Source organism: Marmota flaviventris, chromosome X (assembly GCF_047511675.1).
Source record: "Marmota flaviventris isolate mMarFla1 chromosome X, mMarFla1.hap1, whole genome shotgun sequence".
In the NCBI taxonomy this organism is placed as follows: domain Eukaryota; kingdom Metazoa; phylum Chordata; class Mammalia; order Rodentia; family Sciuridae; genus Marmota; species Marmota flaviventris.
The window spans coordinates 48,977,862-49,049,950 of NC_092518.1; the positions used below are offsets into that span (position 1 = coordinate 48,977,862).

At 35.1% G+C, this 72,089-nt stretch overlaps 1 pseudogene; it reads left to right on the top strand.

Annotated features, from left to right (window-relative positions):
- Positions 1-29,763: 29,763 nt before the first annotated feature.
- Positions 29,764-31,072, top strand: LOC114084628 (tubulin beta chain pseudogene; annotated as a pseudogene).
- Positions 31,073-72,089: the final 41,017 nt, after the last annotated feature.

The following is a 72,089-nucleotide window of genomic DNA, read 5'->3' on the forward strand; positions in this document are numbered from 1 at the left end:
TAAGAACAGAGTTGGGAGGAAGAGCATGAGAAGAAGATTAACATTAAACAGGGATGAGCGGTGGGAGGGAAAAGGAAAGAGAAGGGAAATTGCATGGAAATGGAAGGAGACCCTCATGGTTATACAAAATTACATACAAGAGGAAGTGAGAGGAAAGGGGAAAAGAACCAAGGGGGAGAAATGATTTACAGTAGATGGGGTAGAGAGAGAAGATGGGAGGGGAGGGGATAGGGGATAGTAGTGGATAGGAAAGGCAGCAGAATACAACAGACACTAGTATAGCAATATGTAAAGCAGTGGATGTGTAACCAATGTGATGCTGCAATCTGTATCTGGGGTAAAAATGGGAGTTCATAACCCCTTGAATCAAAGTGTGAAATATGATATGTCAAGAACTATGTAATGTTTTGAACAACCAACAATAAAAATTAAAGGAAAAAAAAAGAAAAGATAAATGTTGGCACTGGGGTTGTGGTTCAGTGGTAGATGACTTGCCTAGCATGTGTGAGGCCCTGGGTTCGATCCTCAGCACCACATATAAATAAATAAATAGATATTGTGTCCAACTACAACTAAAAATAAAATATTAAAAATAAATGATAAATATTTGAGAACATATATCTATTTAATATTATTTAAATATTATACAATATATACATGTCACTCCACACCAAATTTTACCCCATAAGTGTGTATGTGTCTATTAATAATAAACAATTTATAATAACATGAAATATAAATGGGGTTTGAAGTACAACAGGAGAATGATTTTTTAGATATATTAAACATTATGGTGAAATACACCAGGCATAGATAATTTCTCTTTTTGTTTGTTTTTTGAGATGTATTTCAGGTGTGGTTTCCAACCAGGGTCAGTTTCCCATGGCTGGAGAAACCCAGGAGTTTTTTAGTGCAGTGTTCCAATGTGCTGCTATGTCGAAGATCTGATCCCTATGCTGAGAGTCATGGCAGGACCTGAGATTAAAAGGTATGTTCACATATTTCCTGAGTCCTATTCTGACATTCTTTCTTCCTTTGCTTATTAGTGACATGGAAGTACACTCCCAGTCCTCCAACAAAGAATTATCATATGTTAAATAAGAGAGGTTTTATATAAGTGGATAACATGTTCCACACATTGGGAAGGTACTATGTAGAATATTTTAATGAGAACATACAAGCAAAGACTTTATTCTGGGATAGAGACAGTGAATCATTTGTTCACTTGGCAATTTGAGTATAATGACTTAATTTAAATTGGTGTTTTCTGGTTCTGCCACCTATCAGCACACTCATATTTTCCAGCATCACTGGACCATCACTGCTGCCTAGAAATGTTTCTGTAGACAGCTCTTAATCACATTTCTCTATTGCAGTGACTTAAATGTATATTAATTTCCAGCCTGCATGTGATGTTCTTATCCCATTATATTCAAATAAATAATCCCATATCTTATCTCATTAAAAAATGCCTGCAGTGTGGAATTTGTTTCAATTTCTTACCATCACAATTTCCTAGGTCTCCAGCCATTCATTCCTTGTTTCTTCTCTTAAAATAGTAAAAATGTCTTTCCTTTTTGTTTTGTTATATAAGTACCTTCACTTATGTTCTGAATTTCATGTGTTCTTACTCTTAGATCTCTGCCCAATTACTATCTCACTTTACTATGACTTCAGCCTCTGTCACACACACACACATACCATATATATATATATATATATATATATATATATATATATATATATATATATATATATATATATATACACACACACACACACACACACACACATACATATGCATATATACTTAGCAACACAGTTGCTAAAGACTAATTCCCTTTCTCAGTCCTTCCTCATTATCACTGACAAGTGTCTCTCATCTTAAAAACAAATTAAACTTTCTCAGTCTCACATACTGCTTGCTACTACCCTATGTCATATTTTGCTTTTGTGGACAAATTTATTGTATTAATCATTTATATTCATTAAATCTAAAACTTCGCATTGCCAAATTATTTCTCAACACTCTACATACTGATTTCATCACTGAAATTAGTCTTCAAATCCAAAGTTTCAGTTTTTTTTCCTTTCTGCTAAATACACTATCAACATAATACTTACCATACATCATCTCATTATAACTGTTAACACTATTAATTACTGTCTACATCTTGAAATAATCTGTATCTCTGTATTTCATGATTCCCACTCTTCTGATATAGCTCGTTTATCTATGGTTTTCCCTTTCCATCTCCCTTGCTGGCTTTTTTCCTTCTGCTAATCTTATATACTCTAGAGATTCCTGGCTTATTTCTCTCTACTTACCTTCCCAGGATGACTCCATCTACACCTGTAACTTCACCTATTTCCCATATGTGGATGACTCCCAAATGTACATGTCTAGCTCAGTTTTCTCACCTATTCTTTATGACTGTATTCACTGGTATAATAGTCATCTCAGATAGCTGAAACTCAATATGCCTAAAACTTATCTAATTCTTGTAAGTTTTAAGAAACTAATCTGTTACCTATAGTATTATAAAATTTCAGTGACTGGATCACAATAAAAGTAGTTGCTGAAGACTGATTCCCTATTTCACTCCTTACATCTAAGTAGTTCCATCCTATTAAAACTACCTTCCAATTGTATTTATATGAGAGCAGAATGCATTACAATTCTTATTACTTATATAGATCCCAATTTTTCATACCTATGGTTGTATACATAGTATATCCACACCAATTTGTATCTTCATACATGAAATTTGGATATTAATGATCATCATATTCCACCATCTTTAATTACCCTATGCCCCCTCCCTTCCCCTCCAACCCCTCTGCCCCATTTATTGTTTGTCTATTCCTCCCATGCTCCTGATCCCTATCCCAGTATGAATTAGCCTCCTTATATCAAAGAAAACATTCAGCATTTGTTTTTTGGGGACTAATTGTTTATTACACCTTGACACTTCTCCCCATCACCATGTTTGCAGTTATAGTTTAGGTACAGCTGTTTCTCAACTGGACAACTACAGCAAGCTTTTGATCTGTCACTCCAACTCTAGTCTTGACACATTATAAACTGAAATAATAGTCTTAAATGTAAATCTGATTTCTGAAGGCATGCACTGCTTCTGTCACACAATTAAAATTTTTTTACGGATACAATATCTTTATTTTATTTATTTTTATGTGGTTCTGAGGATCAAATTCAGTGCCTCACATGTGTGAGAAAAGCAGTCTATCAGTGAGCTACAGCCCTAGCCCTCTGTCACGCAAATTTAAGGGGAACTTTTTCATTATAACTGAAGTTCAGTTGTTAAGATTAAACTAATAAGTATAACTATAATAAGCACATATAAATAATTTATTGACATTAATTTCTTTTTAATTATACACAAGTTAAACTGGATGCAAAAGTACATGTATAGCACTTGAAATTTTACTGGATGGAACATGATGGAGGCTCACTTTTAATGTCCAAGGTAGACCAAGATCTCATTCTTGCTCAGAGAAAGGTAAGTTTTAAAAAATATTTTATTATTTGTCAATGGATTTTATTTTATTTATTTTTATGTGGTACTGAGAATTGATCTCAGTGTCTCACACATGCTAGCAAGTGCTCTACCATTGAACCACAATCTCAGCCTGAGGAAGGTAATTTTTAATAGATTCATTTAATAGAATTTATATTTAATAAAACGACAACATTATAACATCATGAGTTAATTGTGTTGAATATTTCTCTGTCAACATATAGAATTAACATGATCAGAGTAGTACTAAGTAATTTGCAGTGTGATTTTTATATTTATTTTATATATTTGTTTTTAATACCAAAGAAAGTTATTTTGAAAGTAAAGTAAGATAAAGCAATGAAAGAAATTGCTTAGAGATAATCATTATTAATTGTTTAATATGTTTCTAACCAGTGGTTCTTGTATATCTATGTATAGGTGCAACTTTTACATGATTATAATAGCATTATGCATTTATAATTTTATTCTGATTTTAGTTTTTCAAAACATACTTTCATAATCATATGAAATAATGGAACATATTTGTCTTTCTAAAAGTATAACTTACTCCAAATAATAGTAAGAAGGGAAGAGTTCTCTCAAAATTTAAAAACACTTAAACAAACAACAGTAAAGTAACACATGTCATCATTTTAAAATAATACCTATCATTATTTCAAAACAATGCAATTTTGTATTTCAATCCTCAAGAGAATTAATGCAATAATACAGTAAGAGTTAGCAAAAAATCCAAATATCTACAAATTAGAATCATCTCAATCTACTTGGAAATAACTAGTAGAATCTGATTTTGCCATACTTATGAGTTAGCTGAAATATAAATGAAGGCTAAATTAAGAAAATTGTAAGCTTGAGTACTACAAAAATAGCCTTATATTTCTGCTTAGTTCACTTTTTGTTCTATAAGAATACATGAGACTGAGTAATTTATAAAGAACAGAAATTTCTCACAATATTGGAATTGAGGAAATTCAAGAGCAAGGCATAGGTCAGTTTTATGTCTATTAAGGACCCTGTTGCTGTGCCCTTCAGAGGGGTTAAATGCTGTACTTTCCCATAAGAAAAAAGCAGAAGAGCAAGATAACTAACTTTTAGAAAGCCTCTTTTTATTTTTTGATTTTATTAGTGCATTATAGTCATACAACATAATAGTTGGGTTCATTTTGACAAAATCATATATGCATGGAATTAAATTTAGAATATTTCAGTCAGTGAAATGGTGGTATTTCAATGACCCACCATTACTTCCCCTTCTCTCTTATTCCATTTGCCTTCCTCTACTCTAATTATCTACCTTATACTCATTTACTTATTTTAATTGTTGTTTTTTATAGATATACCTAAAGGTGGAATTCACTGCAGTTTATTTATACATGCACTTGGTATATTTTTGAAAAATTCATTCTACATTTTCTATTCTTCCTCCCTCCCCCATCAATCTCCTTCTTGAACTCCAGTGATATTCCCTCTGTTTTTATATATGATCCCTCCTTTGTCCACCTTACTTGCTCAAGCTTTTGCATATAAGAAAAAAATATTTGACCCTTGATTTTCTGAGTCTTGCTTATTTTACTTAGAAAGATGTTCTCCAGTTCCATGTATTTACCAGAAATCCCCATTTTAAAGGCCTAACTACCAGTAATTAGGGTGCAGTCCTAATGGCCTACTCACCTCTTACAAGTCCCATGTCTTATGTCTGGCACACTGTCAACACCTGAGTTTTTCAGGTGACATATTCAAATCATGGCATATGTGTATTCATTACCATGTTGCTAGATTTGAAGACCATGTTATGAAGGGAAATATTACCTTAAATTTATCATTATAACCTATCCAACTGTAATGTAACTCAAATAAAAATTGAGAGGATTTTTGTAATGTTTAATGGGAAAAAAGAAAATTAAAATCTGTATAATATATACCCATTTTTCTTGCATTAACTTTTCATGTATATTAAGACAGCTTCACAAATCTGCATTAATACAATTTAAAATGAATGAATTACATAAAATTGGCAGTAATAATGATACAAGGTTCAGTTTGTGGGTGTAACTCAGTGGTAGAGTTCTTGTCTGGTGTGAGCAAAGCCTTAATTTCAATCTCCAGTGCTGAGAGCCATAGCCAAGTAGGAAGGATGCATGGCATTTTTGGTTGAAAGTTGATGCCAGCAAGCCATTGAGATGATAATGGTTATGTAAAAATGTGTATTCAATTGGATATTAGACCCCTGCTGTCTGCCTCAGCCTGCTACTTTGGAGCTCTCACAGGGTTTCCTGGAGAGTTTCCATTGGTTGGGGAAGTGTGGTAGGAGGGATTTCCTGAGGAGGGATTTCTGGTTGGTGCGGTGTGTCCCAGGAGAAGGCCACGTGCATGGCATTCACGGGAGTTTTGGAAACAAAATTTGTTCCTGCTTGAGTGACTCGTGATTTTGTGCCCAGCCAGACTGCGGCACTCCAACACTATGAAAAAGAAAAATATAATAGTTAATAATCTTATATAGTGCATAACCCACAAGAAGAAATATAACACCAAAGCCCTAAGAAAAAGAGAAAGGCAAATTAAAGAAGATATATGTGAAATTTTAAAAGGTTAGACCTTACAAATAATTAAATAAGTGTGGTGTGGTGTTACACTCCTATAATCTCATTATCTTGGGAGACTGAGGCAGGAGGATCACAAGTTGAAAGCCAGGCTCAACAACTTAGTAAGGCCCTAAGCAACTTAGCAAGATCCAGTCTTAAAATGAAAATTAAAATTAAAACTGGGGTGGTAATGTAGCTGATTGGTTAAGTGACCCTGGGTTCAATACCTTGAACCAAAAATACAAAAATTTTTTAAAAAGTAGTTAAATAAAAGCTATAGAAAAATTAAGATATGATTCTTTTATTACTTATATTATTAAGATTGAAATCATCAGTGAATGCAGTGGCAAAGAAAATTGGCCCAAAATTTGTATACAATTTTTCAAACAATATGTTTTCCAAAGTGTTCATTTTCCACTCTTTTTTTAAATTTAAATTTGTTATATATGACAGCAGAATGAATTATAATTCATATTATACATATAGAACACAATGTTTTATATCTCTGGTTGTACACAAAGTAGAGTCACACCATTCGTGCCTTCATTTATGTACTTAGGGTAATGATGTCCATCTCATTCCATGGTCTTTCCTACCCCAATGCCCCCTCTCTTCCCCTCCCTCCCCTTTGCCCTATCTAGAGTTCATCTGATCCTCCCATGTATGCCCCCAACCACGTTATGAATCAGCATCTTTAAATCAGAGGAAGCTTTTGGGGATTGGCAAACTTCACTTAGCTTTATATACTCCAATGCCATCCATTTACCTGCAAATGTCATGATTTTATTCTCTTTTAATGCTGAGTAATATTTCATTGTGTATATATACCACATTTTCTTTATCCATTTAGCTACAGAAGGGCATCCAGGTTGGTTCCACAGTTTAGCTATTATAAATTGTGTTGCTAAAATCATTGATGTGGCTGTGTCTCTATAGTGTGCTGGTTTTAAATCCTTTGGGTATAGACCAATGAGTGGGATATCTGGGTCAAATGGTGGATCCATTCCGAGTTTTCCAAGTATTCTCCTTGCTTTCTATATTGGCTGCATGGATTTGCAGTCTCACTAGCAATGTATGAGTGTGCCTTTTCCCCCACATCCTCACCAGCACCTATTGTTGTTGTATTCCTAATAGCTGCCATTCTGAATGGATTGAGATGAAATCTTAGTTTTGATTTGCATTTCTCTAATTTCGAGAGATGTTGAACATTTTTTCACATATTTGTTTATTGATTGTATATCTTCTTTGGAGAAGTGTCTGTTCAGTTTCTTGGCCCATTTATTTGTTGGGTTATTTGGGTTTTTCGGTGTTATGATTTTTGAGTTCTTTCATATATCTAGAGATTAGTGTTCTACCTGATGTTCATGTGGTAAAAATTTGTTTCCAAAATTTAGGCATTCTGTTCATATCACTGATTATTTCTTTTGCTGAGAAGAAGCTTTTTAGCTTGAATCCATCCCATTTATTTATTCTTGGTTTTAATTTTTGCCGTATAGGAGTCTTACTAAGGAAGTTGGGACCTAATCCATCATGATGGAGATTTTGGCCTACTTTTTCTTCTAATAGGCACAGAGTCTCTGGTTTAATTCCTAGGTCGTTGTTCCACCTTGAGTTGAGTTCTGTGCATGGTGAGAGACAGGGTTTAATTTCATTTTGATGCATATGGATTTCCAGTTTCCCCAGCACCATTTGTTCAAGATGCTATCTTTTCTCCAATGTATGTTTTTGGCACCTTTGTCTAATATAAGATAACTGTAATTATGTGGGTTAGTCTCTGTGTCCTCTATCTTGTAATATTGGTCTACCAGTCTGTTTTGGTACCAATACCATGATGGTTTTGTTACTATTGCTCTGTAGTATAGTTTAAGGTCTGGTATAGTGATGCCACCTGCTTTGCTCTTCCTGTTAAGGATTGCTTCACCTATTCTGGGTCTCTTATTTTTCCAGATGAATTTCATGGCTGCTTTTTCTATTTCTATGAGGAATGTCATTGGGATTTCGATTGGAATTGCATTAAACTTGTATAGTGCTCTTGGTAGTATGATCATTTTGACAATATTCATTCTGCCTATCCAAGCACAAGGGAGATCTTTACATCTTCTAAGATTTTCTTTAATTTCTTTCTTTAGAATTCTATAGCTTTTGTTGTAGAGGTCTTTCTCCCTTTTTGTTTAGTTGATTCCCACATATATTTTTGAGGCTATTGTAAATGGGATAGTATTCCTTGTTTCTATTTCTGATGATTTGTCATGGATGTACAGAAATACCTTTGATTTATGGGTGTTGATTTTATATTCTGCTATTTTGATGAATTCATTTATTAGTTCTAGAAGTTTTCTGGTGGAATTTTTTGGTCTTCTAGGTATAGAATCATATCGTTGGCAAATAGTGTTGAGTTCTTGTTTTCCTGTCTGTATACCTTTAATTTTTTTAGTCTGTCTAATTTCTCTGTCTAATATTTCAAGAACTATGTTAAATAGAGGTGATGAAAGAGGGCATCCTTGTCTTGTTTCTGTTTTTAGAGAGAATGCTTTCAAGTTTTCACCATTTAGAATGATATTGGCCTGGGGCTTAGCATAGGTAGCTTTCATGATGTTGAGGTATGTTCCTGTTACCCTAGTTTTTGTAGTGTTTTGAACATAACTGGGTGCTGTAATTTTTGAATGCTTGTTCTGAATCTACTGATATGATCATATGGTTCTTATCTTTAAGTTCATTGATATGATGAACTCTATTTATTGATTTTATTGATTTCCATATGTTGAACCAACCTTGCATCCCTGGGATGAATCCATTTGATTGTGGTGCACTACCTTTTGTATTTGATTTGCCAGAATTTTATTGAGAATTTTTGCACCCATGTTCATTAGACATATTGGTCTGATATTTTCTTTCTTTGATGTGTCTTTGTCTGGTTTTGGAATCCAGATGATATTGGCCTCATAAAGTGAGTTTGGAAGTGTTCCCTCATTTTCTATTTCATGAAATAATTTCAGGAGTATTGCTATTTTTCATTGAATTTCTTGTAGGTCCTGAGCTTTTCTTGGTTGGCAGGCATCTTCTATTTCAGTGCTTGAAATTGATATGTTTACCTTGTGTATATCATTCTGATTAAATTTGGGCAAATCATATGACTCAAGAAATTTGTTGATTACCTTCAATATTTTCTATTGTATTGGAGTACAAATTTTCAAAATAATTTATAATTATCTCTGCATTTTTTGTGTCTGTCGTGATATTTGTTTTTTATCACAGCTGTTAGTCATTTGAATCCTCTGCCTGCTTCTCTTCATTAGCATGGCTAACAGTTTATCCATTTTATTTATTTTCTTCAAGACTTAATTTTTGTTTTGCCAATTTTTTCAATTGCTTCTTTTGTTTCAATTCTATTCATTTTATCTCTGATTTTAATTATTTCCTGTCTCCTACTGCTTTGGGGGTTAATTTGTTCTTCTTTTTCTAAGGCTTTGAGATATAATGTTAGGTCATTTATTTGTTGACTTTTTCTTCTTTTAAGGAATGAATTCCATGCCATGAACTTTCCTCTTAGAACTGCCTGCATAGTATCCCAGAGATTTTGATATGTTGCATCAGTGTTCTCATTTACCTCTAAGAATTCTTTAGTCTCCTCTTTGATGTCTTTTGCAACCCATTGTTCATTCTGTCACATGTTATTTAGTTTCTAGGTGTTGGAGTAGCTTTTATTTTTTATTTTATCATTGATTTCTGAGTTCATTCCATTATAATCTGATAGAATACAGGATATTATCTCTAGTTCTCTGTATTTTGTAAGAGTTGCTTTGAAGCATGATATACAGCCTATTTTAATGAATGATCCATGTGCTGCTGAGAATAAAGTGTATCCACTTGGTGTGGATTGAAATATTCTATATATGTCAGTTTAGTCTAAGTTATTGATTGTATAATTGAGTTCTGTAGTTTTTTGTTGAGCTTTTGTTTGAAAGATCTATCCAGTAGTGAAACAGGTGTAATAATTATTGTGTTGTTGTCTATTTGACTCTTGAACTTGTGCAGAGTATGTTTGATGAATGTAGATGCTCCATTGTTTGGGGCATGTATATGTATAATTGTTATATCTTATTGATATATGGTTCCTTCAAGCAGTATGACATGTCCTTCTTTATCCATTTTGATTAACGTAGACTTATAATATACTTTAATTCATATGAGGATGGAGACCCCTGCTTGTTTCCAAAGTCCATGTGAGTTGTATGATTTTTCCCAACATGTCACCTTCAGTCTATGAATGTCATTTCCTATGAGTCTCTTGGAGACAACATATTGCTGGGTCTTTAAAAAAAATCCAATCTGCCAGTCTATGTCTTTTGATTAGAGAGTTTAGGCCATTAACATTCAGGGTTATTATTGAGACATGATTTGTATTTCCTGCCATTTTTGTTTATTTTTTGATATTTAATATGACTTGGTTTCTGCTTTGATTAGTTTTCCATTTTGTGTAATACATCCTTCTGCTGATTTTCATTGTTGTTTTTTATTTCCTCTTCATGGAATATGTTTGTGAGTGTTCGGTTATTTCATTGTAGAAGTATCTCTCCTCTTGTTAAATGTATTCCCAGGTGTTTGCTTTTTTTAAGGTTTTTGTAGGTGGTATTGTTTCTCTGATTTCTTTATCACAATATTAATTTTAGGTGGAATTGTTTTTCTGATTTCTTTTTCATCACATTCATTATTGCTGTAAAGAAAAGTTGTTGATTTTTTTTTAATTTTTTTTTATTTTTTAATTTTTTATTGTGGGTTGTTCAAAACATTACAAATTTCTTGACATATCATATTCCACACTTTGATTCAAGTGGGTTATGAACTCCCACCTTCACCCCATACACAGATTGCAGAATCACATCAGTTACACATCCATTGATTTACAAATTGCCATACTAGTGTCTGTTGTGCTCTGCTGCCTTTCCCATCCTCCACCCTCCCCCCTCCCCACCTCTCCCCTCCCCTCCCCTCCTCTCTCTCTACCCCCTCCACTGTATAACCCTGAGGGTCTCCTTCCATTACCATGCAATTTCCCTTCTCTCTCCCTTTCCCTCCCACCTCTCATCCCTGTTAAATGTTAATCTTCTTCTCCTGCTCTTCGTCCCTACTCTGTTCTTAGTTACTCTCCTTATATCAAAGAAGACATTTGGCATTTGTTTTTTAGGGATTGGCTAGCTTCACTTAGCATAATCTGCTCTAATGCCATCCATTTCCCTGTAAATTCTATGATTTTGTCATTTTTTAATGCAGAGTAATACTCCATTGTGTATAAATGCCACATTTTTTATCCATTCGTCTATTGAAGGGCATCTAGGTTGGTTCCACAGTCTTGCTATTGTGAACTGTGCTGCTATGAACATCGATGTAGCAGTGTCCCTGTAGCATGCTCTTTTTAGGTCTTTAGGGAATAGACCAAGAAGGGGAATAGCTGGGTCAAATGGTGGCTCCATTCCCAGCTTTCCAAGAAATCTCCATACTGCTTTCCAAATTGGCTGCACCAATCTGAGTTGTTGATTTTTGTATGTTAATTTTATATTCTATTATTCTGCTGAATTTACTAATTGGCTTCCAAAGTTTTCTGGTGGAGATTTTCAAATTTTCGAAGTATAGAATCATATCAAGTGTTAACAGTGACAATTTGAATTCTTACTTTTCTATTTTTATCTATTTTATTTTATTCTCTTGATTAACTGCTCTCAGTAAAATTTCAAGTACAATATGAAATAGGAAGCTTTTAATTTTTCAGTTTGATATTGGCTTTGAGTTTGTTACATATAGCCTTTATGAAGCTGAATAAGTTCCTTCTATCCCAAATTTCTTCAGTATTTTTCAATATGAATAGGAGTGTTAATTTTGTCAGTCTTTCTCTGGAACTATTGAAATAATCATGTGATTTTGTCCTAAATTCTTTTAAGTGATGCATTATGTTTATTTATGTATATTGAAATATACTTGCCTCCTTGTAATTAAGTCAACTTGACTATAATGTACTGTCTTCTTAAAGTGTTTTCCAGTACAGATTTCTAGCTAATAATTTATTTAGGATATATATATATATATATATATATATATATATATATATATATATATATATATATATATTTAAATTGTTGTCTTTATCATGATGAATTATTTTATTCATTTGTTTATATGAAGTGGTGAGACTTGAACCCAGTGCCTCACACATGCAAGGCAAATGCTCTACCACTGAGCCACAACCACAGCCCCTGTATTAGTTTTTATCAGATATATCTATTCATAGTTTTATTTCTGTGATGTGTTCTTGTCTGGTTTCGTTATCAGGGTGATACTGGCTTAATAGATTGAATTTGAGACTTGCTTCCATTTGTACTTCAAGGAATAATTTGAGGGACATTGGAATTTAATCCTTAAGGTATGATGGAACTTGGTTGAGTCCATCTCGTCCCATGTTTTGTTTGTTGGAGGGCTTTTTACTATTTCTTTAATCTTGTTGCCTGTTATTGATCGATTATATGTTCTGTATTTTCTTTATCCAATTCTGTTAGGTTGTATGTGTCTGGAAAAGTGTGTATTTCTTCTATATATTGTAATATAGTAGAATATATATTTTCAAAATCATCTCTAATGACCCCCTGTATTTCAATAATATCTGTGGTGATATCTTCTTTTTCATCTCAAATTTGATTTAGGCATTGTTTATACAAACTTTCCTCTTAGATAAATCTTTATTACATCTAAAATATTTATATATGCTGTATCTGTATTCTCATTTGATTCTAAGATTTTTAAACACTCTGCCCATTTCTTCTATCATCCATTAATAATTCAAAATTGTGTTGCTATATTTTACTTTGTTTATGAAGTATCTATATTTTTTCTAGTAACTTATTTCTAATTTTATTCTACAATTGTCAGAGAAGTTGCAGGGCATTTTATTCATTTTGTTTTTGATAAGACTTGGTTTGTGACCTAATATACTGTCAACTTTGGAGAAAGTTCTATGATCAGCTTAGAAGAGGTTAATATCAGTCCTTGGATAAAATATAATACAGATCATCTGTTTGTTCATTTGGTTTATAACATTTTTTAAGTCTACCAATTCTTTGCTTAATTTATATCTGGATGATGGATATATTGATTAAAGATGCATGTTGAAATCACCCAATATTTTTGTATTGCGATTGGTCTTAGTCTTAATGAATGGTGTTTGTTTTATATGTAGTTAGTGCACAAAATTTGGGGAACAAATATTTACAACAATTGTAGATTTTCATATTATTTCATTTGCCAGTAAGAAATGATCATTTTTGTCTTTTCTGCTTAATTTTGAGTTGATATCTGATTGGTTGTATATGACAGTCATTACGCCTGATTACCTTTAGGTTCCATTAGCATGGAACATTTTTGTCCTGTGTATATCTTTGCCTTTGAAATGAATCTCTTGAAAATAAAATGGCTTTTTCATGTATTTTTAATTCATTGTGGCAATCTATCTTTTAATTGTAGATGAAAACATTTATTCAGTGTTCCTATCAAAAAATATTTTTCATCTCCTGCCATCTTTCAATTCTTTGGTCATTTTGGTAATCAACCTTTTTCCTTGTTTAACTGGAATTTTATCCATGTCAATATCTATTGATTTAATTTTTGGGTTGTAAATTTTTTGAGGCATCTTGGCCTGTTTATATATTCTGAGGTCTTAATTTGTACATCTGCTGAGATGCATTTTGTTCCTGTATTTTGTGAGTTTCCTTTATCTCTTTATGATATATCTTAGGCTAGTGTTTTATTGTAGCCTCAATACATCTGATCTGTGCATGCAAAATGTTAATTTAAACCCCCAGTATTTCTTTAAAAGAAAAGAGTAATCTCCAGAAATAGTTGTAATTTAAGAATAAACCATCTATTAACATATGCTATGAATGTTATTATTAATTATCTCTACAACTCTATTAGCCAAGGACAAATGTTGTGAGAAATAATGTAGAAAAGGTTGAAAATAGTACACATTGAATACAGTATACTGAATTAATTTGAATATGGGCTCTAAAATAACAAGAAGAATAAAATGAGAACAGGGTGGTGTAGGAACGGGAAATGTGAACGGAGATGGAAGGGAAGAAAAGACGTGCTAAGAGATAAATAATTAATGAAAAAATATATAAAATCATATAGAACTCTGACAAAACTCATTGTGGAGAGAATCTATGAATTGTTAATACCAAGGAATTAATATCTATCAGAGTTTCAGCTTTCTTTCTGCTGAGGTTTTTGAAATTCAGGACTTATTTTCTTAATTTTGATTTTACAATCCCCCAACTGTGAGGGTATTTGTGCAACACAAATGTTTTGCTGTTTTCTGTCTGTGACTCTTTTCCAACTTCATTAGGGAAGTCTGTATGTTTACCTCTACTTCCTCATTCCCTGGCCACCTCCATTGTTGGAACTTTGTCTGTTTCAGAACATACTTCACCTGAAAATAAGTTTGTTATTTTGTTCATTGGAGGGTTTGAAAGTCTTGTAAGGGTGAACACCTATTTCACCTGCTACATGTGTAGACTGATCTGGTTTGCATCACATCCCTTGTTTGAAGAGCTCAAGTCACTTTGCGAAAGATGGTTAAATGGGATATATCATTCTATCCTTTATCTCCTTCTGTAATTGGGGAAATATTGCAGGGGTTCTCTGATTCCTATTCCCATGATATATCTCAGTTATCTCCCATCATCCATTCTCCTTATTGCAGGTACCAGACCTTGAATTTCAAATGAAAAATGCCCTTCTCTCGTCTGCAGACCTATCAACTTGTCCTGTGCATTTCTCCCCAATCTATGTTGCAGTCTTAGTCCATACACTCTTATGCTGTGAGTTTGCATTGATCCTGTGAAAAGTACAGCCTATGTGGATATTTGGTCTCAGATATTCAAAATAATTATTCCAAGAAAGGAGTAAACAAAATAGAAAAGAAAACAAACATAGAGAGTTAAATATGAAAGAAAAAGGCAAATCACAGATAGTCATTTTCTGTCATTCTAGAAGTCAGAAAAAAAGAAACATTTTAAGCTTTTATTGCTTATCTATTACAAACACCTAATGAGTTCTGATGTTATGGGGCAGACCACTCAGAAAATGTACTAGTCCATTTTGTCTGAATTGGATAGTCTTTATTTATCCAGCCAACTGGCTGGCAACTGCTCCCCACAGGACCCATAACTGTCTCTGCAAGGAACAGCCTCAAGCCTGAGCATTTCAGGGTCTTTAAAGGCAAAACCTACAAAAACCACATCCAGGTTGATGTTTCTTCAAGCAACCAGGTGTACAAGAGATGAACTGAGAAGTTAGTGAAACAATGCCATGGATAAATTTGTATTTCCCATAGGACTTTCAAGGTTGGCATAGCAGCAAGCAAGCAGAAAGGAAGTGGGTCAAAATGACCCTAGTTGAATAGAAGTTAGAAAATGGCTACTAACATCTAGACAATCAATCTCTGACAGGGTACATTGCCCAAGAAAAATGGGAACCAAAGAAAGAACAATTTTACATTTTATAAGAATTGCCATTTTATGTTGCCAAATATGCTATATTAAGCAACTATTGATAGGTACAGAGGTGGAGTGTTCCCATGTGAGAAGCACTTCTTATGTGACATGGAGTCTCAGGGTAAAATGGAGTCTGTTTAGTCATTGCCCATATAGCCTGGCCCATAACACTGGGAATTCTTCCATTCAAGAGTGCCAGAACTTTTAGTTTTATTAATCGCACTTCACTGTTCTGAACTTCTTTTCTGTTCATTTTATGAATATGTTGCTCAATACTTTCAGCTTGTTTGAGAGTCAGTTCCCTTCCCACACTGCAGAATGCCCAGTGCTGCAACCATCTTTCTATTCTAAAAGTCATTTTGTTTTGTTTTCAACTGGTTGCTAGCTCACTGAATTTCTTACTGGCATTTTCCCACTGTCTTCCTACATTTGTTTGTTGCTAGAAAAATACTGTTTTAACTTACTCTCAGGGAACTGCTACTTGTGGATTTATAAGATATACCATTTTTTTTCTCTTCTGCTTGTAGGATTTTTTTAAGTATCAAAAACAATGCTGACTTAATAGGTATGAATTCTTTTAGTTTATGCGTATCCTGAAAAGTTTTTATTTCTTTTTCAATTCTAAAGGATAACTTTGCTAGGTTCAGCAGTTTTGGTTAGTAGACATTTTCTTCAGGGATTGAAACATGTTGTTTTATTTCTATTTGGATTTAGAGTTTCTACTAAGAAATAGGATATTATTATATTTGACTTGACTATACAATGGACATGATGTTTCTTTCTGGAGAATTTTAAAATTTCATATTAATTCTGTTTATTTTGCACTTTAATTATAATATGATGTGGAGTAATATTTTTGGTCTTATTTATTTGGGGATTTTCAAAGCTTCCTGTACCTTGATGGACATCTCATTGCCAAGATTTGGAAATTTTTCAATTATTTTACTGAATAACTTAAGAATGCCGTTATCCTGTATCTCTACTCTTTTCTCAATGCCAATGGTTTTTAAGTTTGGTCCCTTAATGTCTCATATTTATTTTATGTTCTGATCGTGGTCTTTTTTTTCTTTCCTTTTCTGAGTATTCAAGTTCATAAATTTTCTTCAAGGCCTTAAATAACTGTCTTCTACATAATCTACTCTATTAATGTGCTTTTCATCTGAGGTTTTTATTTGATAAATTGCATTTTTCATTTTCAGATTTTCTGTGTGTTTCTTTTTCATTATCTGTATCTCCTTATTATAATTCTTTTTATATCCTTAGTTTATTTCTTAGATCTTTTTTTAGTTCATTGATTATTATAACAATCAACATTTTTATTTCTTTATCTGTTTTTTTTTTCCTATGCTTTGATAACTATGGAATCTGTTATTGAAATGTTATGTACTTTGGGGGGCAGGTTTTTACCTTGTTTTCTCATATTTCCTGTATTTCTATATTGATTTTTTACACACTGGATGAAATGATTATATCATATTCTCCAATGAAGTTTTTAATGTGCTGCTTTAGTTTTGCCATGTTGGATATATGTCTAAATGTCAAAAATCCCACTCAACATGATCATAATACTATATTCAGTCACCATCAATGTTTTAGTGGAGATAATAATTCCTGAAATCTTATCAGAACAAACACACAAACTAATATACCTCTCATAATTTTGATCTGGACTGTCACCACAATAGTCATGTATCAAATGTATGATCCTCAACACAGCAAGTTTGATAAGTGAGGCTTTTAGGCAATTATTAGGGCTCTGAACTCATTGACAGATTAATCCATAAACCATTGATATCTGAATGGACTATTGAATGGTAACTGTAGGCAGGTGGCTCATGACTTGAAGAGGGAGGCCAGTGGAGGTATATATTTGGAGACTATATATATATATATATATATATATATATATATATATATATATATATATATATATATATCCCCTCCCCTTCCTGTTCCTGTCTTTTACTTTGACTTCTTGCTGTCATATTCCACCATCCCCTATCACCATGATGATTCTACCTTGAAGCCAGCTGACAATTTACTGACTCCTCTGAAAACATGAGCCCAAATAAATCTTTTTTCCTCTAGTTTTTCTTTGAAAGGATTTTGGCCATAATGACCAAAAGCTGACTAATTCCATCTACTTAAAAAGGCATTTAAAAGGTTCTGCACAACTCCACTAATCCAACAGTGGAACAAGAAAGTAATGCTCCAGAAATAGCTGATAAATTAGGTACTAATGAATGTACAATTACTATTAAACTATGCAGTGCACGATAAGGGAAAACATAAAGAACAGGGGGAAAAGAAAAAAATAGGGGGATGGATAAACAGAAAAAGATAATGCAAGAAAAAAATCATATCAAAGATGAAAGAGTATAAATATGAACACAGATAATAAACATAGAAAGACTAAATATGATTAATGTTTTAAAACATTAAAAGAAACAGAATTTGATTAAGGCATTTGATATTAAATGATAGAGGGATACATATTAAATTAATACAGAAAATATTGCTATGATATCAAATCCTGACATTAGAGAATTTTAAGTCATATCATGCTGAACATTTGAGATGGAGACATTTTGGAAGAACTTCCAGATTTGTATTTCATCAGCTTTGGGGAAGATTATTAAATGCCCACATCTTCTATCTTTATCTCTATGTTTCTTAGTTCATGGAGGTAGAAACCTAACCAGCCCACTTCAGATGCAAGTATAGGAGGCTCCCTTAATTTTTTGTTTTTTACAGACACCATAGCTTTTTTGGAGGGTCAGAGGAAACTATGACAAGTTGTTTGTGGGTTAGCATTCATGTCCCTTCTTCATTGATGTTGCAGATTTGGTGAACCTCTAAAAATGTTTTGTATGCCTGGAGTTGTCAAAACAGATGTGAGCTCATCTGTGTAGATTTTGGGATGCTTGGGGAATGGCAGATAACATCACATCAGTTCAGTAGCCCAGTGGTAATGTTGTTGGGTGTCCATTTGGAGGTATGTGGCAGCTGTTCTCAACACTTGTGTTGATGGGTCTGCATCTGGGCATGCAGTCACCAGCATCTGTGCAGCACATATCTACAGGTTACCTACATGGTGCATGTGGCAGTGTTCGACCACATGCAGCTTCTGCTGGCTTCTGGGGCCTTTGTGTCTGTGGATATATCTGAGCAGACTCCGTGGTTCCCAACATCTGTGAGGCACATGTCTTTGGACTGTTTCTGTGGTATGCATTGTGGTGCTTGTTTGCATTTGTCTTCTACTGGCTATTGGGGCCCACTTCTGGTCAGAACTTTATGGTGACTGATATCTGCACTGCAAGTGGCACTGTGGAGACCTGGTGTCTTCTGCAGTCTGCTCTGGCTCATACACCTATGGCAATAGCTGGGGCCCTTACTGCCACCCCATGCCATACTCCCTGATCGTAACTTGCTCTCTCTTGCACTCCATGCCACTCCCCTTGTCCACGAACATATTACTCAGACAGCACATTTCAAAGGTATTCCCTTTGATAGTATTTGTTGCTATCTGTATTTGGGGTGAAGATATATAAATTTAATGCCTTATAGAAAAGTAGGCTTAGGTGTGGTCTCTACAAGTATGGCTGCCTGCTGGTTTTTCACCAGCAAGTTAAGATAAGCTGTGCACTTCTAGCTAAGTACTTTGCAGTTTCTTCCACAGCTTAACTTGGTCTGGCTTTCTTTTTTTTTTTTCTATTAGTTCTGAAAATTGTCAGCTTTGTATTTTTCTTTTCCTTCCTTTGCTAAACTTCCCCCAAACCTCCCCTGTTCAGTGTCTACATTTTTTTCTTGTTTTCTGTTCCAACAACCAGAATTTCTGAGTCTCTCCAAAACTCTGACCAGTGTTGTGTCTCAGTGCATTTCTCTCTGATCAGCTGTTGTCTCACAGCAGATTGTAGAGGAGTTAGGATTTTTGGTCAACTTCCACTCCACCATTCCGCCTTTCCCCAACTTAGACTTTTGTTCAATTGATGCAGACTCTTCCGTATAATGGAATTCTCATCTATTTCACTGCTAAAAACATGATCAACTAGCCAGTGCTACATGTCCATGTAAGCCAGAGTATTCTAATTTCTGCTTTGATTTCTTCTAAGAATCATTTTGGTGGGCATTGTGCCCACAAAACCTTTGTCAATTTAGTACTGCCACTTTAACTCTGACACTTGGGGATACAGTTATCCATACGGAATTTAGTTTTCTAAGTTTAATAGTGGCTCTTACCCTTGTAATTTCTGATTTTCAGAGAAAAGTGATCACAGAGCATTTAAAGATATTTCTCACAATTACTATAGTGTAAAAGATCCAAACATTTAGAAATATTAATCAATAGTCCATCTTTACTAAGTTTTTGGATCTTTTACTCTGTAGTATACCAATCCAGGACTGGATTTTTTTTTCATAATCAATAAATGTTATTCACCACATCAATAGACTTAAAAATAAGAACCATATGATCATCTCGATAGATGCGGAAAAAGCATTCGACAAAGTACAGCATCCCTTTATGTTCAAAACTCTAGAAAAACTAGGGATAACAGGAACATACCTCAATATTGTAAAAGCAATCTATGCTAAGCCTCAGGCTAGCATCATTCTGAATGGAGAAAAACTGAAGGCATTCCCTCTAAAATCTGGAACAAGACAGGGATGCCCTCTCTCTCCACTTCTGTTCAACATAGTTCTCGAAACACTGGCCAGAGCAATTAGACAGACGAAAGAAATTAAAGGCATAAAAATAGGAAAAGAAGAACTTAAATTATCACTATTTGCAGATGATATGATTCTATACCTAGCAGACCCAAAAGGCTCTACAAAGAAACTATTAGAGCTAATAAATGAATTCAGCAAAGTGGCAGGATATAAAATCAACACGCATAAATCAAAGGCATTCCTGTATATCAGCGACAAATCCTCTGAAATGGAAATGAGGACAACCACTCCATTCAAAATATCTTCATACCAGTGATTGAACTCAGGGACAGTTAACCACTGAGGCACATCCCCAGCACTTTTTGTATTTTATTTAAAGACAGGGTCTGACTGAGTTCCTTAGGGCCTGCTAAGTTGCTGAGAGTGTCTTTGAACTCATGATCCTCCTGCTTCAGCCTTCTGAGCTGCTGGGACTATAGGCATGTGCCACTGCACACAGCAGAATGGAATTTTAACTTCATTTACCATAGGCTACATTTTGTAGTACATTTTTCTCAACTTTTTAGAGTCATTTGTAACCCCATGAGCTGTAGTACCATAACAATACATTTGGCCCATTCCAACTTGATGTTCCTTTCACCATTGTTCTATATATTTAATATCCATTTATATGTTTATACCTTATATTTTTTCTGTGTAAATTGAAAAACCACAAAGTTTTTTTTAGGAGTTTATTGCATCTAAAGGGTCAAAATTTGTGTCTAACCATTATGGGCCTGCTAGGACTTGGATGTAGTTACAGATCTAAAAGCAATAATGTGATCCTGAGGATAATCATCAGTGTCTTACCCCTGCTTATTCTCAAGGCTTTAGTTGTATTTGATTTCTCTTCCTGTAATATTATGTCTATAAGTGTCCACAGTTCTGCAGTAACTTTGCAGATCAGTCACAATACACCTCCCATCACTCCATTAAATTAAGCAATTTCTAACTCAATTTGCAAAATATTCTACTATTCCTGTCAGTGCTACAAGTCAGGGAAGACCGTAACCAGTCCCTTGGGCTGCCCCAAGACAAACAAGAAGTTTCCAAGCAAATTCTACTCTTTTACTTTCAAACTGAGAGAGGGTGGAATCAATAATCAAATACCTTCCTCCCAACTGCTCTTTTTCCCATGCAATGGGGTGGCTAGGGTGAGCAAAAATGCCATGATAATTCCTAGAAATTTGATTGTGTTCTTTTATAGGTATTTTCCTTGTTGCCATGGTTTCTCAACTAGTTCTGGTTGTCTCAAAATGCTATATTAGTCTACATGTCATTTTTGATACTTTTGTAGGGGAACAAGAATTTAAACCTCCATAGTCTTCCATTTTGCTAACATCACTATCCAATGGTATAAGTTCTTATCATATTTGGCTATTTTTATATTTATTTTATAAGGTTGTGGGCCACCTTGAAAATATTCTAGGTGCCTCAGTTCTACATGTTAAACTGAAGGAAATGAAGTATTCTTTTCAGTGGTGGGTTACAATGAGATCAACAAAGGGACATTATGGAAAGGTATGTTCACTTTTTTCTTTCTTCTTTCTTTCTATAAATAATTTTTGATATTTTTTGCAAGTCATATACTTGAAGACATAGAGAAAATAATAGGAAAAATAAGAAAAAATGAAATATTTAAAGAAAAGCTTTGATTAGTGAGTGCTATTCTGGTATAAGAATATATGATTGTATGATCAAAGAGTAGGCCCATCCCTAATATGGAAGTCAGTTAAGGTTTATGTTTTAACTTTACTGTATATAGGCTAATAGGAGTGTTTTTATAGATTGTGACAGGACCAAATTTGAATCACAGGCCACTTCCTAGTTTTGATATCTGAGGAAAGTTATTTACCTATTCCTCAATAGAGATATAAAATTAGGTAGATACTTATGTTACAGAATTATTATATGGATTAAGAATACTCCTTTTGAATTCTGTGACATGTAGCAGCCTCTCAATAAGAAGAACTCATACATCCCTTACTACTTTAAAAATATAAATAAAAAGTAACTTGTTTTAAAGAAATAGACATTTTTCTTCATATAAACATCTTGGAAATGTCCTAAAAGTTTATGTAAATCTATAAGTGGAGGATGTTTGCCTGAGATATAGGTTAATAATCAGAGTGTTGCATCATAAATAAAGGAAAAGATTAGTAACAAAAACCCCATTCAGGGTCCACTTCCAATCTTTACATTTGGAGTGACCCTTAACATGCATGATGATTATTAAAATTTGTTCCGAAATTTAAAAGACTCAAAAGACATAAAGGGAATAAAAATCTGTTCTTTTCCTAACTATAATATGATGCCTGACACAGAGCCAGTGGTCATAATCACTCACTAATAAGTTATTTCCTCAGAACAGGAAGATTGTATAGTTTGTACCTGAAGCTTTTAATAAGTAAAAGGGATGTGGACATTTTATGATCCATAGTTTTTATTGCAAGGTATTATCTGCCTGTATCTATGTGGGATTGTCTCTGTCTTCTATTCAATTGGTCTTCATGTTTGTTTAGGGGTTAGTACCATTCTATTTTTGTTATTATAACTCTATTTTTTTACTTTTAAATGTATTGTAATGCATTCTACATAACAGTAGAATGCATTTTGACACATGTAGACAAATGGAGCACAACTTCTCATTCTTCTGGCTGTACATGGTACAGAGTCACACTGGTAATGTAATCATACATGTATATAGGTTAATAATGTCCATCTCATTTCACTGTTCTTCCCATCCTCACAACCCTTCCCCTCCCCTCACTCCCCTCTGCACAATCCAAAGTTCCTTCATTCATACCAACCCATGCCCCCAACCATAGATTAGCATCTGCTTATCACATAAAATATTTGGCCTTTGTTTTGGGGAGGGGAATTTGGCTTATTTTGCTTAACATGATATTCTCCAGCTTCATTCATTTACCTGCAAATGTCATAATTTCATTCTTCTTGGAGGCTGAGTAATATTCCACTGTGTATATGTACCACATTTGCTTTATCCATTCATCTGTTGAAGGGCATCTATTTTGGTTCCATAGTTTAGCTATTGTAAATTGAGCTGCTATAAACATTGATGAGGCTGTGTCACTGTAGTATGATGATTTTAAGTTCCTTGGGTATAAAGGAGGAGAAAATATTAACCACATGCACCTCAGATAGGACATATAAAGAACTCAAAAAAGTTAACACCAAAAAAATCAAATAACCCAATCAATAAATGGGCTAAGGAACTGGACAATTCACAGAGGAAGAACAACAAACATGAAAAAAATGTTCATCATCTCTAGCAATTAGAGAAATGCAAATCAAAACCCAGTTAATTTTATTTTAATTGGAGGTATTTTAAACACCATAGTTTTTAAAAATATGTTTTTCAGCAGATTCATTCTCAGATTATAGAAAAGTGATTGATTATGCATGTTGATCTTGTATCCTGCTACTTTACTAAATGTACTTCTAATTCTAGAATTCCTCTGGTGAAGTGTCCTGTGTCACTGAATTATAAGATAATGTCATGGGCAAAGAGAGAAATAGATTTCTTTTTTCCTATTTCTATTCCTTTATTTGCATCTTCTGTTTCTTTTTGGTAGTTTAGATAGGATTTTATCAATTTTGCTTATTCTTTCAAGGAAACAATTTTTTTGTTTATTTATACTTTGTATTATTTTTTAGTCTCAATTTCTTTAATTCAAGCTCTGATTTTAATTATTCCCTGTCTTCTGCTGATTCTGGTGTTTGTTTATTCCTCTTTTTCTATGGCCTTGAAGTCTAAATTTAGATTATTTATTTGGTATCTTTTATTTTTTGATGTAGAAAGTCAGTTCTACAAATTGTCCTCTTATAATTGCTTTCATACTATCCCAGAGATTTTAAAATGTTTTATCACTATTCCCACATGTTTCTAAGAATTTTTTCACTTCTCCCCTAATTTCTTCTACTGTTTATTCATCATTCAATAAGAGTATTATTTAGTTGCCAGATGTTAGAATGTTTTCTAATTTTTATCTTGTTTTTTATTTTTAATTTTGTTCCATTAAATGAATAAATTCTACTTTGTTTTTTCATATGATTTGCATTTGTGATCTAAAATAAGATCCATTTTAGAAATTACATGAGATGGTGAGAAGAAGGTGAATTTAGTCATAGATGGATGAAATATTCTGTAAATGTCTGTTAAGTCCATTTGATTAACAATATTTTCAGTTATGAAGAATCTTTACTTAGTTTATGCCTGGATGACCTATTGCGTGGTGAGAGGGGTGTATTGAAATTACCCAGTATTATAGTATATGGTCCATTTAGTTCTTTATATTGGGAAGGGTTTATGTACATAGATGCATCTTTGGGGGGTGCATGAATATTTATAATCATTTTGTCTTTTTTGGATGATTCCTTTTACCTTTATGATGTGACCATTTTTGTCTCTTTTGATTAATTTTCATTTGAAGTTCACTTTATCTGACATGAGAGTTGCTACCCTGCTTACTTTCACCAAATGTTATCTTTTGCATTTAATCTGCCAATGTCTTTCTGAGGTGAGTCTCTTGCAAACAACCTATTTTTGGATTTTGTTTTTCAATCCAATATGCCAATCTATGCCCTTTGATTGAAGAGTTTAGACCATTTACAGTCAGTGTTATCATACCGAGATAGGTTTTATTTCCTGCCTTTTTGATTTATTTCTAATGGTCAATTCATAATTGATTTTTCTTTAATTAACTATTCTAGTGCAATTCATCCCTATGCTTGTTTTCATTTTTATTTTTTATTCTGCATGAAATATTTTATTGTATATGTTTTGTAGTGCAGACTTAGTGTTTATAATTTTTTTTTATTTGTGTTTCTCACAGGTTTTTCTTTCATCTTTAATTCTGAAGGACAAGTTTTCTGGATGAAGTATTCTTGCTTGACCCCTATTTTCTTTCATTACTGATTTCATTATTATTGCAACCCTCCTAGCTTTAAGATCTCGGCTTTGAAATCTGAATTGATCTGCCTCTAAATTTGACTTGCTGTTTTTCTCTTGTGGCTTTTAAAATTCTAGCCTGATTCTGTATATTAGGCATTTTCTTTAAAATGTGTCTTAGAGACCATGTTTTTTGAACTTGCCTATTTTCAGTTCCACACGGATATTATATTTGGATTCAAATCTCATTCCTACAATTTGAAAAAATTCTGGTATTTCATTGAAAAGGTTGTGCATTTCTTTAGTTTTTATTTTAGAGCCATATCTACACCAATGATTCTTAAATTTTGTCTCTTGATATTATCACGGATTTCTTGCATATTTTGTTCATGGTCTCTTAGCATCTTTTCTATATTGTCAGCTTTATTTTCAGGATTATATTCTTTTTCTTCAAGTCCTGAAAATCTAGCTTCAAAGTGGTCTCATATATTGGTGATGCTATCTATTGATTTTTTAAATTTGATTGAGTTTTCCTCTTTTGTTCTTTTTCATCATATCTCTTTATTTAAATAAATGTTTCACTTCCTGTCTTTTCTCTCTAATTTTTATCCTTACATCTTTTTTTTAGCTCATTGCACAAGTTATCTATGAACTTTCTAAATTTTTTATCTGACATTTCCTCTACTATGTTGTCATTGGAGTCAATTGTCTCTGTGTTCTTCTCAATTTGGGTCATTTTGTTGCTTTTTCATGCTGCTTGTATGTCTTCCCATCTGTTGGGATGCTTATTGCTTCTTCTTTTTTTCAATGGACTATTTTATGTACTTATTTATCTTCAGTTGCCTCATCTTTGGTGAATATCTAAGTATAGGTACTTTAACTCAATGTGTGTCCTCTGCTATCCCCATTATCACCACCATTTTGAAAGAAGCTACTGACCCCTGTTTAGCACAAACACTTCAGAACAAAGTCACATACTATATAACCATATGGAAAAAAAATGATGGTTCTGTTCTTCACAATTCCATTCTCCCAGGTATAAACTTTATGTAACAAAGTTCTTGACAAAGAAATCAGCGATGATGCTGTAACTGGGAGTACTATTTTCTTTTATGCATTTCTTTCTTTCAAAATCCTAGGATTTCAAAATATTTTACTTTGTGCACAGAATCAGAGTTGTGTTTTCTGGGCTAGTCTCCTGAATACATTTTTGTCTTAATCACATGATTTTAGAATTATGTTCTATTTTGAGTAATATGTAAATATTATACATATTAATGGGATGTAGTTTGATATCTAAATACATGCTTATAGTATGAATTGATAAAATCCAGCCTTCCTTCATTCATCCTTCCCACAATACATCCCAATCTCTAATAATCACTACTCTACATTCATTAAATCTTTTTAATTACTACCACATAGGAAAGAGAATATGTAGTATTTGTCTTCCTGTTTCTGGCTTACTTCAAATAACATAACTTCCTTTAGTTCAATTCATTTTCTTGCAAATAGCAGAATTTTTTTTCTTCTTTAATGCTGAATAATATTTCAGTCTGTTTATGTGTATATACATTTGTGAATATACATATATATTTATACACTTATTGATTCATCCATTGATGGATTACTAGGTTGATTCCATATCTTAACTATTGTGAACAGTGTAAAAATAAACATGGGCATATGATCTCCTTGATATGATGATTTTCTTTACTTTGATTATGTATCCAAAAGTGGGATAGTTGGATCAATGTGGTACATCTATTGCTAGTTTTTTTTTTTTGAGTAGCATCCATAATACTTGTATAAATTTACATTCCCATCAACAGTGTATAAGCATTCCTTTTTTTTCCTACATCCTGGCTAACATTTGTTTTTGTTGTTGTTGTTGTTTGGTAATAACAATCTAACTATGGAAATAGGATATCACATTATAATTTAGATTCACATTTCTCTGATGGCTAATGATATTGTCTATTTGTTCATTAACTCTATTTTTACAGAAAATATTCTTGTGTTTTCTTCCTTACCTAAATCTCAGGAACCTGTAAAATTTGTTTATCTCCTTGGTGACCATGGAAAACCAATTATTCCTCTTTGGGAATTTATCAAATGGTGCTTGGATCTGTCCGTATACACTATTCCTTCCATTGGTATGCAAATCATCTTCTTTGATTTACTTGTTTGATATATAAAGGGAAGAGAAGATCATTCTACCAAATATATTGTAATGAGAACCACTCCCAATATTTGAGGAAAGATGCAACATATGGATAACTTTATCCACACTCACCATATTCTAGTTTATATTTATGTACCAAAAACTGTCCTGTGTATTATATGCCATTCATTTGCTGCAAATTTATTCTGATGACCATTTTACTGGATCAGAAACCATACATAATGCATTAGCCTACATCACTACCAAGTTAAGTAGTGCTCTTCAAACACTTGTATAACAATTTCTAAATCTGGTGAGAATTTTCTGTATTTTGCATTTCAATATCTAAATGTAAAATTTGTACAATATATTTGACCCTAGAAATAATCCCACTCAATGATATTTTGATGAATCAACTTATAAAATAGTAATCACTGCTCTTGTACAATAAGTTCAGTTCAAAAGCTCACCAAATTAGCATGGTTAATGCACACTTACTGAACAATTGATGATTTCTGTTATTATAAAAAAATGTACATTGAGTACCTAATGTGTACTTCTGGCATGATATATATGCCATCCCTTTAAATATTCAAGGGAGTTGGATATTGCAGGTATGCTCATTCTTTATATTGAGAAAAATGAAGTGAATAGAAATTATTTGAATTACATCAAGATGACATTTAATCATAACTTTTTCAAAGAGTAGCTTGCTTTATTCTCATTAAGTTATTTATACTGTCAGTTTTTTATTGTTCTACTCTACAAAATAAGATTAATAAAATTATGTGCTATCTTTGTAATTGAGTTGATTAAGTGAAATGCTTTTCATTTTATGTGTTCCCAATTGAATAACATGGTGTACACAAAGCATCTGAGATATACCCAATTCTGAAGGTACTAGAAATTTCTCATTTATTATGGAAGTTGGAAACATGGATCTGAGAACCCAGTAAATATTGAATAAATAGAAACTCTTCATTATTTTTATAAACACATAGTTCTACTTCTGAAGTCCCTATTACCAGAAAGTTTTCTATTGTGCCTTTAATGGCTATGTTATTTTGATAGAAACAGAAGAAATCCTAATAAAAAGATCATTTAAAGTACATATTCAAATATTATTTGACAGAGTTAAGTTTTTTCCAAAAAATCTTGATGGCATGGTAGTCACTAATATTCTCTTCCTTATATGTAGCCATGACAATTCATTTGAGGGAAAGTAGTACACTGACATCAAATATTTAAATAAATCTTGAATTGTCTTATGCTAGCTTAATCGAAACAAAAAAAAAATCATGTTTTATCTTCCTAAATAATGTAAAGGACCGTTTGCATTGGAGACATATCCAGGCTATTATTTGTCATGAAAGAAAACAAAAGCAAAGCAAAATGGAAACAACAGTGAATTTTTCATAACTTACTCTAGTATTATAACAAGAGACAAAACCTTCAGATGTGGGGGTCTTCTCACTATTCTGGGATCTCTGAACAGATGTATTCAACAGTTTGTGGACTCCAATGATAAGATAGGGTGAGAGAGGGGGACTCTGGGTAGAAAGCTTCTGAGTATTGTATCAGAATGGGTAAAAGTGTCATCAAGGTTTCTCCCTCCTCCCCAGGGCTGGCAAGTCATGAAGTAGGACTATGTCAAAGACCTCATGTAAATAGATCAAAAAATTCATGAGCCTTTGCTTAGTAATAAAAAGATGCGTAAGACCATGACTTACCAAAGGAGTCTGAGACTGACTGCTACATCTTTTACATAGTGCAGTGCATTAATTATGCACCATGTCTGGTGAAGCTTGCCAGATAAAGCCTTTGTAATTGTTTATGGTTTGGCCTGAAAATTGTACATATCATTTTGCACTGGAGCTGGACTACAGTAAAACTATCATACACTATATATGATTTTTTTCATGAAGATGAACAATACAGCAAGATTTATAATAAGTTATTTGGAAACACCCCAGTGATGTAATAACAGAGGAATAGGAAATAAATTATCTTTAATGAATATGATGGAATTATTTTAAGTCATTTAAAGCCAAGTTTATGAAAGTGTGTAAATACCAAAGGTGTTTTTGTATGTTATAATGGTGATTATAAGAAGTAAAACTTTTCACATATAGTATGAACTGTATTATAAGATTTAATAGAGAATCTTCCTGCCGTCGCATTCGGATCTCGCTGCTCTATCCTCCCGGGCATGTTCCTTCTTTCAGTTCCCGACCAGCAAAGAAAACAAATACATATTTCCTTGTCCCGAACATACATTGAGGCGAGCAAAAATAAATTAAAATAAATTCTAGCCATGAGGGAAATTGTGCACATCCAGGCCCATCAGTGGGGCAACCAGTTCAGGGCCAAATTCTGGGAGGTGATCAGTGATGAACACGGCATCGACCCCACAGTAATCTACTATGGGCACAGTGACCTGCAGCTGGACCGCATCTCCGTGTATTACAATGAAGCCACAGGTGGCAAATATGTTCCTCGTGCAATCCTGGTGGATCTAGAACCTGGGACTATGGACTCTGTTCCCTCAGGTCCTTTTGGCTAGATCTTCAGACCAGACAACTTTGTTTTTAGTCAGTCTGGGGCAGGTAACAACTATACAGAAGGGGCTGAGCTGGTTGACTCAGTCCTGGCTGTGGTGCAGAAGGAGTCAGAGAGCTATGACTGCCTGCAGGGCTTCCAACTGACCCACTCTCTGGGAGGGGGCACAGGCTCTGGAATTGGCAGGCACCCTGCTCATTAGCAAGATCCGGGAAGAGTATCCTGACCGCATCGTGAACACCTTCAGTGTAGTACCCTCACCGAAAGTGTCCGATACTGTGTTTGAGCCCTACAATGCCACCCTCTCCGTCCATCAGTTGGTAGAGAACACTGATGAGACCTGCTGCATTGACAACGAGGCCCTTTATGAAATCTGCTTCCGTACCCTCAAGCTGACCACACCAACCTACGGAGACCTGAACCACTTCGTCTCAGCCACCATGAGTGGTGTCACTACCTGCCTCCACTTCCCTGGCCAGATCAATGCTGACCTCCGCAAGTTGGCAGTCAACATGGTGCCCTTCCTGCATCTCCATTTCTTCGTGCCTGGCTTTGCCCCTCTTACCAGCTGGGGAAGCCAGCAATATCCGGCCCTCACTGTGCATGAACTCACCCAGCTGGTCTTTGATGTGAAGAATATGATGGCTGCCTGTGACCCCCGCCATGGTCGGTATCTAACCATGGCTGCAGTCTTCCGTGGACGGATGTCCATGAAGGAGGTAGATGAGCAGATGCTGAATGTGCAGAACAAGAATTGCAGCTACTGCGTGGAATGGATCCCCAACAATGTGAAGACCCCTGTCCCACTTCTTGGCCTCAAGATGACCTTTATTGGCAATAGCACAGCCATCCAGGAGCTCTTCAAGCGCATCTCAGAGCAGTTCACTGCCATGTTCCACTGAAAGGCCTTCTTCCATTGGTACACAGGTGAGGGTATGGACGAGATGGAGTTCACCAAGGCTGAGAGCAACATGAACGACCTTGTCTCCGAGTACCAGCAGTACCAGGATACCACTGCAGAAGAGGAAGAGAATTTTGGTAAGGAGGCTAAAGAGGAAGCCTAAGGCAGCTCCCCCATCACCTCAGGCTTCTCAGTTCCCCAGCCTTCTGCTGCCCCTTTCTTCAGAATTTGTGTTAACTGCCTTTTTTCCTTTTGGGAGGCATGCAGAACAGTGCCTGGCCCATATTAGGTGCTCAATAAATATTTGTTTCTTGAATGTCTCCTCTTTCCACTCTGGCAAACTTAAATTTCTTCCATGCTGGATTACCCTGCATTTCTTTCTGGTACCTATTTTTCACATCTGTCCATTTAATATCTTCTGTTTCCAAAATGATTCTCCCAAGAAGCTGGATTGTGTCCAGATCCCATTTAGAACTAGCCAGTTGCTTTTAGTGGCCACCATCCAAAGGCAAAATAGTACCAGGTAGAAGGTAGCAGCAGGTAGAAATCACTTGTGATGAGGATGGGATTTTTCATTTTAGGACAGTTTTTTTAAAGAGAGGAATCTATGCTTTTACAATCATTTTTAGGCACTTCCATGTTCCATCTCTCAGCTTCAGGAGAGGTGTTAACAGTATTATTTCCATTTGCAGCCTCCCTCTCAGCTGTCCCATGTTGTGCTCTCTATTTGGAGGAATCTGCCCCACTCTAAGAGGTGAATCCTTCCTCTTTCTGCTTTACCTTTCTCACAGTGCACTTCAAAAAGGAGAAGGCCAACCTTGGTCCTGAAGCTTCCATTATTTCCCTCCCCAAACAACCCCTACTTTTCAACCCCCTCCAAAAAGTAACATGTCTGATATGTGCAAAGGTATGTACCACCTAAATGTGAGTCACTCCAGAGGAGGGGCAACAAAACCCTTTTATAAAGAACATCTCATTTCGTTTGCTATTGCTTTTTCCTTCCTACTGTTGATTTTGTCCTATCCTACACTTCAGATTTCTAATTTGTGTTGAACTTGCTGCTTTTTTTTCATATTGAAAAGATGACATAGCCCCAAGAGCCAAAAATAAATGGGAATTGGAAAAAAAAAGATTTAATAATTGCACTTAGTACAATTATTACATGAAGTGAAATAATATGCTTATAAATGTTTCACGTGAAAATTATATTTCTGTTTGTGTTTTCATATATGAAATTTATCTGATTTTCTGTGACTTATTTGTTCTTTTCATAATGGAGAAAAAATGTTTTTTAAAATATTAAACTTTATCTTGAAACAGAGAAATATTTAATGTTAAATGCTAAGTATTTTAACATTTATTATGCACTTACAGGGCACTTAATTTGCATGTATGTGTATGAAATTTTATGAAATAACTAAAAACTTGAACATATATTGGATTCAATTCTTTCAAATAAAATTCTCTTATGAAGTATTGCTACGAGTTTTGTGAGTGAAGATTTTTAATACAATATTGAGCTTTTTTCTTTTTTATTGAATCCTAAATATACATAACACCATGATTCACTTTTTTTTTTTTTTATTGTTTCTTTTGAGTTAAACATGACAATAAGATTAATTTTGACATAATTATAAAATAATGGAAAATAATTTGGTCTAATTCAGTCACTGGTACACCCCCTTACATTCCCTTCCTCCCTCCATCATTCACTTCCCTCTATTCTACTGGATTTTTAATTATTTTTTATAGTTCTTTATTCTTTTATTTATTTTTAAGACATTTCTAAAAGCATTTATTTTTATTTTTATTTTTTATTTTACTTTTTTTGTTTCATTGATATCATTTTTTAAAAAAATACATGACAGTGGAATGCATTACAATTCTTATTACATATATAGAGTACACTTATTCATATCTTTGTATATAGAGTATGTTCATGTCAATTCATGCCTTTATACATATACTTTCTTTTTTTGTATTACAATTCTTATTACACATATATATCATAATTTTTCATATCTCTGTTTATATAGAGAATATGTTGACACCCAACTACCCTGCCCCCGCCCTTTTGCTCCTACCCCTCTTCTATATCTAGAATTAATATAATTCTCCCATGCTCCCCCTCCCTACCTCACTATGAGTGAGCCTCCTTATATCAGAGAAAACATTCAGTATTTGTTTTTTTGGGGATTGGCTAACTTCACTTAGCATTATCTTCTCCAGTGCCATCCATTTACCTGCAAATGCCATGATTTTATTCTCTTTCAATGCTGAGTAAAATTCCATTGTGTATATATGCCACAATTTTTTTTTTCGTTTATCCACTGAAGGGCATCTAGGTTGGCTCCACAATTTAGCTATTGTGAATTGTGCTGCTGTAAACATTGATGTGGCTGTGTCCCTGTAGCAGGCTGTTTTTAAGTCCTTTGGGTATAGTTTGAGGAGAGGGATAGCTGGGTCAAATGGTGGTTGCATTTCCAGATTTCCAAAGAATCTCCATACTGCTTTCCATATTGGCTGTACCAAATTGCAGTCCAACTAGCAATGTATGAGTGTATCTCCCCCCCCCCCACCCCGCCCATCCTCTCCAACTTATTGTTGTTTGTCTTTATAGTAGCTGCAATTCTGATTGGAGTAAGATGATATCTTAGAGTAGTTTTGATTTGCATTTCTCTGATTGCTAGAGATGATGAGCATTTTTTTCATATATTTGTTGACTGATTGTATGTTCTCTTCTTAGAAGTGTCTATTCAGGTCCTTGGTCCATTTGTTGATTGGGTTATCATTATTATTTTTTTTGCTTAGCTTTTTGAGTTATTTAGTGACCCTATAGATTAGTGCTCTACCTGATTGTGAGGGGTAAAAATTTGTTCCCAGGATATGGGCTCTCTGTTCACCTCAGATTGTTTCTTTTGCTGAGAAGAATTTTTTAGTGTGATTTCATTCAATTTATTGATTCTGGGTTTTAATTCTTGTACTATAGGAGTCTTATTAGGGAAGTTGGGGTCTAATCCCACATGATGAAGATTAGGACCTACTTTTTCATCTACTAAACACAGAGTCTCTGGTTTAATTCCTAGGTCCTTGATCCATTTTTAGTTAAGTTTTGTGCATGGTGAGAGTAAGGGGTTTAATTGTATTTTGTTACATATGGATTTCCAGTTTCCCAGCACCCTTTATTGAAGATGCTATCTTTTCTCCAGTGCGTGTTTTTGGCACCTTTGTCTAATATAAAATAACTGTAGGCTTGTGGGTTTCTCTGGGTCCTCTATTCTGTACCATTGGTCTACCAGTCTGTATTGGTGTCAATACCATGATGTTTCTGTTACTATTGCAATATAGTATAGTTTAAGGTCTGGTATAGAGATGCCTTCTGCTTCACTCTTTGTGTTGAAAATTGCTTTAGCTATGCCGGGTCTCTTATTTTTCCAGATGAATTTCACGATTGCTATTCCTATTTCTATGAGGAATGCCATTGGGATTTTGATCGGAATTCCATTAAATCTGTATAGTGCTTTTGGTAGTATGGTCATTTTGATAATATTAATTCTGCCTATACAAGTGCAAGGTAGATCTTCTAACATCTTCTTTGATTTTTTTTGTTAAGGGTTCTGTAGTTTTCATTGTAGAGATCTTTCATCTCTTTTGTTAAGTTGATTCCTAAGTTTCTTTTTTTTGAGATTATTGTGAATGGGGTAGTATTCCTCATTTCTTTCTCAGAAGCTTTGTCACTGATATATAGATATGCCTTTAATTTATGGGTATTGATTTTATATCCTGCTACTTTGCTGAATTCATTTACTAGTTCTAGAAGTTTTCTGGTGGAGATTTTTGGGTCTTCTAGGTACAGAATCATATCATCAGCATATAGTTCTAGTTTAAGTTCTTCTTTTCCTATACATATCCTTTAATTTCTTTCATCTGTCTAATTGCTCTGGGCAGTGTTTCAAGAACTATGTTAAATAGAAGTGGTGAAAGAGGGCATCCCTGTCTTGTTACAGTTTTTATAGGGATTGCCTTCAAATTTTCTCCATTTAGAATGATGTTGGCCTGAAGCTTGGTGTAGATAGCCTTTATGATATTGAGATATGTTCCTGTTATCCCTAAGTTTTCTAGTGTTTTGAACATAAAGTGGTGCTGTATTTTGTTAAATGTTTTTTTTCTGCATCTATTGGGATGATCATATGATTCTTATCTTTAAGTCTATTGACATGATAAATTGCATTTATTGATTTCAATATGTTGAAACAACCTTGCATCCCTGGGATGAATTCCACTTGATCATAGGGTGCAATATTTTTGGTATGTTTTTATATTCAATTTGCCAGAATTTTATTGAGAATTTTTGCATCCATGATCATTAGATATATTGGTCTGAAGTTTTCTATCTTTTATGTGTCTTTTCCTGGTTTGGAGATCAGGACGATATTGGCCTCATAGAATGAGTTTGGATTTACTGCCTCTTTTTCTATTTCGTGAAATAAATTGAAGGGTATTGGTATTAGTTCTTCTTTAAAGGTCTTGAAGAACCCGGCTGTGTATTCATCCAGTCCTTCTTGGTTGGTAAGATTTGATGGTTTCTTCCATTTCTTCACTTAATATTGTCTGTTTAAACTGTGTATATCTTCCTGACTCAAACTGGGCAAATCGTATGATTTAAGAAATTTGTCGATGCCTTCAATGGCTTCTATTTTATTGGAGTATAAGATTTTAAAGTAATTTCTAAATATCTTCTGTATTTCTGTAGTGTCTGTTGTGATATTAGCTTTTTTTTCACATATGCTGGTGATTTGAGTTCTCTCTCCTCTTCATTAATGTGTCTAAGAGTCTGTCAATTTTATTTATTTTTTCAAAGAACCAACTTTTAGTTTTGTCAATTTTTAAAAATATTTCTTTTGTTTTGATTCCATTGATTTCAGCTCTAATTTTAATTATTTTTCCCTTTCTATTGTTTTTACTGCTGCTTTTTTCTTCTTTTTCTGGGGCTTTGAGATATAGCATGAGGTCATTTATTTGTTGACTTTTTTCTTCTCTTAAGGAATTAACTCCATGCAATGGATTTTCCTCTTAATGCTGTGTTCATGGTTTCCCAGAGATTTCGATATGTTGTGTCTATGTTCTCATTTACCTCTAAGAATTTTTTAATCTCCTCCTTGATGTCTTCTGTAACCCATTGTTCATTCGGTAGTATATTGTTTAGTCTCCAGGTGATGGAGAAATTTTTGTTTTTATTCTGTTGTAGATTTCAAATATCATTCCATTATGATCTGATAAAATGCATGGCAGTATCTCTACTTGTTGTATTTGCTAAGAGTTGCTTTGAGGCATAGTATATGGTCTATTTTAGAGAAGGATCCATGTGATACTGAGAAAAAAGTGTATCTGCTTGATGCAGGTTGAAATATTCCATATATGTCAGTTAAGTCTAAGTTATTGATTGTATTATTGAGTTTTATACTTTCTTCATTCAACTTTTGTTTGGAAGATATATCCAGTGGTGAGAGAGGTGTGTTAAAGCCACCCACGAATATTCTGTGGTGGTCAATTTGACTCTTGAACTTGAGCAGAGTTTTTTTGATGAACATAGCTGTACCATTGTTTGAGGCATATATATTTATGATTGTTATGTCTTGTTGGTGTATGGTTCCCTTGAGCTGTATGTAATGTCCATCTTTGTCCTTTTTAATTAACTTTGATTGATGTCTACTTTATTTGATGTGAGTATGGGAACCCCTGCTTGCTTCTGCAGTTCATGTGAGTGGTATTATTTTCCCCAACCTTTCACCTTCAGTCTGTGTATGTCTTTTTCTATCAGATGAGTTTCCTGGAGGCAGCATATTTTTGGGTCTTTTTAAAATTCTATCTACCAGCCTATGTTTTTTGATTGGTGACTTTTGGCCACTAACCTTTAGAGTTACTATTAAGATATGGTTTGCATTTCCAGCCATATTTGTTTATTTATTATTTGTTATTTTACTTAAATTGGCTTGTTTCTTTCATTAGGTTTTCCTTTACTGTATCCTCTGCTGAATTTAATTGCTGTTTTTCATTTTATCTTCATGAAATATTTTGCCAAGGAGGATTTGTAGTGCTGGTTTTCTAACTATAAATTCTTTTAACTTTTGTTTATCGTGGGAGGATTTTATTTCATCTTCAAATCTAATGCTTAATTTTGCTGGATACCAGATTCTTTGTTGGCACCGTTATTTTTCAGAGCTTGATATATGTTGTTCCATTATCTTCTAGCTTTCAGGGTCTGTGTTGAAAAATCTGCCATTATCCTAATTGTTTTTCTCTATATATAAAATCTCTCTTTATTCTGTATGCTGGGCATATTCCTTATAATGTGCCTTGGTATAGATCTGTTGTGTTTCTGTACATTCAGTGTCTGGTAGGCTTCTTGAATTTGGATTTCCAATTCATTCTTTATATTTGGAAAGTTTTCTGATATTATTTCATTGAATAGATTGCTCATTCCTTTGGTTTGGACTTCTATGCCTTCCTCTATCCCAATAAGTCTTAAATTTTTCCTTTTTATGCTATCCCATATTTTTCAATATTTTGCTCATGGTTTCTTATCATTATCACTGTGTTCTATGATTTTTCAAGATGATTTATTTTATCTTCATTGTCTGATGTCCTATGTTCTAAGTGGTATACTCTGTTGGTGATGCTTTCATTTGAGTTTTTAATTTGGTTTATTATATCTTTCATTTCAAGGATTTCTGTTCATTTATTTTTTTAGAACCTTTATCTCCCCTTTGAGGTGATCTTTTGCTTCTTGGATTTGTTTATGTAGTTCATTGTCAAAGTGATCTTTCACTGCCTGTATTTGTTCTCTTATTGCCGCAGTCTGGCTGGGCACAAAGTAACTGAGCCACCATGAGGTACTTGTAGGTTCAAACAGGAACTCCTTTATTGCCTGAACTCTCGCGAATGCCACCCACGAGGACCTTCCAGAAACACCACAGAGCAACCGGAACCTTCTCCACTGGAACTTAACCAACCAACATGAACTCTCCAGGAATCCCCATGAGAGCTCAACCAGAACTCAATGGGAACTCCACGAGAACTCAAAAGTAGCGGGTGCCCGTGGGAGCAGGAGCTGCCCTATTGCCGGACAGCAGAGGTCTAATATACAACTGAATACACAGCCTGTTTCAATCGAGCATCTTCCATTCACAGCAATTATACACAGCTTAACTTAATTATCATCATCTTAATGGCTCGCTGGCGTCACCTCTCAACCACTCCTTCTGGCAAAAATACCAGGCGTCATCCTGACTTGGCTGTGGCTCTCAACATCTCCCCCCTTCTGTTTAATTAAACAACAAGCATGTGGCTTACGGACCATGCCTGTCTTAGGTTGTCCAATACTACATATGGTCCTTACCTGTCATCGGATGAGCTGACCTCAAGGTGGCAGCCTCCTGTCTTAGGTTGGTACCATTGCAATTGGATCTTACCTGTCATTGACTACCAGCCCAGCATACAGCCATACTTGTGGATAGGCCTTTGTACCAGTGGGGGGGTGAGGTTCTTTGTCTCACCTCTGTTGGCCCCCAAATATTAGTTGAACGACCATCACAAGCAGAAGGGAGGAGGATACAAAAATGCCTCAACACCAATCCAATTGACAGCTCCTTTTGGAAAAATTGTACCATCGATGACAACATCAGCAAAGATACCCCAGCACTACCACAATTCGCTGCACCAACAGATAGTTCACAATGCATACAAGTGAAATATAGTCCAGGCAAGTTCTGCAAGCAGTTCAAAGGAGAGGAATCCATCAATATATCCATTTCCTCCCAAAGCAAATCGACTTCTTGATTGAGCATCACTTGTTGAGTTACATTATTCATTGATGCATCAGTTTATACAGTTTGTTGTGATAGCTATCGCAGAAGCTGTAGTTTGGTTTTATCTTTTTCTTCACTGGCACTGGGAAGAAGATAGGAATTTTGACAATGATGGCTAAAAAATTAGGTAACATTCCAGCAGGCACTAAAAGAAAGCAATTTTCTAAACAATTTAGTATCCTGAATAGAATTAGATATAATGAAAAGGAAAGGTGAAAGTACACAAACAGATCTGTTAACCTCCTTTTTTGTTCACATATTAAAATAATCCTCAACAGCTGTTTACCCAATTTAAATTAAACCATTTAAATCACGTAAATAATAAAAAAAATTGGATCCATTTTTTATGAGTACTCCTCATATATGATATATTGGCATACTCACATACAGACATACAACACAAAACACAAGTGTGCACACATAACATACAACACATAAGACAAAAGTAAAGGCCTTGTAGCTTTTCACAGGTGAAATCTCTATTGCAATGTTTAAAAACTCCACAGCCAAAAAATAGAACTAATCAGAAAAACATTAACCTAGGTGTGTATGAGCTCAAAAAATAAAATAGAAATTCATGATGTGGAAAAGGGCAATAATAAAATAGATATTGAATATTGAAAAAGCATTCTGGTTACCACCAGGGTTTGACTCTTCTTTTGATATCTCATTCTTCTTCCTGTAACTTGCATATGGGTCTGAAGGTATTCCCACAAGCAAGTCCCAAGGTTTTTTTTTTTACATTTGAAATAGGCTTTAATTGTGTTCATTATTCATTAGCCTCCAGATGTGGGAGCATCACTGTCACAGATTTAAGGATATCAGCTGTTATGGATTTGAGCAAGTCATCTTCTTTTTGGTCTGTAGAAATCGCTTTAGTTAGTCTCTCTGGAATCCAAATCGGCTGCTGTTCTCCCTGTGGAAACATACAAACAGACCCTCGACTCCAGACAATCACTGGGTTAGGACCTTTCCATTGTCCTGTTAGAATATCCTTCCAAAGTACCTTAGGCTTATGTACATTTCTTGGACATATATGCCTTTCCGCAGCATTAAGCCCTGATGAATCCAAATTTTAAAAGTTTAAAGTATTGATTTTATATCCTGCCACTTTGCTGAATTCATTTATTAACTCTAGCAGTTTCTTTGTAGACCCTTTTGGGTCTGTTAAATATATTATCATGTCAACCGCAAATAGCAGTAATTTAAGTTCTTCTTTTCCTATTTTTATGCCTTTAATTTCTTTTGTCTGTCTAATTGCTCTGGCTAGTATTTCAAGAACTAAATTGACTAGAAGTGGTGATAGAGGGCATCCCTGTCTTGTTCCAGATTTTAGAGGGAATGCCTTCAGGTTTTCTCCATTTAGGATGATGCTAGCCTGAGGTTTAGCATATATAGCTTTTACAATGTTGAGGTAAGTTCCTGTTATCCCTGGTTTTTCTAGTGTTTTGAACATAAAGGGATGCTGTACTGTGTCGAATGCTTTTTCTGCATCTATCGAGATGATCATATGGTTCTTATCTCTAAGTCTATTGATGTGGTGAATAGCATTTATTGATTTCCGTATATTGAACCATACTTGCATCATAGGGATGAATCCTACTTGATCATGGTGCACAATTTTTTTGATATGCTTTTGTATTTGATTCGCCAGGATTTTATTGAGAATTTTTGCATCCAAGTTCATTAGAGATATTGGTCTGTAGTTTTCTTTCTTTGAAGTGTCTTTGTCTGGTTTCGGGATCAGGGTGATGTTGGCCTCATAGAATGAATTTGGAAGAGCTGCTTCTTTTTCTATTTCTTGAAATAGCTTGAAAAGTATTGGTATTAATTCTTCTTTGAAGGTTTTGTAAAACTCCGCTGTATACACATTCGGTCCAGGGCTTTTCTTGGTTGGTAGTCTTTTGATGGCTTCTTCTATTTCTTCCTTTGTTATTGGTCTGTTTAAATTGTTTGTGTCTTCCTGAGTCAATCTGGGCAGATCGTATGACTTAAGAAATTTATCGATATCTTCACTATCTTCTATTTTATTGGAATATAGCGTTTCAAAATACTTTCTAATTATCTTCTGTGTTTCTGTAGTGTCTGTTGTGATATTGCCTTTTTCATCCCGTGTGTTAGTAATTTGAGTTCTCTCTCTTCTTCTCTTCATTACCATGGCTAAGGGCCTGTCGATCTTATTTATTTTTTCAAAGAACCAACTTTTAGTTTTATCAATTTTTTTCAATGTTTTTTTGTTTGTTTCAATTTCGTTGTTTTCTGCTCTGATTTTAATTATTTCTTGTCTTCTACTTGATTTGCTCTTGTTTTGCTCTTCCTTTTCTAGGTTTTTGAGGTGTAGTGTGAGTTCATTTATTTGTTGGTTTTTCCTTTTTTTGAGGAAAGAACTCCAAGAAATGAATTTCCCTCTTAAAACTACTTTCATTGTGTCCCATAGATTTCCGTATGTTGTGTCTGTATTGTCATTTGTCTCTAAGAATATTTTATCTCCTCCTTTATGTCTTCTGTAACCCATTGATCATTCAGTAACATATTGTTCATTTTCCATGTGATGGAGGATTTTTCCTTCCTTCTTTTATCATTGATTTCCAGTTTCATTCCATTATGATCAGATATGGTGCATGGTATTATCTCCACACCTTTATATTTACTAAGAGTTGCCCTATGGCATAATATATGGTCTATCTTTGAGTAGGATCCATGTGCTGCTGAGAAGAACGTGTATCCACTTGATGAAGGTTGATATATTCTATATATGTCGGTTAAGTCTAGGTTATTGATTGTGCTATTGAGTTCTATAGTTTCTTTATTCAGCTTTTGTCTAGAGGATCTGTCTAATGGCGAGAGCGGTGTGTTGAAGTCACCCATAATTATTGTGTTATAGTCTATTTGACTCTTGAACTTGAGGAGAGTTTTTTTTTTTTTTTATGAACGTTGCAGCACCATTGTTTGGTGCATACAAATTGATAATTGTTATGTCTTGTTGGTGGATGGTTCCTTTTAACAGTATATAGTGTCCTTCTTTATCCCTTTTGAGTAACTTAGGTTTGAAGTTGATTTTATTCGATATGAGTATGGCCACTCCTGCTTGCTTCTGAGGGCCATGTGAGTGGTATGATTTTTCCCAACCTTTTAACTTCAGTCTGTGTATGTCTCTCCCTATCATATGAAGGCAGCATATTGTTGGATTCGTTTTCTTGATCCAGGTTACTAGCCTATGTCTCTTGATTGGTGAATTTTGGCCATTAACTTTAAAGGTTACAATTGAAATATGGTTTGTACTTCCAGTCATGTTTATTTATTTATTTATTTTAGTTTGGCTAGTTTTTACTTTTGGGTTATATTCCTTCCCCTTTACTGAGATACCTCCCGCTGTTAGTTTTGGGCATTATTTTTCAATTCCTCTTCTTGTAGTATTTTGCTCAAAATGCTTTGCAGTGCTGGTTTTCTGGCTGCGAATTCTTTTAGCTTTTGTTTATCGTGAAATATTTTAATTTCATTGTCAAATCTGAAGCTTAATTTTGCTGGATACAGTATTCTTGGTTGGAATCCATTATTTTTCAGCTTTTGAAATACGTTGTTCCAGGATCTTCTTGCTTTCAAAGTCTGTGATGAAAAATCAGTCATTTACCTAATTGGTTTACCCCTGAATGTAATCTGCCTCCTTTCTCTCGTAGCTTTTAATATTCTCTCCTTGTTCTGTATGTTGGCTATCTTCATAATTATATGTCTTGGAGTTGGTCTATTTTGGTTTTGAATGTTTGGGGTCATGTAGGCTTCCAGGATTTGGCAGTCCATTCCATCTTTCATCTCTGGGAAGTTTTCTAGAATTATGTCATTTGATAGGTTGTCCATTCATTTGGTTTGAATCTCTATGCCTTCTTCTATCCCGATGACTCTCAAATTTGTTTTTTTATAACATTCCATATCTCTTGAATAGATTGCTCATGAGATTTAAGCATCTTTTCTGTGTTGACTATATTCTTTTCAAGTTGATAAACTTTGTCTTCATTATCTGATGTTCTGACTTCTACTTGATCTAGTCTATTTGTAATATTCTCGTAAAGACCCAGAATAGCAAAAGCAATTCTAAACAGGAAGTGTGAATCTGGAGGTATACCGATACCAGATCTCAAACTGTACTACAGAGCAATATTAACAAAAACAGCATGGTACTGGTACCAAAACAGGCGGGTGGACCAATGGTACAGAATAGAGGACCCAGAAACCAATCCACGAAACTACAACTATCTTATATTTGATAAAGGGGCTAAAAGCATGAAATGGAGGAAGGATAGCGTCTTCAACAAATGGTGCTGGGAAAACTGGAAATCCATATGCAACAAAATGAAACTGAATCCCTTTCTCTCGCCATGCACAAAAGTTAACTCAAAATGGATCAAGGAGCTAGATATCAAATCAGAGACACTGTGTTTGATAGAAGAAAAAGTTGGCTACGATCTGTATACTGTGGGGTCGGGCTCCAAATTCCTTAATAGGATGCCCATAGCCCAAGAGTTAATAACAAGAATAAACAAATGGGACCTACTTAAACTAAAAAGTTTTTTCTCAGCAAGAGAAACAATAAGAGAGGTAAATAGAGAGCCTACATCCTGGTAACAAATTTTTACCCCTCACACTTCAGATAGAGCCCTAATATCCAGAATATACAAAGAACTCAAAAAATTAAACAAAAAGATAACAAATAACCCAATCAACAAATGGGCCAAGGACCTGAACAGACACTTCTCAGAGGAGGACATACAGTCAATCAACAAGTACATGAAAAAATGCTCACCATCTCTAGCAGTCAGAGAAATGCAAATCAAAACCACCCTAAGATACCATCTCACTCCAGTAAGATTGGCAGCCATTATGAAGTCAAACAACAACAAGTGTTGGCGAGGATGTGGGGAAAAGGGTACACTTGTACATTGCTGGTGGGACTGCAAATTGGGCGGCCAATTTGGAAAGCAGTATGGAGATTCCTGGAAAAGCTGGGAATGGATCCACCATTTGACCCAGCCCTTCTCGGACTATTCCCTGAGGATCTTAAAAGAGTGTACTATAGGGATACTGCCACATCAATGATCATAGCGGCACAATTCACAATAGCAAGACTGTGGAACCAACCTAGATGCCCCTCAATAGATGAATGGATAAAAAAAAATGTGGCATTTATACACAATGGAGTATTACGCAGCACTAAAAATGACAAAATCATGGAATTTGCAGGCAAATGGATGGCATTAGAGCAGATTATGCTAAGCGAAGCTAGCCAATCCTTAAAAATCAAATGCCAAATGTCTTCTTTGATATAAAGAGAGCAACTAAGAACAGAACAGGGAGGAAGAGCATGAGGAAAAGATTAACATTAAACAGAGACGAGTAAGGGGAGAGAAAGGGAGAGAGAAGGGAAACCATATAGAAATGGTAGGAGACCCTCAATATTACACAAAATTACACATAAGAGGTTGTGAGGGGAAGGGGGGAAATAAGGGAGATAATTGAACAACAACAGATGAGGTAGAGAGGGAAGATGGGAGGGGAGGGGAGGGGGGATAGTAGGGGATAGGAAAGGTAGCAGAATACAACAGTCACTAATATGCCATTATGTAAAAATGTGAGTGTGTAACCCATGTGATTATGCAATTTATATTTGGGGTAAAAATGGGAGTCCATAACCCACTTGAGTCAAATGTATGACAGATGATACATCATGAGCTTTGTAATGTTTTGAACAACCAATAAAAAAAATAAAAATAAATAAATCCCCCCCCCAAAAGTTTAAAGTTAAAAGGGTTATTTTATGTTTATCTTTGGGGGATATATACCCCTTCCCAATTCCCTCTTTTTGCTTTAATAAGTACATTTTAATAGTTTGATGAGCTCTTTCAACTATGCCTTGTCCCTGTGGATTGTATGGGATTCCTGTTATATGAGTAATGCCAAATGATAAGCAAAATTGTTTAAAAGAGGTAGAAGAATAGCCAAGGTCATTATCTGTTTTTAACTGTTTTGGAACACCCACAGTGGCAAAATTTTGTAAGTAATGAGCTATAATATCTTTAGTTTTTTCTCTGGCATGAAGGGAACCCATCAAAAATCTGGAAGATGTATCAACTGTAACATGCAAATATTTTAATTTTCCAAATTCTGTCAAGTGTGTGACGTCCATCTGACAAATATGGTTAGGTATCAGTCCTCTAGGATTGACTCCAAGACTAACTTGTGGTAAAAAGGTCACACAATTTTGACATTGTTTTATTATTTGTCTATCTATTTCCTTAGTTATTTAAAAATGCTTTTTAAAAGTATTTGCATTGACATGAAAGGATTTATGAAAATGTGCAGCTTCTTCTAGTGTAGAAAAAAATATGTATGTCATGTGTAGCTTTATCTGCTATATAATTGCCCAAACTAAGGGCTCCAGGCAATGCTGTATGTGCCCTGATATGTCCTATAAAGAATGGATCTTCTCTGTCCCAAATTAGACTTTGTATAGTGGAAAACAAAGAGAAAACAGTAGAGGAAGGGGAAATCCTACCAGCTTCTTCAAGGGATACTATAGCATTAACTATATACTGACTATCAGAAAATAAATTAAATACAGAATCTTTAAACATCACAAAAGCTTGTAATACTGCATTAAGCTCTACCTTTTGAGCTGATTGTTTGGGTACTAAAAATGTAAAATTTTGATCAGGGGTAACTACTGCTGCTGTTCCATTATTTGACCCATCAGTGAATATATTTGGAGCATTCATGATAGGTGTTTTTCTTGTCATTTTTGGAAAAACTACAGGATGAGAAGACCAAAAAGACAACAAAGGATTAAATGGTAAGTTGCTATCAAATGAAACATTACATTTTCACATGATTATTGCCCAAGTATTTAACTCATTAGCTAACTCATCAATTTGATACATTGTATATGGAGTAATAATTTTATTGGAGAAATTCCAATCACTTCCTTTGTTGCTTTTATTCCTTTGAGTATTAATTATCCTACAGCCTTAGTATACCTAATAAGAATAGTGTTAGGAGAATAAGATAAATGTATCCATAATCATGGAACTTCTTGCCAAAATACTCCTGTAGGAATATTTTTTGTTGGTAGTACAATAATAATAGAGGCGAACTTATATCAATTCTCTCTAAATGTAGATTTTCCATATATGTTTCAATGATTTTTAATGCCTTTCTTGCTTTAGCCGTTAACATGTGGGTTGAATTTAGGTCTGATGGACCTTTTAGGATATCGAATAAATGTCCCAACTCTCCTTTTGGTATGCCTAGATAAGGCCTTATCCAATTTATGTCTCCTAATAACTTTTGAAAGTCGTTAAGTGATTTCACTTGATCTACTCATATTTGAATTTTTGGTGGATGGACCATGGTTGAGGATAATAGAACTCCTAAATAATTATTTGGAAAATTTAGTTGTACTTTATCTATTTCTATCTCTAGATTATAATTTTTTAATAAGTTTGTAAGTGTTGCATAACATTCTAGCAATGTGTTTTTATCTTTGTGTGCTAATAATACATCGTTCATAAAGTGAAATATTTGTAGCTCAGGATTTTGATTTCTAAGTGGCTGGGTTACTTTGTTAACATAAATTTGACACATAGTTGGGCTGTTAGCCATCCCTTGAGGGAGTAGTTTCCATTCATATCTCTGATCAGGACCTTCATGATTCAGCACAGGGATAGTAAATGCAAAACCTGGACTATCCTCAGGATGAATTGGAATTGAAAAAAAAAAAAACAATCTTTAATATCTATAACTAAAACATACCAGGTTTTTGGCACAGCAGACAATTGGGGAATCCCCGATTGAGCAGGTCCCATAATAACCATCTCATTATTAATGGCTCTTAAATCTTGCAGTAATCTCCATTTACCGGATTTCTTTTTGATGACAAAAGTAGAAGTATTATGGGGAGATATGGAAGGTTGTATATGTCCCTCTGCTAATTGTTGTCTGACCAGGTAATTTGCTGCTTGTATCTTTTCTTTAGTCAGGGGCTACTGAGGCACCCATACTGGTCTTTCTGATTTCCAAGTAAATTTATTGTCTCAGTGACCCCTCCTGAAAACCCAATCCATATCTGTGTGTTTCTTGATATATTTGTATTGGTGCCACTATACTTTGTCCTTTTTCTCCTAATCCTCTTCCTTTCCTAAAACCTTGTCTAGCCATAATAGTGGGCACATTTGGATTGATGTTATTTGTTAATGTCAAACCTAATTGATCTAAGATATCTCCTCCCCATAAATTTATAGGAAGATGATCCAATACATATGGCTGTATAGTTCCTTCACATCCTTCAGGATCCTTCCAATCTAATACCATTGCACTTCTATGGGGATTAGTCGCCACTCCTAGGCCTCGAAGCCTTTGAGTGGCATGTTGTATCGGCCAATGTTTTGGCCATTCTTGATGAGAGATGATGCTAAGGTCTGCACCTGTATCCAGTAGCCCATTAAATTCATGTCCTTGAATATTTAGTTTTAGCATGGGGCAAGAATCTAAATTTAAAGAAAGCATAGCAGAATATAACAGTCATTAATATGGTATTATGTAAAAATGTGGATGTGTAACCGATGTGATTCTGCAACTTGTATTTGGGGTAAAAAATGGGAGTTCATAACCACTTGAATCAAATGTATGGAAGATGATATGTCATGATCTTTGTAATGTTTTGAACAACCAATAAAAAAAAATCTTAAAAAAAAAGAAAGCAGAGCCCAATCTACACCTGTGGAGCCTAATCCCCTGGAACCTCTTTCTACAGTACGGCTGGAAAATTTATTATGTAAGCTTGGTATTATTAATAACTGTGCTATTCCATCTCCTGGTGAAATTACTGATATACTCCTTGGAGAACTGGCTATAATTTTTATTTCACCTTCATAATTGGGATCAATTACCCCAGGACCATCATAAGTCCTTTTAGAGTTGAAAAACTGCATCCCAATAATAAGCCTACTGTTCCTTGGGGAAGAGGTCCTTTTACCCCTGTGGGAATGATTCGAACTCCCATCTCTGGAGTTAGTACTGCTCTGGCGAGGGGCAGATGTCCCACCCTGTGCTCCCTCTGGTTTGTTTGATGAGAGATCTAATGGATAATGTGTCCTGGGCACGACCCTGATGGTGTTGCTGGGTTCCTCCATTGCCCCATATATTTGTGGTTGTGGGCCCTGGAGCATTGAGCCCCCCTGTCCGTTTTTTGGCAATGGAGCCCAATGCTTTTCTGCACGATATTGTGGGTAAACACCTGGTCCTTGTCTGTTTTTTGATAATGGAGTACCCTCTATGGTGGTTTGAGAACAGCATTCATTAGACCAATGTCTCCCTCTACGGAATCATGGGCAAATACCCGGTATTCTACTCCTTTGATACCTAGTTTTGTTAAACCCTCCTCCTATGGGGCAACTCCTTCTAAAACGTCCTGTTTGTAGCATGTTTTTGGCCTGGCACCTAAAGCCTGTTGTACTGTAGCTGCCAAGTCTTGTCCTTGTTCATTATTGTCTCTACATAATTTAATATATGTGTTTAAATCTTTATGTTTCCATGGTTTAATGGCCTCCTTGCATCATTTGTTTGCTTGTTCATAGGCTAACTGTTTAATTAATGGCATTCCTTGTTCTGTATCCCCCAAAATTCTGGTAGCTGTTTGAATAAGCCTATCTATAAATTAAGCATAAGGTTCATTAGCTCCTTGTATTACCTTAGATAACAGACCTTGTATATTTCCATGCCTCTGTAAAGTTTTCCATGCCCTAATTGCAGCTGAAGCGATTTGTGAGTATATGGCAGGATCATATTCAACTTGTTGCAGCTGACCCTCATTAGGTCCCTCTCCAAGTAACATATCTAGATTTCTCTGAGGATAACTGGCTGCTGCATTTCGCCTAACTGTCTCCATTCAAAATTCCTGATTGGCAACCTTCCATAACAGATATTGTCCTCCATTTAGCACAGCTTTGCACATACTAGTCCACTCTGCTGGCCTCATGTCCAAGTTGGAAAAGGATTCGACCATACTTACAGTGAAGGGTGCTTGAGGACCATAGGTTGTTACAGCCTCTTTCAGCTGCTTCACTGTTTTGAAATCTAGAGCATGGTGAATTCACTGCCCTCCTGCCTGCTCAAATACAGGGCATGCTAATATTTGAGGTCCTGTCTCAAGATCCCATCTCTCAACTACGGGGGTTGGGGGCCACCCAGCATGTGTTGTCTCCATAGGTGGAGCTGTCGGTTGGACACTTATGCCCTCTGGTGATAGCAAGGTGTTAGTAGCAGCCTCCTGTTGTAACTTCTCCCATGGATAGCCTTTCCTTTTCTAAAATTTCTTCCCCTGTCTGACTAACTCGAAAGTCTTCCTCTTTTACTTGATCTAAAATGCCTTCTCCTTTACTAAGCAAATAAGATTGTACCAACGTCCATAACGGTAATGTACCAACTGGCAGAGTTCCTGGGCTTTCCTTTTCTATCCTTTTTAAATCTTTGCCATGATGGTTCCATTGTGATATATTTAATAACCCCACTTTAATGAACCATGGGCTATAACTTTGTATTGTCCTAACGTATGCCCTAACTGTCCTTGATTTTACTGAAATGCCTCCTTCCTCTAGCAATTTACTTAACACCCTTTCAGTTTGGTTTTTACTAATTTTTAATTCCATATTTCTGCTATAAAAATAACGCAACCCAACAAGATAAAGCAAAACGGAACAAAAAACGGAACAAAAAATCATTGTATCAGTTTTTCTATTTTCTTGACATGTGTATTTGTGTTCTATCTCTATCTCTTCCTCAGGGGTGAACAACTTCAAACCTTGAGCCAACCATTTTCCCCAGTTTGCCTGAGAAAGTTCTTGGGACAGGCAGCTTGAAACAAAAATAAAACAAATCAAAACAAGAACACATTGTTTTTGAAATGGTCACCCACTGTCTTGCCCTGCCCTAAGGGGCGAACAATTTCACTTAACCCCAAGCTTCAGGCATCCCCTGCAAGGGCCACCAAATGTTGCTGTCTGGCTGGGCAGAAAATAACTGAGCCGCCACGAGGCACTTTATTGCCTGAACTCTTGCGAACGCCACCCTCGTGGCCCTTCCAGGAACACCACACACCAACCGGAACTCTCTCCACCAGAACTTCACCAACCAACACGAACTTTCTAGGAATCCCCACAAGAGCTCAACTGGACCTCATTGGGAACTCCTGAGAACTCAAAAGTAGCCGCCCTAATTCCAGACAGCAGGGGTCTAATATACAACTGAATACACAGCCTGTTTCAATCCAGCATCATCCAGTCACAGCAATTATACACAGCTTAACTTTATTATCATCATCTTAATGGCTCCCTGGTGTCACCTCTCAACCACTCCTTCTGGCAAAAATGCCAGGCATCATCCCGACTCGGCTGTGGCTCTATGCTTCTAATGATGTGTCATCCTGATTTGTTTGTGGTACTTTCTTCCATTGTCTCTTCATGTTCCTCATATATCTTCCTTCCCAGCTCTGTAGATCTGTTGTATTATTGTTTTTACCCTATAGATTTGTAGTGTTCTTGTAGTGCTCCAAGATCTCTCCTTTGTGGGAAGGACAATGCTAACAGATCCCAATATCCACAATGCATCACCTATGAACAAATTGTTGTTATTAAGACATTTACAGTTTATAATAAATGTGCAGAAATTTTGAATTCAATTATTATTTAAAATATAATCAGTAGTTTTATAAAAAGGTTTACAATTTCTGGTGGTGGACAATGAAATGGGGGTCAGGTGTAGGACAATATGCTGAGGGGAAAAGATGTAAGAGTATAAAGTTAACATATCTTAGGAAATGTGAAGGAGATATCTAATGATGAGGGTTAGTGGCAGGGGTCTAGAGAGGAAGTAATTTAGGGTAGACAATTATGTGGGAAGACAGTAGACTACATAAAACAAACACACATGTGTGTTTAAAAAATACAGTACGTAAAAATAGTAAAATTTGCATGGTGAAAGGAGAAGAATGAGAAAAAAGAAAAATAAAGAAAGAAAGGAGAGAAGAAAAAGAGAAAGAAAAAATTTAAAAACAGGCTTATGCAACTCCTCTATATTATATTATTCAGTTGACTCAGTCCTCAAAGACCTATTTCATGCAAAGTTCTTGTTTTTACATATGTTGGGGATGTGAGGGCCAGAGGATAGAAGGGTAGAAGAGAAAGAAGAAGAAGAAAATAAAACACACTTTGAGATCCATTTCTTTCCTGCTTCACTTCTCATCCAGTAGGTGGGGTTGTCTGTATTAAGCTGGTGTCTTGGCCCTCAGGATGGTGTAGTTAACCAGGGCGAGAAGACTGAACCTGTTGTGGAGCATCTGGAATCAGGGAGTGCCACCCAACAATCCCAACAGGGGAATTGTGCCTCAGGGGTCTGTTTTTGTGACCACTTGTCTGACTTGATCCCCCATTATCATTTCCCTCCATTGCCTGAAAGATTTCCCAGATACTGGTCTCTCTGTTATGCTCCAGACTTTAGTACCCTCCCCTGTCTTACTTATCAGGTCCCAACTGCTAGACCTCTCACCCCCAGGCTCACACCAGGTGGGCGGCACCCTGTTCTCACTGCACTCCTGTCCAACTAAGAGCTGTTTTTGTGTTGAGTGGTTATTGTGCCGAGTTGCCGCCACTGGGGGGGATTGGAAATCCCATCTGATAGCCACGCCCACCAAAAATGGTGAGGAAGGTTTTTCTAGATGGAGTTTGTCTGCTTCCAGGGCTGGAGTGTCTGGTGAGGTGGGAGGAGCTGGACGTTGGCCTTATGCTGTTAATAGGTAGCATCCGAGTAACCTGCATGGGATCAGAATGCAGTCTGGAGTTCTGCAGAGGTGCTGATAGGTGATTCTGCTAAGTTGCTTTTGAGCCGTGCATGATCTAGCACTGCACACTTTGGGTCTGGAGTCTGGAGACTTACTCGAGTGCAGAGGCTCTGATTTCTGCACAGGTGGTCACAGCACTGGTAATTTCTGTGGAAATCTGCTGTATAGGGGGTCTTCTTACACACTCTGAGATGTATTCTGTCTAGGTGAGACCTTGTGGAGAAGCTGCCTGAGTGCTTTTGTGGTTTCATGCCACAGAGCAGCCAGAAACAGGACTAACTCTATTCCACCATCTTGGCCTCAGGTTGTTTTTTCTTTTAATGAGTGTCTTGTGGATATTCATGATGGTGAGATTCTCTGTGGCATATTCATCCACATACATAGGAAAGTTAGGTCAGATTCATTCTATTGTATTTTCCTATCTCATCCCTCCTCCTTTTCCTTCATTTCCATTTGTTTATTTCACCGATCTTTTTTTTTTTTTTATCTACACCCACCGTATTTTCAATTAGCTTCTGCATACCAGAGAAAACATTCTACCTTTTACTTTTTGACACTGGCTTATTTTATTTAGTATTATAGTTTCTCATTCCATACATTTATCAGAAAATGCCATTAAGTTCTTCTTCTTTATGGCTGAGTAATACTCCATTGTTTATATATGCCTATATTTTTTATTAATATGTGCATCAGTTGAAGGGCACTTGAGTTGTCTCAGGATTCATTTTGGCATAATTATAAAAGCATGGAATATAATTTTCCTATTTCAGTCCCCAGTATTTCCCCTTCCCATCACCCCCTCCCTCACCCTGTTTTCTTCCTTCTACTCTACTGATATTTCTGCTATTTATTTTTAGGATTTTTTTAGTTAGTGTGGTGATATTAACTCTGGCATATTCATATATGCACATAGGAATGTTAGGTCAGATTAATTTCACTGTTCTTACCTTATCCTGTCTCTTCTTCTTCCCCCTGAGTTCCCTTCATCTAGTCCCTTGATCTAAATCCCTTCTCTCTACCTCTCCCCCTCTCTTTTGTTCTCTCCTTCTTCTTCCCCTTTATTTTGTATTAGCTTCTGCATAACCAACAAAACATTTGGCTTTATGAGTCTGGCTTATTTCCTTTTGCATGATAATCACCATTTCCATCAATTTACCAGCACATTCTATAATTTCCTCTTCCTTATGACTGAATAATATTCCAAGTGTACTCTGTGAGGTGGAAGAAAATGGAAGGATCATCCATATATATTTGGTGTTCAAATTCTGTGACTATGAGGAAGATGATCTGTGTGTGATTTTGCTAGAGGACTAGGCATGGGAGCACTGTGGATGGAACTGGCAGATCCCTAAGTTCCTGCAGCACCTCACTCAATGCAGATATCATTGGCTTGGTCACTTCCTCTATGCTTAGAGGCATTCAGATTATAAGACAAAATAACTTGAATATTGGCTATGCACCTATGTGCACTGACTGAAAGTCTCAGGAAGAAGGACCTGAAAATCCCATGGGTCCACATGCACAGTGGGAGAGAGTGGCTGGCATGAATCTTCTATTGTTCATACTGGCATCCCAAGGTGCAAGGATTGTGGCTAGGAAACTGCAGACACCTTTATTGGGCAATGTGGGGTAAAACTCCACCTACAAATTGCCCTAACTAGTTTGGTCTGTTTGACATGGAGCTGAAAAACACACTTGGGTACAGCTGTGACTCACTAACAGCCCTTTACCTGGTCAATTACAAATTTAGGGGACCCAGAAAGAAATGTCTCAATTTTATATGTACTGTGCACTAACAAATTATGCCACTGAAATTCCTCAATAATGAGGTACCTTTGACTTGTGTCTATTTTTACTTTTAGTTTATTTTTGTTCTGTCTTGCTTTGTTTTCCTTCTTTTCCCCACACTGATATGTATTTTAAATTCTCCAATTGGAGTGCACTCTCTCTTTTAATTCTTATTAGTTTTTTTACTCTCTCTTTTCAATTACTTTTATGTCTTTCTTTCATTTTCTATATTTTTACTTAATTTGGTATTAATTTTATTTTCATTAATATGTAACATTTCCCTGTTCCATATTATTTTTTATTTGACTATTGTTATTGATAATTCAGTGTTATAATTGCTGGCTTCTAGGTGTTAAAATCTCTACAATTTCTACGCTTACATAAGAAATGAATCCTCATTGCTGAATCCATGAAGAAGAATTTGAAGTCTTTTTTCACATAAACCATAGAGGAATATGTCCACTGGAGCTGAACAAATGCTTCATATTAGCAGTGTATTGCCTTTGGCTATGATGTTAGTAGATTCTGAGAAAATACTTGCAATTTAATTTTATGTTAAGTTTTTGTTGTTGTTGTTGTAATTAGATATACATGACAGTAGAATACATTTGGAAAAATCATACATAAATGGAGTGAATCTTGTACATGATGTATGATTGCATTGGCCAGTCATATTTGTAAGTAGAATATCAATGTCTGATTCATTCTACAATCCTTCTTACCTCGATATCCCTTTTTCCTCACTTCATTCACCTTTGCATAATGCAAATTATCTCTCTTCTTCCCTAGCCCCCATTATTTTGAATTAGCACTCACATATCAAAGAAAGCATTCAGACTTTGGGTAGCATGATATTCTCCAGCTCTATCCATTTACCAGCAAATGCCATAATTTTATACTTTTTAAAGGCAGAGTAATATTCCATTGTGTGTGTATATGTATATATATATATATATATATATATATATATATATATATATATATATATATATACCACATTTTCTTTACCCATATTAACCACATGAACCTCAGATAGAACATTAATCTCTAGGACATATAAAGAGCCAAACACACATACACACACACACACACACACACACACACACACACACACACGGAACCCTTAGCTATAAATTGGCTAAGGAACTGAACAGAAATTTTATAGAAGAACAAAATACAATCATTCAACAAACATATGAAAATCTATTAAACATCTCTAGCAACTAGGAAAATGCAAACCAAAACTACCTTGATGGCGAGGTTCTGGCTCAGTGGTAGAGTGCTTGCCTAGCATGCATGTGGCAGTGGGTTCAGTCCCAGAACCACATAAAAAAAATAATGGTATTAATAAAAATAAATTGAAATTTCATCTCACTTCAACTAGAATGGCAATTATCAAAAATACAAGCAATAATAAATGTTGGCGTTGATGGGAGAAAAATGTATACTCATACATTGTTGGTGGTACTGGAAATTGATGCAACTACTATGGAAAGCAAGATGCAGATTCCGCAGAAAACTTGAAATGGAACCATCATTTCACTGAGCTATCACATTCCTTGGTTTATAGTCAAATGACTTAAAATCAGTGTACTATAGTGATGCAGCCACAACAATGTTTATAGCAGCTCAGCTCACAATAGCTAGACTATGGAACCAACATAGGTGTCCCTCAATAGATGAATGAATAAAGAAAATGTTTCATATTATTATAGTCCTTTTCTTCTCTATGGTTAGTGGTGGTGTAAAGATATTTTTAGTAGATTTTTATTGTATGTCTACATCCTTAAAAATCAGGGAAATGCAAATTAAAACTACACTGATATTTCATTTCACCTCAATAAGAATGGCTATTATTAAAATAAATTAAATTAAAAAAATAAATAAAATTAATACAAGTTTTGGCATGAATGTGGGAAGAAGAAACCCTTCAGTGTTTGTGAGAATGTATATTGGCAAAGCCACTGTGAAAAACAGCATGGAAGTCCCTCAATAAAATAAAAATATATATGCCATTGAATCCATCAAAACCACTTCTGGATACATAGCTGTATGAATCAAAATAAGCATTCTGTAGAAATTCTAGCACACACATGTGTATTTTGCCAGTATTGACAATATATGCCCATCAGCACAAAAATGGATAAATAAACCATGTGATAGTATGCAGCTATAAGGAAGAGGAAAATCATGTTATGTGCATGAAAATGGGTGGAAAAGAAGATCATCATGTTGAGAAAAATAAGTCAGAATCGGAAAAATATTTGTTTCCTCTCATGTGGAATTTAGAAAGAAAAAAAAATGTCCTACATGAAAATTGAAGGGGGACTACTAATAGGAGAAGAATGTGGGAAAGATGACAGGGGAAATAGGGAGGGTAGATATGATCAAATAAATTGTCACAATATATTCCATTATATTATAAAATTATTATGCACAATAATTATAATTTTAAAAGAAGATGTTCAAATTCATGTAAACAACATGCTAAGAAAGAAGTAGTATTAAGTAAAATGGAAACAAAATCTTTTTTAAAAAATATGAAAAGAAATGGCATAGAAAAATTAATGGGTCTTATAAAAAGCAGTATTAAAAGGGAAATTTATAACAATAAGCACTTTATAAACATTAAAATGTTTATAAACATAAAATGTTTCAGGGCTTGGGTTGCAGCTCAGTGGTACAGTGCTTGCCTTGCATACATGAGGCCCTAGGTTCAATCCTCAGCAGCACATAAAAATGAAAGAATAAAAATAAAGGTAGTGTCCATCTATAAAAAAAATAAAAATGTTTCAAATAAATAAACTCACAGGGAATATTAAGGAACTAGGAAAATAAAATCATTGTAAACTCTAAATTAGGAGAAAGAAAGAATAAGCAAAATCATATTATAAATAAATAAAAGAGATTACAATTACAGAAGACTAATGGAACAATTGGGTCTTTGAAAATATAAAATAAACAATCCTTTAAATAGGTTAGAAAACTAGGAAAAAATAAAGAAATCAAATAAAAATGGAAGAATAAAAATTTGTTACAACTCATACCACACAAATACTAAGTTTGACAGGAGCCTTTTTTTAATTTCTTTCCTACATTACAGTACTGAAATGCATTACATTCATATTTATACATTCACAGCACAATTTTTCATAACTCTGTATATAAAGTATGCTCATGCAAAATTATGCCATTATACATGAGCTCTCTTACTGATTTTTTGCATTAAAATACTTTATACATCTTTATACCACAATTTATCATATCTCTGTTTTTTATATAAGGTATGTTGACACCAAATTCACATCTTCATACATGTATTTTGTATAATGATAACCGTCTCCTTCCACCATCCTTGCTGTTCCCCTTATCCCTCCCTTTCCCTCCCACCCCTATTCCCTATCTAGAGGTAATCTTCCTCCCCTGCTCTCCCTCCCTTCCCCACTTTGAGCCACCCCAATTATATCAGAGAAAATATTCAGCATTTGTTTTTTGGGATTGGTTAACTTCACTTAGCATAATCTTCTCTAATGCCATCCATTTCTCTGCAAATGCCATGATCTTAATTTTTAATGCTGAGTAATATTCCATTGTGTATAAATGACATATTTTTCTTTATCCATTCATCCCCTGAAGGACATCTAGTTTGGCTCCACAGTTTAGCTATTGTGAATTGTGCTGCTATAAACATTGATGTGGCTGTGTCCCTGTAGTGCTGTTTTTAAGTCCTTTGGGTATAGTCCAAGAAGATAAATGGCTGGGTCAAATGGTGGTTCCATTCCCAACTTTCCAAGGAATCTGCATACTGCTTTTCAAATTGGCTGCGTTAGTTTGCAGACCCACCAGCAGTATATGAGAGTACCTTTTTCCCCACATCCTCGCCAACACTTGTTGTTTGTCTTCATAATGTCTGCCATTCTTACTGGGGTGAGATGGTATCTTACAGTAGTTTTGATTTGCATTTCTCTGATTGCTAGAGATGATGAGCATTTTTTCGTATATTTGTTGATTTATTGTATATCATCTTCTGAGAGGTGTCTGTTCAGGTCCTTGGCCAATTTATTGATTGGATTACTTGTTTTGTTTGTTTTGTTTTGTTTTGGTGATTATCATGTTGAGCTCTTTATAAACCCTAGAGATTAGAGCTCTGTCTGATGTGTGAGGGGGAAAATTTGTTCCCAGGATGTAGGCTCCTTATTCGCTTCACAGATAATTTCTTTTCTGGGAAAAAAAACTTTTTAATTTGAATCCATCCCATTTGTTGATTCTTGGTTTTAATTCTTGTGCTATAGGCGTCTTACTAAGGAAGATGGAGCCTAGCCTCACGTGATGAAGATTAGGGCCTACTCTTTATTCTATTAGACGCAGAGTCTCTGGTTTAATTCCTAGATCCTTGATCCATTTTGAGTTAACTTTTGGGCATGGTGAGAGATAGGGATTCATTTTCATTTTTTTTGGCATATGGATTTCCAGTTTTCCCAGCACCATTTGTTGAAAATGCTATCCTTTCTCTAGTGCATGCTTTTCACAACTTTGTCTAATATGAGATAGTTGTAGTTTTGTGGGTTAGTCTCTGTATCCTCTATTCTGTACCATTGGTCTACCAGCCTGTTTTGGTGCCAGTACCATGATGTTTTTGTTACTATTGCTCTGTAGTATAGCTTAAGACCTGGCATAGTGATACTACCTGTTTCACTCTTCCTGCTTACAATTGCTTTAGCTATTCTGGGTCTCTTATCTTTCCAGATGAATTTCATGATTGCTTTTTCTATTTCTATGAGGAATGCCATTGGGATTTTTATAGGAATTTCATTGAACCTGTATAGTGCTTTTGGTAGTATGGTCATTTTAATAATATTAATTCTGCCTATCCATGAACAAGGTAAATCTTTCCATCTTCTAAGGTCTTCTTCTATTTCTCTCTTTAGGGTTCTGTAGTTTTCATTGCATAGCTCTTTCACCTCTTTTCTTAAGTTGATCCCCAAGTTTGGTTTTTTTGAGGATATTGTGAATGGGGTAGTTTTTCGCATTTCCCTTTCAGAGGATTTGTCACTGATATACAGAAATGCCTTTGATTTATGGATGTTGATTTTATATCCTGCCACTTTGCTGAATTCATTTACTAGTTCTAGAAATTTCCTGGTGGAGTTTTTTGGGTCTTCTGGGTATACAATCATATCATCAGCAAATAGTGCTAGTTTAAGTTCTTCTTTTCCTATAGCTATTTCTTTAATTTCTTTCATCTGTCTAATTGCTCTGGGTAGTGTTTCAAGAACTATGTTGAACAGAAGTGGTGAGAGAGGGCATCCCTCTCTTGTTCCGGATTTTAGAGGGAATGCCTTCAATTTTCCTCTATTTAGAATGATGTTGGCCTGAGGCTTAGCATAGATAGCCTTTACAATGTTGAGATAAGTTCCTAATATCCCTAGTTTTCTTGCATTTTGAACAAGGGGTGCTGTGTTTTGTCAAATGCTTTTTCTGCATCTATCGAGATGATCATATGATTCTTATATTTAAGTCTATTGATGTGATGAATTAATTTATGGATTTCTGTATGTTTAACCAACCTTGCATCCCTGGGATGAATCCCACTTGATCATGGTGCACAATCTTTTTCATATGTTTTCTTATTCAATTTGCCAGAAATTTATTGAGGATTTTTGCATCTATATTCATTAGAGATATTGGTCTGAAATTTTCTTTCTTTGAGGTGTCTTTGTCTGGCTTTGGAATAAGGGTTATATTGGCCTCACAGTGTGAATTTGGAAGTACTCCCTCTTTTTCTGTTTCCTGAAATAGATTGAAGAGTATTGGTATTAGTTCTTATTTAAAGGTCTTGTAAAACTTGGCTATATATCTGTATGGTCCTGGGCTTTTCTTTGTAGGTAATGTTTTGATGGCTTCTTCTATTTCCTCACTTCATATTGTTCTGTTTAAGTTGTATATATCTTCCTGATTCAATCGGAGAAGGTCATATGATTCTAGGAATTTATCAATGCCTTCACTATCTTCGATTTTATTAGAATATAAGGTTTCAAAGTAATTTCTAATTCTCTTCTATATTTCTGTATTGTCTGTTGTGATATTGTCTTTTTCATCCTTATGCTAGTAATTTGGGTTCTGTCTCTCCTTCTCTTCATTAGCATGGCTAAGTATCTGTCAATCTTATTTATTTTTTCGAAGAACCAACTTTTAGTTTTGTCAATTTTTTCAATTGTTACTTTTTTGATATCATTTATTTCAGCTCTGATTTTAATTATTTCTTGCCTTCTACTGCTTTTGCTACTGTTTTGTTCTTCTTTTTCTAGGGCTTTGAGATGTACTGTGAGGTCATTTATTTGTTGGATTTTTTTCTTCTTTTTTAAAGAGAGAGAGAGATAATTTTTTAATATTTATTTTTTAGTTTTTCGGTGGGCACAACATCTTTATTTTATTTTTTTTATGTGGTGCTGAGGATCAAACCCAGCACCCCTGCGCATGCCATGTGTGCACGCTACCGCTTGAGCCACATCCCCAGCCCCAGCTTTTTCTTCTTTTAAGGAATGAACTCTATGCAATTAATTTTCCTCTCAGTACTGCTTTCATAGTGTCCCAGAGATTTCAATATGTTGTGTCTGTGTTCTCATTTACATCTAAGAATTTTTTAATTTCTTAAAATGATGTCTTCTGTAACCCATTGTTCATTCAGTAACATATTGTTCATTCTCCATGTAATGTAGAAATTTTTCTTCATTATTTTATTGTTGATTTCCAATTTCATTCCATTATCAGATAAAATGCATGTTAGTATCTCTACTCCTTTGTACTTCCTAAGAGTTGCCCTGTGGCATAATATATGGTCTATTTTTGAGAAGAAAGTGTATCTGCTTAATGTTTGTTGATGTATTCTATATATGTCAATTAAGTCTAAGTTATTAATTGTATTATTGAGTTCTATAGTTTCTTTATTCAACTTTTGTTTGGAAGACATGTCCAATGCTGAGAGAGGTGTGTTAAAATCACACTTGATAATTGTGTTGTTGTCTATTGGACTCTTGAACTTAAGAAGAGTTTTTTTGATGAACATAGTTGCACCATTGTTTGGGGCATATATATTAATGATTGCTATGTCTTGTTTGTGTACAGTTCCCTTGAGCATTATGCAGTGTCCTTCTTTATCTCTGTGGATTAACTTTGGCTTGAAGTCTACTTTACTAGATATGAGTATGGATGCCCCTGCTTGTTTCTGGGGTCCATGTGAGTGGTATTTTTTCCAACCTTTCACCTTCTGACCAGAGACTTTTATGACCATAAATATGACAACAAATTTAAAGATAAAATAAAAGGTAATTTTTTGGAAAGATAATAACTACTAAAATTGAATAATAAAAAATCTACAGAGATCAGTAATTACTAGTAAGACTGATTCAGTAATAAATGTCTCCCAGCAAAGTCCAGCACATGAAACAGTTATAATGCTAAATAATCTCACTTTTAATGAACTAATGACAAGTCTCAAACTATTCAAATAAGAAAAAATGAACAAATTATTTTAAGCTCATTCTATGAGGACAAGTTTACCCAAAGCAGACAGACACAAGAGAAAACAAAAATTTAACACTTAACTGTAAGAGAAACTGTGGAGACACATAAATTCAGAAACTTTGAACATAATAACAATTACTATGTTAGAAACACACCATCTTGCTGCTGCAGGGGGAAGCAGTGGCTGCTACTCTGGATGCTGAAGAAAGGACAAGCACAAGTACTTAGAAAGTAAAGCATGGCAAAAAATGGCCTGGGAGAACCTGTGGAGTAGCAAGAGACACGATTTTTTTTTTGTTGTTGTTCTAATTAGTTATACATGACAGTAGAATGCATTTTGACACATCATACATAAATGGAGTATAACTTCTCATTCTTCTGGTTGTAAAACTTGTAGAGTTATATCAGTCATATAATCATATGTGCAATAGTGTAATAATGTTCAGTTTATTCTACTATCTTTCCTACCCCCATGCCCCATCCTCTCCCTTTATTCCCCTATGTCTAATCCAAAGTACATCTATTCTACCCTCTTATTGTGAATTACCATCTGCATATCAGAGAAATCATTCATCCTTTGGTTATATAGGATTGGCCTATTTCACTTAGCATGATGGCCTCTAGCTCCATCCATTTATCAGCAAATTCAATAATTTCATTCTTTGAGTAATTTTTCATTGTGTTTGTATACCACATTTTCTTTATCCATTCATCTGTTGAAGGGTATAGTTGCTTCCATAGTTTAGCTGTTGAGTTGACCTGCAATAAATATTGATGGGGCTGTGTCACTATAGTATGCTAATTATGAGTCTTTTGGATATAAACCAAGGAGTAGGATAGCTGGGTGAAATGGTGGTTTTATTCCAGGTTTTCTGAGGAATCTGCATCCTGCTTTCCATATTTGCTGTCCCACCAACAATGCATGAAAGTACCTTTTTTTCCCCATTTCTTTGTCAACATTTATTGTTGCTTTGTTCTTGATAATTGCCACTCTGACTGAAGTGAGATGAAATCTTACAGTAGTTTTGATTTTCATTTCTCTGATTATAAGAGATATTGAACAGTTTTTCATATATTTGTTGATCAATGTATTTTTTTGTTCTGTGAAATGTCTGTTTAGTTCCTTAGACCATTGATGATTGTGTTATTATTATTATTTTTTCTTGTTAGTTATTTTAGGCTCGTTATATATCCTGGAAATTAATGCTTTATCTGAGGTGCATGTGGTAAAGATTTTCTCCCATTGTGTAGGCTCTCTCTTCACGTTATTCATTGTTTTCTTTGCTGTGAAGAAGCATTTTAGTTTTATTCCATTCCATTTATTTATTCTTTTTAAAATTTTTTATAGTTTTAGATGAAAAGAATGCTTTTATTTTATTTGTTAATTTTTATGTGGAACTGAGAATTGAACCCATTGCCTCATGCATGCTAGACAACTGCTCTGCCTCTAAGCTACAGCCTCAGTCCCCATTTATTGATACTTGATTTTACTTCTTGCATTTTGGGTGTCTTGATAAGGAAGTCGGTTGCTAACCTGATATGATGGGGATTTGGGGCTACTTTTCCTTCTGTTGGGTGCAGGTTCTTTGTTCCAGTGCCTAAGTCTTTTATTCACTTTTTAAAAATTCTGTTTTTTGGTTGTAGATGGGCACAATACCTTTATTTATTTTATGTGGTGCTAAAGCTTAAACCCAGTGCCTTACATGTGCTAGTCAAGTGCTCTACCACTGAGCTATAATCCCAGCCCACCTTGATCCTCTTTGAGTTTTCTAAAGGGTGAGACATTTTGCTATGTATGGATTTTCAATTTTTCTAGTATCATATGTTGAATAGGCCATTTTTCTCAAATGAATTTTTTGGCATATTTGTCTACTATGAGATAACTGTATTTATGTGCATTTGTCTCTGTGTCTTCTATTATGTACCATTGGTCTGCATGTCTGCTTTGTTGCCAATACTATGCCATTTTTGTTATTATGGCTCTGCAATATAATTTAAGGTCTACTATTGTGATGCCTCTTGATTAATTTTTATTGCTTAGGATTGCTTTGACTATTCTGGGTCTCTTATTTTTCCAAATGAATTTCATGATTGCATTTTCTATTTCTATGAAAAACATCATTAGGATTTTTACAGGAATTATATTAAATCTGTATAACCTTTTGGGGTAGTAGGCCCATTTTGATATGTTAATTCTGCCAATCCAAAAGCACGGGAAGTCTTTTCATCTTTTAAGGTTTTCTTCTGTTTCTTTCTTTAGTGTTTTATAGTTTTCATTGTATAATTCTTTCACCTCTTTTGTTAAATTGCTTCCCACATATTTTTTGAGACAATTGCCAATATTGTATTTTTCTTATTTCTATTTCAGTTGATTCATCACTGATGTATATTATATAAGAATGCAATTGATTTATGGATGTTAACTTTATATTCTGCTACTTTGATGAATTCATTTATAAGCTCTAGAAGTTTTCTGATGGAATTTTTTTGTTGTTGTTGTTGTTGTTGTGTTTTTTCCCCTGGGTTTTTTTCTAAATATAGAATCATGTCTCTGCAAATAGGGATGGTGTCAGTTCTTATTTTCCCATTCTTATCATTTTGATTGCTTCTTCTGTCTAATTGCTCTGGCTAGAGTTTCAAGGATGATGTTGAATAGAAGTGGTGAAATGGGGCATCCTTTTCTTGATCAAGTTTTTAGAGAGAATGTTTTCAATTTTTGTCCATTTAAAATGGCATTAGCCTTGGGTTTTTGCACATATAATTTTTACAACATTGAGGAATGTTCTTACTATCCCTAGTTTTTCTAGTGTTTTGAACATGAAGGGATGCTGTACTTTATCAAGCACGTTTTCTGCATCTATTAAGGTGATCATATAATTCTCTATTGAGATGCTGATATGGTTCTTGTCTTTAAACCTATTGATGTGATGAATTACATTTATTGATTACCACATGTTAAACCATCAGTTTAATTGAGGTGCATCACTGGGATGCACCTCAATTAATCATGGTGCACTACTTTTTAATATGTTTTTGTATGTGATTTCTCAGTATTTTAATGAGAATTTTTGCATCTATGTTTATTAGGGTTATTGGTCTGAAATTTTCTTTCTTTAATGTTCCTTTGTATTGTTCTGGTATCAGGGTGATACTAGCTTAATGAATGGTATTGGAAGCGTTCCCTCCTTTTTCATTTCATGGAATAATTTGAGAAGTAGTGTTGTTAATTCTTCTTTGAAGGTCCTGTAGAATTCTGCTGTGAATCCATCTGATCCTGGGCTTTTCTTGGTTGGTAGGCTTTTGATGGCATCTTATATTTCATTGTATTAAATTGATCTGTTTAAATTGTGTATGTCCTCTTGATTCAGTTTGGGTACTCATATGTCTCTAGAAATTTGTCAATACCTTCAAGATTTTCTATTTTATTGGAGAAGAAAATTTTAATATATTTTCTGTCTATCATCTGTACTTCAGTAGTGTCCATCAAGATATATCATTTTTCATTACAAATTTTAGCAATTCGAGTTTTCTCTCTCTATCTGTTCATCAATGTGCCTAAAGGTTTACCAATTTAATTTATTTTCTCAAAGAACCAACATTTTTATCAATTTATTAATTGTTTCTTTTGTTTTAATTTCATTGATTTCAGCTCTGATTTTAATTATTTCCTAAAACTGACAATAATTTTAAAGTTAACCCAAAACACACCCTAACACTAAACCCAAGACTAACCCTAAACCTAACCCTTACACTAACCATAACCATAAACCTAAACCTAACAATAACTCTAAGTGTAACTTTAACCAGAAACCTAACACATACCCTCACCCTAACCCAAACCCTAATCCCAACACAAAATCTAACCCTAACAAAAACCCTAAACCTAACCCTAAACCTAACCTAACTCTAACCCTATACCTAAACCTAACCCGAATCCTAACCATAACCATAAACTTAACCCTAAGTCTAACACTAACATTATCATAAACCCTAACACTAAAGGTAACACTAACCCTAACCCTAACACTAACCTTAACCCTTACACTAACTCTAACTGTAAACCTAACCCTAACTCTAACACTTGGCCTAACCCTAACCTTATACCTAACCCTAACACTTACCCTAACCCTAACAGTTACAGTAAAACTAACCATAAGCCTAACTCTAACCCTAAACCTAACATGAACCCTAATGCTAACTCTAATCCTAACACTGAAACTAACACTAACCCTAACCCTCACACTAACCCAAATTCTAAACCTAACCCTTAAACTAACCCCATACCTAACTTTAACCCTAACACTAAATCTAACCCTAACCCTAAACCTAACCATAACACTAACCCTTAATCTAAACCTAACATTAAACCTAACTCTACCACTAACCAGAACCCAAACCGGAACCCTAAACTTAACACTAAACCTAAACCTAACACAAACCCTAATCCAACCTTAACCCTAAAACTAACCCAACCCTAACACTAACCCTTACCTTACCCTAACACTCACCATATCCCGAAACCTAACACTATCACTAACCCTAAGCCTAACCCTAAACCTAAAACAAACCCTATCTGTAACCATAACACTAACATTAAACCTAAATTTAACAATAACACTTACCCTAAACCCAGCCTTAACACTAACCTTAACCTAAATCCTAACACTAAACCTAACACTAACCCTAAAATTAAACCTAAACCTAACCATAACCCTAAACCTATCCCTAACCCTAACCCTAACCCTTACACAAACCCGAACCCCAATCCTAATATTATCTCTAAACCTTACCGTATCACTAACAATAACCCAAACCCCAAAAATAACCTTAATGCTAATCATAACCATAACACTAAACCTAAATCTTACCCTAACCTTAAAACAATCTCTAACCCTAACCCTAACTCTAATGCTAACACAAAACCTAACTCTAACCCTAAAACTAACCCTAACACTAAACCTAACCCTAACCTTAAACCCAACTCTAAACCTAACACTAACACTAACCTAAAACAAACCCTAAAACTAACCATAACAGTAACCTTAACCTAACCCAAACCCTAACCATAACCTAATGCTAAACCTAACCATAAGCCTAACTCTAAAACTATCCTTCACCCAAAACCTAACCCTAACCCTAACACGATCCCTATCTGTAACCCTAACACTTACCTTAATCCTAACCCTAACCCTAACATTAAACCTGAACTTAACCCTAAAAATAGCCCTAATCCTAACCCTAACCTTAACCCTAACACTAACCCTAACTCTAAAACTAAACCTAAACTTAATGTTAAACATATCTCTAACCCTAAACCTAACCCTCATTCCTACATTTACACAAACCCTAACCATAACCCTAACTCAAACTAATCCAAACCCCACCCCTAACCCTAACCCTAATCCTAATCATAACACAATTGCTAACCTAAACCTAACCCTAAACCTAAAACAAAGCCTAACACAAACCCTAAATCTAACCCTAACCTTAACACTAACACAAATTCTAACCCTAAACTAAACCTAACCCTATAATAACACTAATCCTAACCCTAACCCTTTCAGTAACCATAACCCTAACACTAAACCTAGCACTAACTCTAACCATCACCTTAATCCTAATACAAACACTTACCTTAACCCTAACCATAAGCCTAACACTTCTCCTAAACCTAACGCTAAGCCTAACACTAACCGAAACCCTATCCCTAAAAATAACCTTAATTGGAAATCTAACCATAACCCTAACACTAACCCTAACCCTATCACAAACCCAAACCCTAACCCTAACACTAAAACTAACTATAAACCTAACCCTAAATCTAACACTAAATCCAAAACCCAACCCTAAACCTAATGCTAATCCTAAGCGGAACCCTAAACTTAACCCTAACTCTAAATCTAACACTAACACTAAAACTATGCCTAACCATATCCCTAACCTTAATAATAAACGTAATACTTACTCTAACCCTAAACCTAATCCTAACACTAAACCTAAACCTAACAACAAACCTGATATTAACCCTAACACTAACCCTAAACCCAACCCTAACACTAACCCCAAACCTAACCCTAACCCTAAAACTGAACCTGACCTTAACCCTAACACTAGCCCTAACACTAACCCTAACACTAAGCCTAACTCTAATCATAACCCTAAACCAAATCGTAACCCTAAACCTAACACAAACCCTAACCCAAACCGTAACCCTAAATCCAACATAACCCTAACCCTAACCCTAATTCTAACACAAAACCTAACCCTAACCCTAACACTAACCTTAACCCTAACCCTAAGTATAACACTAACTCTAACCTAACCCTAACCAGAAACCTAACACATAGCCTAACCCTAAACCTAAACCTGACCCTAACCCGAAACCTAAACCTAAAACAAACCCTAACGCTAAACCTAAGACTAACCCTAAAGCTCACCCTCAACTTAACCCTTACTCTAAACCTAACACTAGTCCTAACCTTAACACTAAGTCTAAGCGTAACTCTAACCAGAAACCTAACACATACTTTAACCCTAACACTTATCCTAACCCTATACCTAGTACTAACCCTAATCCTAACCGTAACCATAACCCTAACCCTAACACTAACACTAACATTAACACAAACCCTAACCCTAACCTAACACTAAACATAAACCTAACCCTAACCCTAAACCTTACACTAACACTAACCCTACCCCTAACACTAACTCTAACTGTAACCCTAACCTAACACTAACACTTACCTTAACCAGAAACTTAAACCTAAACCTAACACTAATCCTAACCCTATACCTAATGCTAACTCTAACAAACCACACCATAAACATAACCATAATCCAAACCGTAACCATAATCCTAACCCTAACCCTAATGCAAAACCTACCTTAACCCAAAACCTAACCTAACCTTAACCCTAACCCTTACTTAAACCTTACATTAACCGTAACACTAACACTAATACTAAACCTAAAACTAATGCTAAGCAAACCCTAACACTAACCCTAACCCCAACTCTAACACTATCACTAACCCTAATCTAACCCTAAACTTAACCCTAAACCTAACATTAGCCCTAAACTTATTCCTAAACCTAAAATAACCATAACACTAAGCCTAATCTTAACCGTAACCATAATCCTAATCCTAATGCTTAGACAAAACCTAACCCGGAAATTAACCCTAACCCTAAACCTAACATTAACACTAACCCCAAACCCCCAAAATAACACTAAAGCTAATCCTAACAAAAACCCTAAACCTAACCCTAAAACTAAACCTAACACTAAAACAAAACATAAACCTAACCATAATCCTAAACCAAATCATAAATCTAACCCTAAACCTAACCCTAACAATAACCCTAAACCTAACATTACACCTAACTCTAAACCTAACACTTACTTTAACCCTAAAACAAACCCTAACCATAACAGTGACCCTAACCAATCCGAAACCCTAAATGTAACCTAATGCTAAACCTAACTCTAACCCTAACTCTAAAACTAACCTCAACCCAAAATCTAACCCTAACTATAACAAAAACCCTATCTGTAACCCTAACACTAACCTTAACCTAACACTAACCCTAACACTAACCCTAAACTTAACTTAACCCTAAACCTATCCCTAACTCTAACCGTAACCTTAACCCTAACACTGACACTAACCCTATCACTAAAACTAACCCTAACACTAACTCAAACCTAACCCTAATATGAACCATAAACCCAAACATAACCTTATCACTAACCCTAAAAATAACACTAATCTTAACCCTTACCCTAACACTAATCCTAACACTAACTCTATCGCTAAACCTAACATGAAGCCTAAACCTAAACCTAACCCTAACAATAACCCTAAGTTTAACGTTAATCCTCATACTAAACCTAATTCTAAACCTAACACTTAATCTAACCCTAAACCTATCTTAATCTAACACTAAACCTAACCCAAACCCTAACCCTAACCCTAACACTAACACTAATCCTGACCCTAAACCTAACCTTAACCTTTACTCTAACCCTAACCCTAACCCGAACCATAACACTAAAACTAACACTAAACCAAAACCTAAAACAAACCCTAACCCCAAACTTAATCCTAAACCTAACCTACTGTAACCCTAACCCTTACATAATCCTATCGATAACCCTAACCATATCACTAAAACTAACCCTAACAGTAATCTGAACCTAGCACTTATACTAACCATAAACAAAAAAAATAAACCTATCACTACCCCTAACCCTACCCCTAACCCTAAACCTAATATTAACCCTAACCCTAACCCTAACACTAACACTAAACCTATGACTAAGCCTAAACCTAACCCTAAACCTCACCCTAACCCTTAAGTAACACTAAACCTAACACTAACTCTAAACCTAACTCTAGCCCTTAGACTATTCATAACCCTAATAATAACCCTAAACCTATCTTTAAAACTAACACTATCCCTAACCCTAACCCTAACCCTAATCCTAAAACTAACCCTAACCATAACCCTAACACTAACCCTAAATCAAAGAGTAACACTAACCCTAATCCTACCACTAACACTACCTTTAACCCTTATCCTATTCATAACCCTAACACTAACCCAAACCTATCTTTAACCCTAACACTATCCTTAACACTTACCCTAACCCTAACACTAAACCTAATACTAACCCTAAACCTTAAACCAACCCTAACCTTAACCCTAACACAAAATCTAACTGTAAACTTAATCCTAACCCTAACACTTATCCTAACAAGAATCCTAAATCTAACACTTACTCTAACACTACCTCTAACCATAACACAAATCCTTACCCTAACCCTAACACTAACCCTAACCTTATCCCTAAACATAACACTAAACTGAACCCCAACCCTAACCCTAACCCTAATCTTAAACGTAACCCTAACCTCAAAACTAACCCTAACCCTAACCCTCACACACATCGTAAACCTAAACATAACAATAACCCTAAAACTAACCCTAACTATACCCCTCACACTAACCCTAAATATAACACTAATTCTGACCCTAAACTTAACCATGACCCTAAAACAAACCCTAAACCTAACCCTAAAACTAAACCTAAACCTAATCTGAACCCTAAACCTTACACTAACCCTAAATCTAACAATAACACTAAATCTAACCATACCCTTAACTCTAACCCTAAAACTTACACTAACCATAACCCTAAATCTAACAGTTACCCAACACCTAACTGTAAACCTAACACTAATTCTAATCCTAACCCTAAAACTAACCCCAAACCTAACCCTAGCCTGAACCCTAACCCTAACTCTAACCCTAACATGAAAACAAACCCTAACACTAACACACTAACCCTAACCCTATCTCTAAATATGACATTAACCCAAACCCCAACCCTAACCCTAACCCTAATCTTAACCGTAACCCTAACCCTAACCCTCACACAAACCCTAACCCTAAACCTAACTCTCACCCTAAAACTAACCCTAACCCTAATACTTACACTAAACCTAACCCTAAACATAACTGTAACCCTGACACTAACACTTACCCTAACCCTATTTCTTAGACTAACAGTAAACCTAACCCTAAACATAACACTAAACGTAACCCCAACCCAATGAGTAACCCTAAAACGAACCCTAACAATAAATTTAATACTAAGCCTAACACTAACAGTAATGCTATCCCTATCCCTAACCCTAACCCTAACACAAAACCTAACCCAAACCATAACATTAAACCTAACACTAACCATAACCCTAACCCTAGCTCTCACATTAACCCTAATTCTAATCCCAAACCTAAAACTAATCCTAAACCTAACTTTAATTCTTACACTAATTCTAACCCTAACACTAAACCTAACCCTAACACAAACCCTAACCAAAATCTTAACCCTAAACCAAACCTAACCATAATCCTAACCCATAAATAAACCTAACACAAAATATTACCCTAACATTAACCCAAACCTAACCCTAACACTAACCCTAAACCCAAACCTATCACTAACCATAACCCTAACGCTGAACCTAAACCTAAAATTAACCAAAACCCTAACCCTAACACTAACACTAACCCTAACACGAATCCTAAACCTTACCCTAATCCTAATCCTAACCCTAACAGTAACACTAACCCTAATGGTAACCCTAACCTTAAATCTAACCCTTATCCTTTTCATAACCCTAACACTTAAACTAAACCTGTTTTTATCCTAACACTATCCCTAACCCTAATCTTAAACCTAACCCTAAAACTAACAATAAGCCTAACCCTAACACAAACATTCTCCCTATCCCTACCATTAAACAAACAATAAACGTCACCCTAACACTAACCCTAACCCTAACACTGACCTTAACCTAAACCTAACATTATCCCTAACCCAAATACTAACCATAATCATAATTCTATCCCTAATCCTAACCCTAACACAAACCATAGCCCTAACCCTAACCCTAAACCTAACCATAACCCTTACCCTTACACTAACCGTAAACCTCACACTAATTCTAACCATAACCTTAACCGTGACCCTAAAACAAACACCCGAATGCTAAATCTAACCCTAAATCTAACCCTTACACTAACCCTAAAACTAAATAAAACCATAACCTTAATCCTAACCTCTACACTTAACTTGAAAATAAACTTAAATCTAACTCTTTCGGTAAACCTAACTCTAAAGCTAAAACTAACCCCAACTATAACCCTAACCCTAAACTAACCCTAAAACTAACGCTAGCCTGAACCCTAACCCTAACTCTAACTGTAACACAAACCCTACCCTTAACCCTAACACTAACCCTAAACCTAACCCTATCACTAACCTAAAACCCAACCCTAACCCTAAAACAAATTCTAACTGTAACCCTAACCCTAACCCTAACACTAACCCTAATCCTAACCTTATCACTAACCCAAAACCCAACCCTAACCCTAACACAAATTCTAACTGTAACCCTAACCTTAACACTAAACTTAATCGTAACCCCCAAACAAACCCTAAACCTAAACCTAACACTAACACTAAACCTAACACTAACACAAACACTTACACGAACCCTAATCCTAACCCTAACACTAACTCTAACTGTAATCCTAACCAGAACCCTA